At 38.6% G+C, this 71,355-nt stretch overlaps 4 protein-coding genes and 1 pseudogene across 6 annotated transcripts; 4 read left to right on the forward strand and 1 right to left on the reverse strand.

Annotated features, from left to right (window-relative positions):
- The first annotated feature begins 5,674 nt into the window (after positions 1–5,674).
- Positions 5,675–6,778, forward strand: LOC148737242 (ATP-dependent 6-phosphofructokinase-like). The gene is made up of 4 exons (XM_088749287.1): positions 5,675–5,719; positions 6,021–6,130; positions 6,279–6,323; positions 6,588–6,778. Exons 1-4 carry the CDS (start codon positions 5,675–5,677, stop codon positions 6,646–6,648), a joined length of 261 nt encoding a protein of 86 aa, XP_088605413.1. The 3' UTR covers positions 6,649–6,778.
- On the forward strand, positions 6,714–14,813 carry LOC148737243 (ATP-dependent 6-phosphofructokinase, muscle type-like; annotated as a pseudogene). Its single transcript, XR_015996777.1, has 14 exons — positions 6,714–6,722; positions 7,351–7,446; positions 7,870–7,962; positions 8,259–8,384; positions 8,695–8,759; positions 9,075–9,165; positions 9,666–9,812; positions 10,089–10,159; positions 10,218–10,581; positions 11,398–11,459; positions 11,979–12,090; positions 12,736–12,838; positions 13,182–13,287; positions 13,899–14,813. The product of XR_015996777.1 is annotated as an ATP-dependent 6-phosphofructokinase, muscle type-like (transcript).
- An 843-nt stretch (positions 14,814–15,656) lies between these two features.
- Positions 15,657–24,355, forward strand: LOC111345023 (uncharacterized). 2 transcript variants are annotated; one of them, XM_088749065.1, is made up of 5 exons: positions 15,657–15,838; positions 19,365–19,433; positions 20,705–20,974; positions 22,310–22,746; positions 23,086–24,355. In XM_088749065.1, exons 1-4 carry the CDS (start codon positions 15,677–15,679, stop codon positions 22,724–22,726), a joined length of 918 nt encoding a protein of 305 aa, XP_088605191.1. In that variant the 5' UTR covers positions 15,657–15,676; the 3' UTR covers positions 22,727–22,746; positions 23,086–24,355. The 2 variants fall into 2 exon arrangements, with proteins under 2 accessions (XP_088605191.1, XP_088605189.1); XM_088749063.1 differs by lacking the exon at positions 15,657–15,838 and having other exon boundaries at positions 18,521–19,433; positions 22,310–22,726.
- Positions 24,252–48,552, reverse strand: LOC111318953 (uncharacterized). The gene is made up of 9 exons (XM_088749110.1): positions 48,086–48,552; positions 47,376–47,444; positions 33,650–33,718; positions 32,803–32,868; positions 32,309–32,470; positions 31,840–31,917; positions 31,423–31,490; positions 25,474–30,984; positions 24,252–25,139 (listed from the first exon to the last, which is right to left on the reverse strand). The coding sequence occupies exons 3-9, from the start codon at positions 33,714–33,716 to the stop codon at positions 25,128–25,130; spliced, it is 5,964 nt and encodes a 1,987-aa protein (XP_088605236.1). The 5' UTR covers positions 33,717–33,718; positions 47,376–47,444; positions 48,086–48,552; the 3' UTR covers positions 24,252–25,127.
- Positions 48,553–63,213: 14,661 nt separating this feature from the next.
- On the forward strand, positions 63,214–69,529 carry LOC148737244 (uncharacterized). The gene is made up of 3 exons (XM_088749103.1): positions 63,214–63,450; positions 66,129–66,215; positions 67,446–69,529. The coding sequence occupies exons 1-3, from the start codon at positions 63,298–63,300 to the stop codon at positions 67,518–67,520; spliced, it is 315 nt and encodes a 104-aa protein (XP_088605229.1). The 5' UTR covers positions 63,214–63,297; the 3' UTR covers positions 67,521–69,529.
- The last annotated feature ends 1,826 nt before the right edge of the window (positions 69,530–71,355 follow it).

Consider the following 71,355-nt stretch of genomic DNA (forward strand, 5'->3'; position numbering starts at 1 on the left):
TCCTGGTGAAGCAACAGTTAATGCTAAAAAATGCAAACACACGCGAGGAAGGTGATGTTTGAAATGACGCATACGTTTTCCAACGAACTGTGGTTTCCTGGGCCAAAGTTAAAACCTCACTTTCTACCTTTGTTTATGTCAAGAAAAATTAAAAAATATATAAAAAAAAAAAAAACAAACAAAACACATAAATAATATAAAAGACTATAATATATGCAAAGCAGTGGTCCAAGTACATCTACCACTTCTGTGGGGTAGTTCTCCAAGAAAAGGAAATAGGATCCATGAGATGGGATTATTCTCTCTTTAATGTGTGATTTCAAGTACGGTAACATGCTGATATTAGTGGACGATCGATCGGTTGTGATGCACTTACTTATGCTATTGATTCAATGCGACTATGATTGATTCAATTGACTATTGATTCAATGCGACCTCAATTTTAATCTACATTGTAATTGTCAGGAACAGGGAGTGGCGAGTGCAACAAGCATTGGATTGACTTCAGCTGCGAACCAGTGTTTTAGATATATTATTATCAAACAAGAACAAAGTGACTGTTGTTCTCTTTTTTTTCCTTAGGTCTCTCGTAATATTTTACTTGTGGCTATTAGTCCAGATGAGTCTCTTCATGAAACTGAAGAAATTCCCCCACCATATGATGACACAGTACAAAACCAAAACTTACGATTGATAAACAAATAGTAATTCTTTATGAGATTATTCCAGACCCTTGAGAATTGCTATTCCACAGGTAAAAAGAAACCCCGAACAGGTATTTTCACTGGCTCGTTGGAGATTGAAAGTGGACGAATGTTGTTTTGCCAAATTATATGAGACCAATTTATAATGCTGCTTGTCATCAGCGGAAACGGCATTGTAAGGAGTACTTCTTCTCGTAAAAGGTTTGAAAAGGCTCCGTTTTAGGGTTCAACCGATGGTTAAAAGGCCTTTACCACTGTCTGTTTAGCATGCAAGTAGGCTCACATCTTTAACTTTCGTGTGGGTTTTCAAACGAGTGAGTTTCTGGTCGGCAAATGGGTCTGAAAAGAGAGCCCTTTATTGTTATTCGAATTTCCTCTCCACGAATAATCTGTACTCTGATTGTTCAGAAATGACAGGCAAATTGTAAATGTGTTATCAATTGTTCTCAAAAAGTGGCCTCTTTACGATGCTTTCGGCATCGAAATTGGTCCAAGAAACTGTTCTGTTCCTAATTGTTCTGAAGTGGGAAAGAGGGGCATGCCCCAAAATAAAAATATATAAGCGCTATAGAAATAGAAACACTTGTTTCTCCCCCCATCTTACAATAAGGTGTTTTATGAGTACCTACACCAGAAGAGGGTCTCGTTTATATTATTCTAATGCTAATGCTCCTAGGTCCATTCGTGATTTTTACTCGTGGCCATGAACCCAGACGAGTCGCTTCGTGCAAGGGAGGAGCCACCCCTATCATATGAAGACGCACTACAAGACGAACACGTATGATTTACAACTAAAACTTTCCTCGCTAGCTAAGCGAATACTAATACCTAGCTTGTGTCTTCGCAATAGTGAAGATCTAAACTTGCCAAACTGTCGAACAGCGGCTGTCCAGCGTGGTTTCTTTTATAGAGCAGCAAAAGCGTGGAATAGCCTCAGTAACAACACTAGAACTGCTCAATCACTAAGATCATTTGAAAAGCATGCAAACGCAGAATTAGTGAAGAAATAGGGTACTGGTATCTTAATATATAACTATAGAATATTTCATAGTGCTAGTTGTTATGATTGTTATTTTTAGTAGTAGTGGTTTTAAGTTATTTCAATATCAAGTACATGTAATTTGTTGTATTTATACCATTAGTTTTATTTTAGTAAAAGTTCATTTCACAAATAAATACATGGCAGCCCTCAAGGGGCTAAATTGCGTATTTACAAAATTTTAACAGAATATCTAATAGTATGACTAATGTAAGAATAATACTAAGCCTAAAAGTGAAATTAATACTGTAAAATGATCAAACATATTATCAAAATTAATGAAGCTATATTTATATAATATCATGCTCTATACAAGATTTCATTAAAAATGTGTCCCTGAACCTATTTGTCTGCCACCTTGGTGTTTCAAAACGCCTGGATCGTTTTAGATGGTAAGACGACTTATGGGCTGAGGGTTAAAGACTTCTTAACCGGTTACTCTTATCATTTAAAATAGAATTAAAGGTCTTCTTACAAATATGTTCATTGTAACGTTCAATGCTTGGTAGTTTAGTGCTGACTAAGCATCGCTGTAGTCTATCCCCGGGAAAATAATAGCCAGCGCCGTTAACTGGACACGCTCCAGTTCCGTCTTGAGATACAATGGCAGCCAGTAAAAGAACGCCGGTACCGCATAACTAAGTACAGATCGAATGGAAGTGCATTAGAATAAGACTAATTCACTTGTCGGGTGTCTCGCCCTCTTAAGCTGCACCAAAACATACAAACGTTTGGGGTTTGTTTATAGCCTCACTAACATGCTCGTTCCATGACAGGTCATCACTTATGGTGACCCCAAGGAGTTCTGCAGACTTTACGGTCTCCACACCTTTCCCATTAACTATAATTGTAGGAAACTCCTGCTTTTGTTTACTGAAAGTAATTCGAAGCTCTTTACATTCATCATTGTTCAGTTGTACTCTATTTTTAGAGGACCATTCCATTACACGATCAGCTAGCCTTTGCGAGGTACTTGCCTTTCCTTTGCTGACAACAACAACCCTTTGCAGGTTTAACTCGCTGAAAACGGCCCGATCAAAAAAAATATATGATCCAATTAAATATCTAAAGGCTGATAGTTTCGAAAGAAACTGTTTAGAGCTGCGTCGGTGGGAGTAACGAAATGATTTGGATATATCAACAAAGTTGAAATTGTAAATTGGCCATTGTAACGATTACAAAAGCTGACATTTCGAGCGTTAGCCCTTCGTCGCAGCGAATAGAGGAATTGTGGGTTGTGTGTTCTTTTAAAGGCAGAAAATGGAGCTACGTTATTGGTGGGAACATGGCAACGAGAGGTCAGAAGTTCTTTTTAGACTCATGACCAAGCAGGCACTTTTAAATGCGCTCGTGCACGATGGAAAACGTGTCCTTTCATTCACAACACTGATAAAATATCGGGACCTAAACGATCCATTAAGATCACTGATCACTTCACGTGCACCTCCGCCAATGTAATCCATTGCATATCTTGCACTTATTGGAAAAAGATATACATCGGTGAAACAGGCAGAAGACTAGGTGACCGATTCCGAGGACACCTTCGAGACGTGGAAAAGAATGACAAGGACACATCGAAACCAGTCGCTAGACATTTTAATGTACCTAATCATTTGAAGCAACATATGGCAATCTGCGGTCTTTCCTTACACTTAGGTAGCACGGAAAGCCGTCAAACTCTAAAAAAAAAGCTCATCTTTGAAACCGGCAGTCTAAATCCCACAGGGATCAACGAACGCTTTTCATTCCACTAATTTATTCGTGTTTTTCACGTTGCCATGTTCCCACCAATAACGTAGCTCCATTTTCTGCCTTTAAAAGCACGCAATTCCTCTATTCGCTCCGACGAAGGGCTAACGCTCGAAACGTCAATTAAATATCTGTTTGGGTATCTCCAAGACGGTCAGCTTCCTAACTAAAATGTCATGATCTATAAGATCAAAATCCTTCTTATAATCGTATCGAGTGGATCTCACGGTGGCGCCGTTTCCGTCAGTCGCTTGTGCCCATCGGTGAATCATATGAATCAGAGCTTGGGTTGTAGAGGAGTTCGGCACAACCCCATACTGGTTTGGATCCAAAACTCTCAAGACGGCTGGTTTGACGTAATCACTTACAACACATTCCTCTGCCACCTTAGATGGGCATGCCGTCAGTGAGATTGGTCTCAAGTCTTTCTTGAGATCTTCTACGGGCTTCCTCTTGCCGTAGGGGGGTCATATCAGCAAGTTTCCATATATGCGGCAAGCACTGCTCTCTAAGTGACGCAGTGATGATTTTGCTAACTGAGAAAGCAAGAAAATCCGCGAATTCCTTCAAGAGTCAGTTTGGCACCTCGTCCGGGCCACTCGCCTTTGATGGGTTGAGCTTGGATAGCAACCGTAGAATCCGTAGTTCTGATATCTCGTGTAGATCTGGCGTATCAATCTCAATGGGTACCTTGACCAGTGGTTCTGTCAGCCGATACTCCTCAGGAGGCTCCAAAAGAGCTTTGTTGATCATATTAGCTAGATCCTGATCAGACAGATCCTCGACACCTTCTATTTGAATCTGGTGTTTCAAGTCACCTAAGTGGTCGGTCTTAAAGAAGTAATGACCAGTCCTTTCGTAGAATGGTATAACAAGAAATGTCAAAGGTTTTTGACTTGGTCTTTGACTTCAAAATTGTAGATTGACGCTGATGTAAATTGCAGGTGTGAAAAAAAAAAACAGGTCTTTGGACTGTCTATTTTTCTATCAATATATTATTTAATATTTCTTAATTAATAATTTATTAGATTTTGTTAGACATTTAAGAATAAACACTAGCGAGAAAAACACACAACGTTTCGATGACTCCATGTCATCATTCTCAAGTGAGAAGAGAATAAAAATGAATAGTTAATTTATACCGTACGAAGGTGGCAAACGTAAAAAGTTTAAAATATTTAAAATATTTAAATAAATAATTGCGCGTGTTAAGTTCATAAATGTAAACTATTATATAAATAGTTTCGCGCGTATGGAATCCGATTGTTTGTTCAAAGAGGGCTTCATCTTCTTTATGAAAAGCATTTCATGAACTAAACAGTCCAGTTTCCCGGTGCACTTTTTAAGTACGTTGAAATGCTTGGTCAGGTCGCCGATGGTTTGTAGGCCGTGGTCGTTCTTTAGATGTCTAAACCTCCTATAGTTAGCCAACAATGCGTTGTATATAATTATAAATGTGATCTGTGTGATGCAGAGTACGTCGGGTACACCAGCCGGCATTTACATCAACGTATTAATGAGCACCGTAATTCGGCCATCGGCAAACGTCTAAAGAACGACCACGGCCTACAAACCATCGGCGACCTGACCAAGCATTTCAACGTACTTCAAAAGTGCACCGGGAAACTGGACTGTTTAGTTCATGAAATGCTTTTCATAAAGAAGATGAAGCCCTCTTTGAACAAACAATCGGATTCCATACGCGCGAAACTATTTATTTAATAGTTTACATTTATGAACTTAACACGCGCAATTATTTATTTAAATATTTTAAATATTTTAAACTTTTTACGTTTGCCACCTTCGTACGGTATAAATTAACTATTCATTTTTATTCTCTTCTCACTTGAGAATGATGACATGGAGTCATCGAAACGTTGTGTGTTTTTCTCGCTAGTGTTCATTCTTAAATAATTTATTAATAAGTATTTCTTTATCTTCCTATCTGGTTATCATTAATTAAAGTAATCAATAGAACACTTTTTATCGTGGGAATGGTAAGTCATGTTTCACTCAGAATATGCTGTGCAATAAGTATGAATGGAGTTTTAATATATAGATTTAAGTTTCAAAAACATAGTTGCAGGGTTACTGTTTAGTTCAGCCTGCAGAGCAGGGATAATTTTGGCCAGCAAGTGCTCACTATTTTCTAGCGAAAAATGGCTGCAATCTTAGATTTATAATGCCAGCGGAAGGGTGGGGAGAGAAAGTAATTTGTACCAAGGGGGTGAGTGATGGTCAAGAATAAGGGGAGGGGCTGGGCTGGGAGAGTGAATTTGACTTCACACAGAGGGTTTTAAATAGATTTTGGTCCAATTACACAATTTTGAGTACCAAACAGGAAGTTTTTTTCGAGGGCCAATAGGACCTTGTATTTTTAAAGGAGTCTGAGCGCTCATCTCCTGAGAAAAAAAAATTGACACTGCAGACTCCTGCCAAAATACTTTGCTACATTTTTAAGTTCATTTTTTGCATTGCCGAATTTCATTTTTTGGTTTATCTTTGTGCTCTAATACTTGATTTTTTAGGTTGGCTCAATTGACAATGATTTCTGTGGCACTGATATGACCCTTGGAGCTGATTCAGCATTTCATAGGATTTTTGAAGCCATAGATGCCATTACAACAACAGCTTTAAGGTATGAATTGAGGTTTTTGGTCATTTTCTCTGTACTTTTGTTTTCTTTCAGTTCTGTTGTCTATGTTGTTTGAATCAAATTGTAGCAACTTCCAGCTTTTTACCAAAAAATGGTTTGATTGTATGGAATTTTGTACTTCCCTCAACAGCCATCAGAGGACTTTTGTCCTAGAAGCGATGGGGAGACACTGTGGGTAAGATGTTTTGTGTTTATCTTGAGTGGCAAATGATCTGTCCAAAAAGCAAGGGTATTGCAAAACATTTCCTTTTTTTGCTGTTATAGTGCACAGAATAATTTAATGATGTTTTTTTCTGTCATGGAGAAAGTTAGTCATACAATCTTGCATAGTCTTTCATGAAGAATTCAAGACACTTCCCAAATGTATAATAGGTAACCAAGAGTTTTGTTGTGCTATATGTTACTCAAGTTTTGTATAATTACTTTTTTATTTCTACAGATACCTTGCGCTTGTTACAGGCTTGGGAGTTGGTGCTGACTATGTAAGTTTATTGTTTTAATCAAATTGACCACAAAGTGTACAGTCGTATTAATTTTTATCCTGCAAGGTACATCTTAATGGGAAATGCCAGAGGTTTTTAAATTAGTTACGGTTTATTCATGCATAAAAAAAGTCAACTCTTTGGCAATGCTGAACGCATTTAACCTGACAGTGACCAAGACTGAATTTCTCTTTACAATATCATTTAGAAGCCGAGAAGTGATGAGAATAAAGAAAAATATCACTTGTGTCATTCAATTCTGTGTGTTAAAAATATAGTATCAAGTGCCTCTCCTACTTCATGGTTGTCCAATTTTGTTAACCACTGGTCTGATTGCAACCAGATGGGACTCCAACTTATTGTTTTGTTTTAGATTTTTATTCCTGAATGGCCAGTTCAAGAAGGATGGGAGGAAAGCATGTGCAATCACTTAAAAAAAAAATGGAGTCCTTTTTATTATCCTAATGGTATTTCAACATTTATAACATGAAGGACAAAAATTCTAAATGCTGATTGGCTAAGACCCAGGACATTTTTCATTAATTTTTGTAATTAAACCCTGGGCAATAACCAAAATTTAGTAAACATTAAGGCAGTACAATTGAATTATTTTGTGAATCTCTCCCATTTTTTTCATAATGCCAGCTGACCTTACACCTGAAATTTTCTGTCAAAAGATTAACAGTACAGCAATCTTAAGTTTTTTCTTTTGCTTATTAGGTCAGGGATAGTGGTAGACGCTTATGCATGATTATTGTGGCAGAGGGTGCCCAGGATGTAGCAGGAAATCCTGTCACTGCTAATGATATTAAGGAGGTACACAATGCATTGTTCATAACGATCACTCAGAATTATGTTTAGTTAAGGATAAAGTTCTTGCACAAAAACTTACATTTTGTGTGTTTCTGTTTGACAACTTGTAAGAAGGTGCATTGGCTTCATGGTCAGTGCATTCAACTCCAGATTGAGTGGTCCAGGTTGAGCACTGGCTGGGGACATAATTTTGCGTTCTAGGGCAAGACACTTTACTCTCATAGTGCTCCTAGTCACCTAGCTTAAAAGGGTACTGGCAAAGTTAATGCTAGGGGTAATCCTGTGATGGACTACCGGTAGCATCCCATCCAGGTGGGGGAAGTAGAAATGCTCCTAGTCACTTCATGCTAAGGAAACCAGAGTTAAACACGGGCCTGATGAGTTAATTGGCTCACAAACAGACTTTACCTATTTTTCATTTGACAGCTTGTCAAGACAAAGCTTCATCATGATGCACGAGTTACTATCCTCGGACATGTCCAGAGAGGAGGGGTCCCATCTGCATTTGACAGAATTCTGGTAATTGTTTTGACAAATGTATTGCCCTGTAATAAGTCTGGAAATTTTTGTCACTGATCAACATTGTTTAAAAAAGATGTCAAAAAAATAAATTGCAATCCTGACCAAGATATTTGGAGAAACACTTCTTTGTCTCAGTCCTTTTCATGTGTAAAGAGCAAGATTTGTTTGTTTTAGTCACTGAAACAAACTTGGCGAGACCGTTACCAAGACAATTTGGTGCAATGTGCACAACAGTCTTTAGCAGTTAAATTGTACTTGTGAAAATATAGTATATTTATAATTCAATTTTGCAGTCCTGTCGAATGGGAGCAGAGGCAGCCCTTGCTGTGCTGGATGCCAAGCCAGATACCGCTCCATGTGTAATCTGCCTGGATGGAAACAAAGTCACCAAAAGACCACTCATGGAGTGTGTTAATAGGGTAAACATATTTATAACAGATCCTTTGTAATTCATGTGGTCAAATTAACAAATCTATTCAATGTCACTGTGCATATCTTCAATAGTGGATCGCAAATGAAGGAAAAATCTGGTACTAACATAAAAAGTGGCACACACACAGTGCAGCTGAGAGTGTCACTGATGTCCTCACTACATTTTGACGTCTTCTATGATCTATTACTGAAAAAACCTCAACTGCATGGAGAAAGCACTACCCACATGTCTGCAATGTGTACCTATTTTTCATAATCAGCGTTTATCATTTTGTGTTTACAAATATTATCCTGCAGACTCTGGCTGTCAAGGAAGCAACGAAAGCAAAGGACTTTGATAAAGTTGTTGAACTAAGAGGAAAGTAATATTACTGAGACTTTACTATTTTCCTTGAATTCTTTCATTTTCCTTGACTATTTCCCACTAGCTTGCTGGCAGTAGTATGTGATTCAGTGCGAAGAATATTCGGTCGCCATGTTGGACGGGTGTAAGATTTGGGACAGGTGACAATATGAGGTGGAGGGGGAAAGGAAGAAAAATTAACATTGATTTCCCGAAATACTGAAATAGATTAGTTAGCGTCACCTACCTAGTTGTTATGTGAAGGACTCTAATGAAAGTTAACGTTTTATGAGATGCTTATCCCCCGTGCCAATTGATGTTGTTTTTATTTCAGAACCTTCCGGAGCAACATCGAGATTTTCAAAGTGTTGAAGGAAGTCGAGCCTCCAGCCTCCAGCCAGTGTGACATTTCTGGCAATTGTAAAGTATGCGTGCTTTCTTTTTAAAACGTTTGATATCAAAAGCAGTACTTCTTATTATTGAATTATTAGAGAGAGTTTCGTCACCCTCAGTGAAGGGAGTGAAGAAAGAAATTATAGTTTCCACCTTGACTCCATCTTCAACTATCCTTTTGTGATGCTACATGTTCTGACTCCCTATTCTTTTCCTGGATGTATTTACACCGTTCTCATCTTTCTGGTTCCTTCTATTCATCGTCTCAACTTTCTTCATCTGCCCTCATTGGTCTCTATTTTCCTCATACTTTCCCTTCCTTCCCCTTTTTCCTCTTTTCCTTTTCTCTTGCCTCCTTGATTGTACCTCAGTTTTCTCTCATCTGTACATACCACCAACTCATTTTTCATTCTCCTAGCCTTCCATCCTTCCTTTCTTTCATCTCCCTTTTGTCAACGTCATCCCTTGTCTCCCCCTTGTGAAGACCCCCAAGCACCTGTTCCTGCCTCTAACCCGATTCTGTCTTGTTCAGTCTGGTCACACCCTGGCAGTCATCAGCATTGGTGCCCCCGCAGGCGGCATGAGCACTGCTGTCCGTGCCTTTGTCCGCTTCTCACTCTACCAGGGGCACAGGGCTTTGGGAATCAGAGATGGCATCCGTGGACTCTTTGATGACAAGGTAATGAATCAATAAAGTCAAAATGCAAAGTGATGTATGAATGCCTGAACTATTTCTTAGCTGTAAGAAATACCGTTAGGTCACTGCGTCTCTCACTGAAGCTTTATGGACAATGGGCATTTTCAGAGATAGTCCGCACTGCTGTAAAGTTATGTTTTTTTTTTTAAATAAGGATCGCTCGCCATGCTGGCTCAGAAGAGAGGTGGGCTTGTTATCGTGAATGCCTTTTTGACGTAGCTGAACATGCTCACTCCATTTGATAATAAATTCAAACAGGTAGAGCAGCTGGGATGGCTTCATGTCGATGCCTGGGCTGGGGCAGGTGGATCCAAACTGGGAACTACAAGGTTTGTGCACACCTTATTACATTATTTTGCATGCGACTACCGCCGTCTTTTTTTCTAGTGCTATCATCTCTTGTGCATGTTTTATAGTCGCGGAGAACTTTGATAGCATGAAGAAAACTTGCCATGCAATTTCCTGAAGCCAGTGCGAAAATTTTGTAAGGACCCTATGATATGCACCTAAGTGCATATCATAAGTGCATGATATGACCCTAAGTGCGCACTTTCCATGTAGTAATCTCTATTTCTTTCCCTGAAAGAATTGTGACCGTATCAAGCAGTCTGCCAGCAGTGCAACAAGACGAGTGTTTGTTGTTGAGTGCATGGGTGGTTATTGCGGTTATCTAGCAACCATGAGTGCCCTTGCGAGTGGTGCTGACGCAGCGTACATCTTAGAAGAGAAGCTTACTCTTAGAGATTTAAAGGTGTGTACCAGCCTGGAAAATTTTTGAAGACGCCTGAGCACATAAATTTCACTGATTATTGATAACTTTTTTTTTTACGCTCAAGTCTTGAGAGGTCTTAACGGCTGTAGACTTTTGTGTTACAGGCATATGTGGTGCATTAAAACGAGGCCGAGCACTGCAGCGCATCACACTTTCCATAACTTTTTCACCGTTCAGTGACAAAAAGCTTTATCACCGTCACAAGATGGCAGTGCGTGATATTGGTCTATTGTACCAAGGAACGCCAAGCTTTTAAAGGGAATCTCCACTCTTCTAGAAAATCGCGCTCAAAATGTTCCAATTGTACTACTCATTAGTCTGACATAAATAAATTTCCTTACCAAGCTATCTGATTTTTTTTTTATCGTGTTCTGAAGAAGGGTCTCACATCCACTTCGAATTTCCCGCGTCCGCCATCTTGAATAGTGCGCAATGCACCCTGGGCTGATGACGTGTAATAGTTGCTTGGTGCACTCGCGGTGATGTGTTTTACTCATGATGATGCAAAATTGCTGTCGTCTGAAGAACGTTTTATTGAATACGTCACAGATCTTCCCCATGAAGTGTTCGATCGGCGGTCGACATTTTCAGAATTAAAACCTGACGCTTCTCCATATTCCTGTCTCTCTTTGCTTGAAGAGTGCTCCGGCTCTAACTGTACGAAGTGAAAAACCTTGTATGGAGAATGTGCATACTGTTGTTAGGGTGTAAGGGGTTAACAATTGTGTTGTATTTATAGATCTGGGAAAATCTTTAGGTTAGCGTTGTCGTTGTTATGCTTTGTCTTTTCGTCAGAACAACATCGAGCATTTAATCGACAAGATGAAAGGTTCTGTCCGGAGAGGACTCATCTTGCGGTATGAACGTTCATTTGTTTTTCTGCGATATTTAGACAGGCTGGCCCAGTTCAGCTTTTAAGCTGGTTTAAATTTGGGCTTGTGTAGCCAAAACAAAGTCAGATCACAACACAGGGAGCCACGTTCCCTACTCTATACGAGTGGTGCGTGGATTCTTTTACATCCGCAAATGGTTAGACATTCTTATCTTCTCGGATAAGGACGATAAACTGTAAGCCCCGTTCACAGCTAATCCCTGCTAATCAGTACAGAGAAGATGCAGGAGACGGGGCATACGGTTTATCGTCCTTATCCAAGAAGATTAGCCATTTGTTTTAACCGTTTGCGATTGTCTGGTCATAGCTAAGGTAGCACATTTTCCTCAGTTACTTCAAGACTCTAGTGTCAGTCTAGTCCCTCCCTATACAACATAACCTAACCGAGCGCGGTTTATTGCTGGGTGCCTGAAAACTAATCGAAGCCATACAGTTAATGATGTATTTTGACAGAAATGGTCATATCTGTTTTGCCTTTACGTAGAAACGAGAAATGCAGCGAAAACTACACAACTGACTTCATCGCGGCTCTATATCGGGAGGAGGGAGAGGGACTTTTCACTGTCAGAACCAATGTGCTCGGTCACGTTCAGCAGGTGAGAGATTGGTACTGATTCTGATGCTTGTCCACGTGATATAACCGTGCTTAATCACGTGGAGCATGCTTATTAAGCGCTATACGACTGCATTCCATTTTTGGACAATTTTGTACACAGCCGGCTCTCTGGGCTTTTCCATCGCATGATGAAGGAGGTGTTTGTAGCGAACTGCAATTCGTTCTAAATTTGAGTTCATAAAACTGAGACTTCATTAAAAGTTGTTGGGAGAATTTTGTCGCAAGAAAATTTGGTTTTATCAACTAATTTATTAATGTCATTTGGCCATCGCGAAGAGTTTACTACTCCACTATTTACAATTTACCCCACGATTTACACCCCAACGTTTTACCATGGAATAATGTGTTCGGGCCAGTTTACCTCGACAAATAACTAGCTTGCGTGGGTTTCTGGAAATTCTTAATCATATAATTTTTTTCTTCAGCTTTCTTGCGACTGATTTTCTTCAGCAAAAGTTAGAATGTGACGGTTTTTCATCGACAAGTACACTTGCCAAGTCAAATGTGCTAGTATAAACACGGCTCTGAGTTTGAACGATGTTGAAACTGAAATTACTTACGTATGCGACATTATTAGGTCATATTTCCCAACAGCTTTGTATTCTGTATTTTCCATATTTGCCAGGGATGATCTCCGTCGCCTTTTGATCGAATCCAGGCCACCAGACAGGCAACTTTGGCTGGTAACTGGCTGACCGAAAGGATTGGGGAGAATTTGACGGATCAAGGTAACGCAGTGACCTCAATACTTGTTCGGGACCCATGAGAGGAGGTGACAGTGAACCTTGCTGCTGTATCGCGCCGTTTAAGGCGACAGTTGCGGACAACTCCCGTTAAGACAGTTTGTTTAGAAGCATATGATAGCTTCATTGCTCATAATATTACTACCTGACATAAGATATTGAACGTGTAGGATGTCCTCTCAGCATAATCCGCAAATAAAAGTTTCGTTGATGTTTACCACTCCAGGATATTGCTTCTCGCGTTCGCTGATTGGCTAGCTGGGAGATGATTCGCTAAGCAATATACCTATTCGCTCTGGGGACTTATTAGAGATCGTTCTATTTCTAGGGTCTGTTGAAACTTCATCTCCAAGCACAGCTTGTCTATTGGGCATCAAGAAATCTGCGAATCCTTTCACGCCAGTTCAAGATCTCAAAAGTGTCACAGACTTTAAGTAAGTTATTTTTCATTCATTTTGTTCAAGACACATAAAAGGGGCTATGGCGCGCTGTGAGTTTGCGCACTGAGATGTTCAACCGTTGTACTAAAAACTAAAAATTAGGAAAAACGTTTTTCCTCAGTGCAGTAGAGCGTACCACATAGAAGAGGAACTCGGAAGCGTCCTGCTAAATGCGTTGAAGCCATTTAATCTCGTGGACAAAAGCAATTAATGTTATCGTTGCTGTTGTTGTTGATATTTTTTTTCTTTTTTATCTAAGGAACCAGTGGTTGTTTATCTCCAGGGGGGAGGGGTCAGAGGGCTTCTGGGGGGATAACTTGGTCTCAGGGGGAGGGGAGAGGGGATCAGCCGCCGCCAGTAGAGTCTAAAGGAGGGAAGGACTTTAAAAAGTTGACTGCCAATGAAGGGTGTATCGCAAGAATATTACAGATCCTTCTAAGGGGGGGGGGGGGAGAACGGGTAAATTTTATCACGACTCAACCAAAATCCTCAAATCCCTTCCGGCACCCGCTCCCCACCCCCTTCCCCCCTCCCCCCTCCCCCCTACCCCCTAGGTGACAAATGATGGCTGGTCCCTAACCATGGGTCATTTTGTTTTTCTTCAGACATCGTGTCCCCAAAGATCAGTGGTGGTTAGAGATGCGTTCCTTACAGAAAATATTGGCCAAGTATCAGCAGCACTTTGACTACCACAGAGAAGACGATTTATCCCCTCTTCCATGAAGCGCACGTGATGTGCACGGGTTTACTGGGTTGTCTTTGGTTCTGGTCACGTGGATTTGTGTCTCAGATGAAGTGACTTTGTGCTGATTGAAAAAAGAGAATTAAAAATTCGAAGTGAGGTTGATAGAGCTGAAAAACGTATGCGCACGCGCTAGTTTTGGCGCGGAAACACGGATTCTGAGGCGTTCGCATGGTTGATTTTTATTCTTTTGGTTCGAGGCGTTGTTTTCTTGCCGCTTTTCTTTTGCAGAACAACTTCCAAAAACTTTTTTCAACCCCTAGATATTTTCGAAAATTAATTTTCTCCTTAAAAACTTTGGAAATAGGAAAATGCCTTCGACAACAAAATACCTCGGTTATAATTGCCAGCTCCGTATTATTTTCGTACATTTCGCTCAATTCTAAACCTCGCACTCCTGAGCCCGCGTTGTTGACGGCATACCTTCCAGCTCTGTTAGTGAGGTTTACTTCGTTGTAAGATGCTAAAATGAAATATTTGTATACAGCGGTCAAAGAATGAATCAAGAGGAAAAACTTGTTTTGGTTTAATAGTCACGTCTAGCTGTATTGCATATGGTGATTGATTTCTCAAACGATTGCCCGAGGATTGCCCGAATGATTATGTATAAAAAGCCAGGAAAATATTCAAGAGACGGGCGAAAACGAAATATATCTAGAAGTGGAACTTGAAAGATATTGATGAAACTATGTAGAGATGTAAAACTAGACTATAGGAATTGTAGACTATACTACGTGTAATATAGACTATATTACGTGTAAAATAATTGTGTAACTGATAGGTCTTCCCTATAACTTGTCTAAGATCTTGCATTAAACTATTAGTCTCTAAGCTTCGCGGGAAATGTTAACTGGTTTCATTAAAATCGTTTTACGAAGCAAGGGGGCAAGGTGTGTCACTCGCTCTTTTCACCGCTGAAGTTTTCTCTTGTAAATCCATTTGGATGTGCACTCCTTGCGTTCAGCGGATTTCTACCCTTTGGGGGGGTGGGGGTGGGTAGAGGAAGGGAATAACTAACTCCTTGAGCTGGTGGGTGAGGGGGGGGGGTGGTGGTGCCACAAATTTAAATAGCTAAACTCAAAAGTGACAGCAGAATCATGTGTCACGTGGCTCACTCCGTAGGGGCGTAGTCTGGTTTTAGTGACATGAAGCGACTTGAAGTATTCGACTTTTCGTACTCCTGCTGGATAGGATGATAGTCCATCGTAACCCTATATAGTTTACGTTGTTGGGGACCTGTCGGGCGATTAATGAATTTAAGGCAATTAAGCTGCAAATAGTCCCTATGAGTCTTTATCAGTCTCCCTCCCCCCCTTCCCCCCCCCCTAGCTCGGGTGGCCTGAAAAGACCTTTGCGAGGGAGACTCAGTTCGTGTCCCTTCATTGAAAGAAATTGCGCTTTGGAAAACAAATGATCAGAGTGTGAAAGACTCCTGGGACGCAAGGATGATGAATTACTCTTTAACCTGTGAGGGCTTTGTGTTCTCTTTCTTTGCCTGCGCTTCCAATTTCTCGACCCAGGGTTTGGACGAGAACTTAATATTCAAAATGGCGGTGAACCACTCGGAATATATTATTGGTTTTAATGTTTATGCAGAAGCTTTTTCTTTCTGTCGTCATTGCCAACGCTTAGGTTATCACCATGGTGGGTGTAAAGGACTTGAAAGCTGCGAGGCTCATTGCCATTGCCCACATTGTGGTTGGAATACTATTGGTTATATTCGGAATTGTAGACCGCGTTGAGGGATATTTTTGGACAGGAGAAGGATGCTTTGGAATATGGTGCGGAGTGTGGATATGTACAGTGTAAATGCAGTACTGTAGCCAGAAAATCGTCGAAGCTTTTAGAAAAGAAATGAGAAATGAACTATGCAGCTTGTACAGAAAAATGTGGTTGAAGGAAGTGAATTGAAGTATAAAATTGGGTCCACCACCAGTAATAATTTTTAAATTCTCGGTCGTTTCAAATTTGGTGATCGGGTGAATTTGGTTGCTCGAATTGAATTGCCTTGTAGATTTTCGAATTCTCATGCAAAGAACGAATCAAGTATATTTTCAAACCTCCATTCGTTAAGTGAAGCATGGATATTTTGTAACCCTTTCATCAATTCATGGAAACGAAGTTTTTTGCATTTCCAGACGCAAGTTCATCATTCTGCAAAACATTTTAACATTTGTTTGAAGAAATCTTCAAATGGGTTGCAATATAGGACAACGTTATCTCCATTGTACGCGTGAAATTACATAGTATAAAGCTATCCAGAAAATAATAAACCAACCAAAAGGGAATAATTCCGAATGTACATGTAGCTCTAGCCAGCCAATAGAGTGGTGCATCGAGTTCGTTTATAACAAGTTTATTTAAAAAAAAAAAAAAAAAACCAAAGTTTTTTTAATCGTTTCTGGAACTTTCCGAGGTTAAAATATTTTTAAAACCGACGTTTTGATCATTTTTACTGGTCTTCCTCAAGCTGTTTAACTGTTGTCAATATGGCGGATTGTTTAGTCGTACAAATTTGAAATACAAACTGAGATAAACACTGCTCACAGTTAGCTACAGCTAGTCTGTTTCTAAGCGGCTTAATAATATTTGTAATAAAGTTCAGATATAACACGTGCTGTCATTGGTTGAAAGGGCGTGCTCTATCAGAGTATAGAACATGGAGTTGAAGCTGTCACGCCATCTGCCAATTTGTAACATGGCGGACCAAATGCCGAATTTTTCTCTTGGGTTTTTACTCGACCCAGAAGTTTTCTATGACCTAGAAGACGAAAGAGAAAACGAGCTGTTAGCGTCGATCAATTTAAAGGATACTGTCAATGACAATGTGACGTACCCTTTAACTGAAAGTGTGGTTTCCAACAAAGTTAATTACGAAAACAATGAGGGCGGCGGCAATTTAAACCGGCAAAGATTTGAAAACATGTCTAGTGCTGCAATAGACGAGATAATTGTAAGAGCAGAAACAAAGAAAACCAAACAATCCACCAAATGGGCTATCCGAGTTTTTGAAGGTGAGTTTTTTCATTGCAAAAATATAATAAATACCATATGAACACCTCGAATAGAGTGGACGCACATTTGCTAAACTTTCTTACCAAAAAAAAAAAACAATCAAGTAAAGTGGATGATTTTAAAACTAGCCAGCACACACACGTTTCTAACCAACAACTATAACTTTCTCTACAAAATGAACACCAAAATACAAACAAAAATCTTTTTCTCTTCGTTGCCGTTTTTTTGATAGCTTGGTGTAGTGAAAGAAAAGTTGCCAAGAACCTCCACAAAATGAGCAACAAAGAGCTTGACCTCTCCAGAAGTTAAATCCTGCCTGCGAAGCACTTTTTCAGTACCCAAAGTGAGCCGTGAAGTCTTAAGTTAAAGTTTGGTATGACAACTAGCCTCTGGGGGTCAACAAAATTGAAGGAATAGTGAAAGAAATTTCTAAACTAGCGTCTCTTCGAGAATCTACACTAACCATAGTGTCAGTCAGCTACTGCAGTCACGCTGTGGCCCAACGTGCAAGTTCCATCGCGGCACATAATGGCTATCTCTGGTCATCGCAGTGAAGCTAGCCTGAGGAATTACAACACTCGTTCATCCAGTGAACAGCTAAGGGCTTGTTCAGATATCCTCTCTGGTGCATTCCATGGAAGACCATCGCAGCCAAGTTTCTCTGATGCAGCCACCAGTTCAGAAAATCCTCACGCTGCTGTAAATTCTACCGTTGTTTATTCATAGAACAACACAGTGCAGCAGTTTGTCAGGTTCCAACCACAAACTTTAAGCAGTTGTTTTCAAATTGTCACGTTGATAACGTCCAGGTTTTCATGGACCAAAATTCGGCTGGATTTCATTAATCATGTTACTACAGATACTGGTTTCTGTATGCAAAAAATGCACCTTTATGCATTCGAATTATTTTAAGCAAGATTTGCGATTCTTTGTGATAGCTTTTGATGGTTTGACATTTTGACAGCTTTGGTCTTGTTCATCCAATCAAGTTAGGTTGCCCATTCTAACAAGGATTCTGGTTGGCTTATTGTAAGCGTCCTCTGTCAGAGTACCGAGCATGCTGATGACACTGTTGTTCGCTTTGAAAATAAAGTTTGTTTGGAAATTGCTAGTGATGTGTGGGGAATTTAACGGATTCTTTATTATAAAACAAATAGAGAAGCCTTGACTGTGCTCTGTTCTGTAGTAAAGCACTTAGGAAGTGGCTAGAGCACTCAAGAAGTGGGGAGAAACACTCAACTACATCTCGTGTTTCTCCCTACACTTCTTTCGTACTCTAGCCGCTTCCTGCGTGCTTTGCTACAGAACAGAGCACAGTCAAGGCTTCTCCATTTGTTAAACATGAAAAAACTTCCTACTTCTGATTGGTTAAGATGGATGCAGTTTTCAGTGAATTCAGTGCAGAAGAGGGTTAATTCAGTACAAAGAGAGAAACAAATCAGACATTCTGATTGGTCAGAATGATTGGTCAATGTCAAGATCAATGTCACTTGCAGGGTTTGAATAAACTATTTTTGCACGTGATGCGCGTGTTTTTCTTCTGCGTAGTTTTGAGAAGCTACCTCGTATTTTTTCATGTATATTATTTTACATAATCTCATGATTTTCGTGTGCAATTTGGAATAGATGAGCACTTTTAAATGTTTTCAAAGACCACAAGTTGCACTCGCCATATGGGCAATTTTGTTAGTCTTTGAAAAGATTTACTCGTGCTTATTTATTCCAAGTTGCACTCAGAATCATGTCATTACCTATACAAATCTAATGAGAATACACATGTTTATACAAAGTGAAAAGCACATCACAACAACTGACTGATATTTTCTTAATAACAGAATAATTAGTATACAGCACAATGCTGTGCTTCCATGCTGAAAATTGAGCCACAAATATTCGAAAAAGCTGGCTCATTTTTCGAAGCAGACCCAGCTGAAATGGTCCAGTTGCCAGATTATTTGGGCAAGCCTGTTTTAAGTCCCAAGGAGTTGATAATGGCTGTTTCAGGGGTTTTCCCACTTTTTCTGGTTCTCTGTCTTTCTCCCTTTCACTGATCCAAGACATCATGCAATGGGCCAGCATCTGACTCAGCAGAAGTAGCAATACTCCATTAATGGTTTCATGCTACGGAAATCAGGATGTGCTGTGGCCATAAGAAACTTTTGCTTGATTCAGCCGACCTTACCTTTTTTTTTTTTTCCTCTTAACTTCTCATCCCACTTGGTAAGAATGTTCTTCAGAAGCCAAGATACTAACTTTTAACTAACCTCTGAGAATGTTTGACAATATATTCTGTTTTCTTGTTTCTTACTTCCAGATGATTCTCACAGGATCTCTTGGGATTCCAGGAAGTAACAGAGAAAGGAACTCATCAAGCCAAGCTTTTGTAAGTTGTTCTCTTTCAGTTATGATTGTCTTTGTGTTTGTATCAAAGGCTTTGAAGACCCCAGTTTACCTTCTGTAGGTGCCATTAACAACATAAGGGGGAGAGGGGAGGGGAGGTTACAGTTATAAATTCTGGTACGATTCAATTTGTCTCGAATTTTAGTGAGTGTTACAAACTGAAACCTGTCCAAACCCTTTGTGATTGTGCTGCAGAGATGCTAATCTGAGTAAATTTGATCATCTTGTGTAGAAGATCTTGTTTGTAATAAACTGCAACCATCAATTCATTTGCATTGAAAGTGTGGTTTTAAGTCTCCTCAAAGCATTTCATTTGATGGATTCTACGTACATGCAGATCAAAGGTTAACACTTAGTTCTAATTTGTCTGTCCTTATCACTCACTTTTCAGGACACTGTAAAAAAAAACATTACATAACTGTTCTTCATGATAAACTTGAAAATTACTTTCATTGTAACAGCGAACTGCATATGGGTTCCTGGTAATAATTGAAACATAACTTGTAAAAATTCTCCACCACCCTGTCCCCTAGCTATTTAACTCCCAAGATCTGATTAATATAATTCTCCTCTCTATAGCTGCTACTTGCATTTATGAGACAGTTATGAGAATTTGGTGTTAGATCAAAGTGCATGTATGTGTATACAGCAACTTCTATCTGATAGGTTTGAGTATTCCCTTTACCTGTTTGCTAGATAATGTATGGATATTGGAGAGGTTACATGTTAATCACTTCTGGGAGTAGTTAAAAGCTGGTGTAGCCATGAGAATTAGTTTTTATCGGTTCTGTCGTTCGTCTTTGTTAATGGTAATTAGTGTAAAAGTTCTCGTCTCGATAGTTCAGTTCTGTATTTATTAGTTGGTATTTTTTCGTACTGTCAAAATGTAAATTAAGTTTGTCAGCGTTGTCTCATGTAATCGCCTTTGAGTATTGTGTAGCCTTGTTTAGTCTGTTGTTTTAGCCTTTATCTGCTATATAACGTCGTAGTTGTAATTTTCATTCAGTCGTTGTTATTCCGGAGTGCCGTACAGATCTTGTAAGCAGTTACGCTTTCGTTTGTATTTTCCTGTGTTTTTCATATTCCTTTCGTTGTATTTTAGTTTCATTGCAGGGTTTAGGTTCGCATTGTTAATTCTGTATTTTTTTTGTGTTATGTACAAGTGAATCTTTGGGATTAAAGGAACGCATTCAAACTGTGATGGAGTACCAGTTACAGCTGGTGTTAGCAATAAATTGAGTTTTATTTCTTCAGGCTGCTGCTTTCATGGGCTGTGCAATCACCTCTGCTGTGTTTGGAGGAATAATAATCCTTTGTTACAGTATTGCCATTGGGATGTACCGCACTTCTCCTTGGTATGAAGAAGATTTTCCTAAGCGCTACTGGTACAACTATGATGCAGAAATGGCTATCACAGTGATCACATTGATTCTTGGTATTGTTGAGTTTGGCATTGGAATATGGGCTGCCGTTCTCTGCTGTAATATGAATCCTTGCCAGTGCTGTGCTGTTCAAGGAGGCCAGGTATTATCTTCTGTATGAGTTTTCTTTTGTCTGCTTATAATATGATCATCATCACTGACTGTCATCATTTTCACTGCCACTGTTTTGATCACCGTCATCATTAATGTCATTTCATCATCTTTACAATTGTCATCATATCATCATTGATCATTTACTTCAAATAGCTTGACTTTTAGCAGGGTTGTCAAAAAAAATTTGAAGAACTGGTTTGTGATACAAGTAGGCAGCACAAAGGCATGCCTCCCTGTTGAAAAGCGATCCACAATCATTTAGAATAATTGGGGCATCATCATCATCAGTTATCATATCATCGTTTATCGACTGTATATAATAGTTATTGTATGCTTCCTTGTTTTCCTGTTTCACTGTATGCTTTTTGACTGTCTGTGTGTCTGTGGTCTACCTGTTAGTTTCTATGTGTTACTGGATTTGTCTTCCATCTTTCTCCATTTGCTAGTCTGTCAGATAGACATTTCAGTCTATACTAGTGAAGTACTGGGCCTGCAAGCTTTGTTAGAAAGATAATTTGGTTTTATCAAATGAGTTGATAATGTAAATTTGCCACCGTAAAGAATATACAAAGCTGATGTTTCAAGTTTTAGCCCTTTGTCAAAGCAAATGATGAAGCTTTACATTGAAACTCTTTATTGTAGAAATTTGCATTTATTTATCAAATCAGTTAAGGTATCACAGACAAAAAAATAGCATTTTCATTCAAACTGAGCATGAAAAATTATGCAAGTTAACCCTGTAGATATACATTTTCTTTAAGCTTGATTAACACTGATTTATATTTATAATCTTTGCCATTGAACAGAGTGGGAGCTTACTGTTCCATGTCTAAATCTTTTACAAGTTTATTTGACGACGCATTTTGATCAACATGTTTCTTTTTATCAGAATGTGACCTGCACATATTGAGCTGAAAAAAGAGGCAGCGCCACAGTTTCCCTAGGGAGTTGATCCCTTCTAAGAAAGAGTTTATTTTTCCTTGTGTACACTGTTTTGTATAAATGTTGACATCTAAACAGCATTATGAATGATTCCTGAGACCCAACAGCCCTGTGGGTACACATGCAGACATGTACATTGCAACTGCAATTAGTTGCATGTAGTTGGTTATACAAACCATCCATCACGCATGAAATACTCATGATAAGAATGATTAGAAACAAAGATTTTCCACAAAGACTATGGAAACCTCTTCCATAAAGCTGTTAGGTCTAATCGTTCATGAAACATGCTTTTTAGGTGTCAACCCTTTTGCAATTGAGAGCATACATCTGATTATACAAGATGATCCATAACGATGATGATATTTGTGTACTCTTGTAGGCACCTTCAATGGTTTATGTGAGCAACCAAGGCATGGTCTATTGTGCTGGTGCTGCTCCCATGGCAATTCCAATGCAAACAGCATGTGGTGTGGTAATGGTTCCAGTATCTTCATCAGGGGACGTTGGAGGCCATCCTCAAACAGTTCAAATGCCAGGTGGTAGTGTAATGCAAGTAGTTAGTCAGCCACAGATATACCAAGCTCCTATGGCTGGAGCTGTCGTCCAGGTGCCAACATCTGGAGCTGGGGCTCTGGGAGGTCAAGCTCAAATGGTCCAGATGCCAACATCTGGGGCTCAAGGAGGTCAAGCCCCAATGGTCCAGGTGTCACAAATGGGAAATCCTGAAGGCCCCCCAGAATTTACCAGGGTCACCCCTGATGTAACAGTGCTCGCAGAGAAGGAACCACTTCCTTAAGTATTTACAGACTCCAATTAGTAAGTAAAATTAAGTCCCTTGACACAACCTACAAACTGTTTCTTGAATTGTCTTTGCTGAGTTGTCTATATTCCCTGTTTTTGATAGCGGGGGTCTGGTTTACAATCGCTTCTGTTTGTAACAAGTTATGATTAGTTTAGTAGCCTCTCAAAGGATGAACAACCATCTTTGAGACACCCTCCAAGAGTTTCTTCTCCGCAAAGTATAGCTGTGTTCTTATATGCGCACAGTGCTTATAGAGATGGGTGGGAACTCGTCTGAAAGTATGAATAATGATAACGCAATGAAAAATTCTTAAGGACTTGCTCTCACGCAAAATGTTCTTTCTTTCCTTGTAGCTCTTTGTCAAAATCAACGGACAAGCACGGAGATTGTTTTTCGTTATGATGCTCACTGTTGTTTAAAAGCACTACACGCAGCAAAAGTAACACAGTTATCTTAAATGATCACCTTTCAGTTATTAAACGTGGAGTAAATAACTGAAAGGTAGATTTGATAGACTGAAAAGCAAGTATGCAGCTGTTTCGTGAAAGGTTGTCAGAAAAAAAGAAACAAATACACGCAATTACCCCCAAAGGTAAAGTGGAATATTTTCAGGTCGCAGTTCCTTTATCTCAGGATTTCAGGGAAATCCGCCTGAGAAAACGGAGGAGAATATAGCGATTTGATTAATTAATTTATTTTTTACTTATTTGGCTTATAAAAATTAATTGATTACCGGATACCCAGATTGCCTTCGTCACGTCCTTTTTTCTGACCAACTATCTCAAAACAATTGTTTCCAGTATAGCTTAAGCACGGAGTGAACATTGCTGAAAAGGCTTAGTGTTCCCTTAATATAATTTAGGTGTAGTATTTATTTATAACACCTAGGAATGAAGCGGCACTTCTATTTAGAGTTATTAATTCCCACTTATTTGAAGGAAATTTTACTAGACTGTAAAGCTGGTCGTATCAAAGGCTGGAGTGAACATTTCCATGAAACAAAGGCATTGCAGAAGCGTCTCTGTTATATATTTGCTAATTACTTTTGGTGTTATTTTTTGGAAGCGCTGATGAAATTTTTTTACTATTAATTACGAAGAAACCAGCATAGACATTGAAGCATCAGAGAGGAACATACAATCTTATACAACTCTATCTGCAGTAGGGGGGCCAAAAAAGAAAAACTTCAATTATTGGTATTGTTTAAAACTTTTCACCCTATTACGAGATCGTTTTCTGCAATGGCACGAAAGTTGGCCTTCGATTGATCAAGTTTGAGAACGAGTTGAAAAGTTTTGATCATTATTGTTGAACGGTCAGAAGAGATGTCTCGCACGATAATGTACCCTAACCGAAGGAGCGAATGGTTGCTGCTCTCAGGTTACCGGGGGATTTTTCATTTTGTTATTGACTTTCCCTTCCCTTCTAACAGAATGTAAAATATATCCATTTTGTGACATTCAGACGCTTCTTTATTGCACTTATATAGTTCGTTAACAATCCAATTGAAGTGACTAGATAAAATCATTTCGCTCCAACTTTCTCGCAGTCTCTGAGCTTCTTTCGATGCTTGGTAAGATACACAATTTTGAAGCTGCTCAATAAAAGAATTTAAAAATAAAATCTCGTTCCACCTTTGGACAATTAGTTTCAAAAGCATGCTAAAAATACGTCGAAATACTTATACAAAAAAGAAAAAAACACAATTCATCACATTCAGACATAAAAGAAAAAATATTAATCTCAAGACTGACTTATTGCCATGAAGGTCACAATCTGTTCTTTTCCCGGAAATTAAAATACCTTTAAGCAATGACTTGATAAAAATCCTCGAACCGTTATCTGCAATTTCCATCTGACATAAGTAAGATAATTGAGAAATGGGACAACTGATTATTCTCCAAGTTCAATGGAAATTCTCTATACATGCAAATGGCTGTAACAGTCTTATCACTCATAAGAAAAAAAACTGATTGAGAAAAAATCTGTAAAAACAACATCTGGAAACGTTTTCAAGACGTTTTCACTTCGACGTAAATGTTACGCCTGAAATCATGTTAATAGAACACTAATTAATTTGTGTTACATAAAAAAATGTTACCTTGTATATAGCTAGTCGGAATAATTTCAGAACTTCTCATTAAAAAAAATGTGTATGGGAATTAGTTTGAGCACGATATCAATATTAAAATACTTAAAAGTTCTCCTTTTGAGTGTCCAAAATTCTACAAGCTCCCAACAGCAGTCCAATTTTTTGAGGAAATGGGAGTCCTTGTTGAACTTGAGGTTGGCCGTCTTTTGGTTCTTCCTGCTTTACAAAGAAGACTCTTGACATAGACGTCATCGGTATCTTACTGGTTTGTAGGTAGCTGCAAACTCCCCCGGATTCCAATGCTCACTTCCTTAGCTATAAAAATAAACGTATCTGAACTTAAAGAAGATCGTTGAGTTGCCATAACATTTTCTTAAGACATGAAAAGAAACACTGTACAAAAAGAGTTTCATATAAGATATTTCCTTTTTTACTCCTTTCATCTTTTCTAAAAAGATTGTTGTCATCGTAGATTTGTCCACTCCATTGTATTGTATCTCAATTTGCTGGAGCAAAAAGAATATGAACTTTTAACCCCATTAGAAGCAAAATAACAGCAAAAGTATGATCGCTCAAATATAAACAATAAATTATGATTTAGAGTTACTTTTTCATTCTTATGAGAAAAGACTATGAAAAGAATAGTTACTTGCTTCAGCATCGAAATATCCTTGAGATCCAGGCTGACGTCATCACCAATAAGTACAAATGGCGCCCAGTATTTCACCTCCTTGAACACTTCAAATTCTCTCATACACTTCATGGCCTGATTGAGAGCTTCACTTGTCTTCTTTCCTTTAGCAAGCGCTTCATAGAAGAAACTCATAAACTCCAGGGTTCCCTCGTCGTCAATGGCCCACAAGGTTACCACAACAGATCTAGCACCAGCTCCTAAAAGTGCTCGCGCGATGCCTACCACACCCTCATCCATGATCTCCCCTCGAGCAGTGTAACAGCAACTCAATACAACAAGTCGTGCACGCAGCCCAACTTGTACCACATCCTCCATCGTCATGAGGTAGTCCTTCTCTTGAGGATTTGGGTTTTCTCTTGTGGTGTTGGGTGCCAGGAAAACCTCTCCAGTTTCCATCTTACCATGCGTTGCAATGTGTACTAACGCCACCGATGACATTCGTTTTAACACATCATCTTTTGTTGCCATTTCTCCAGTGAGAGGGGCGATATTGAGGATACGTCCGATCATCTCCACTTCTTTCTTTGCTCCAGGAAGTTGTATCAAACTTCTTCTCTCATAAATGATATCTTTGAAACATGGGTCTCCAACAAGCAATGCACCAGTCGTCGTGTGGAATTGAGCTGGGCAATCATGAATTAATTGTAACGTCGTCAAGGATGGAAGCACACGAATTCTGAAAGAATCACTTAGATATGTTGACTTGGAGTCTTCCAATGCTGCGAAAGGTACAAGGCAAAATGGTCCCTCAGGAACAAATGTAAGCTCTTTACTTTCGTTGATCAAATCAGCAATAGGAGTAATGATGATGTCATGAAGCTTCTGTAAAGCCCTGGATTCCGAGTACCACACATTAATTGGGATGACATCGCTCGCCATTTCCTCCCGCTTCGGCGAATCAAAGGAAGGATTTTCGCGTTTCACACTTTCTTTTACACCAATCTCCTCAAGCGCAGTTGTGTTAAGTTGCTCAATAAAAATTTCCAAATCCTCCTCATACTTGAAATCATTTACATGTACCTTTCTCATCTGGATATTATCATTACTGAGGATTACCCAGAGGTGAACGCAAGGACCACTTACAGCAATGAAAACTGCGCTCGATGGAACACAACTCAGAAAAGTGTTGTCCGAAGTGCTGTTTGTTGATGAATGTCCAGGCTGATATATTGTGTCCTGGAGATCTCTCAGAGACTGAGCACGTCCTTCTTCTGCGGTAAGAAGAGCCTCTACGACGTTGCCTTGCATTAGATTTGTACGCCACAAACCTTTGTACGCTTGTTGGTGTTGATTGCGATACGAAATCTTCCACTGATCGTTGAGATGAAGACTGGCCCTGATATAATCATACACCTCTACACTCATCTGAAAGCACACAAACGCCTTCCAAACATTTCCTAGGCACTCAAAAATTGAACCAAGAGAAGAGAGTGAGCATGCCTCTGCAGTCGCGTCTCCCACTTTTTTAGCAATCTCTAGATGACGTTGATAGTACCCCATTGCTGCTTTCAACTGCTCTAGACCATGATAGTCGTTGCCTAGTTGGCAATAATTTCTCCCCTCTCCGCCCTTGTCTCCTACTTCTTTAGAAATTTCTAGAGCACGTTGATGGTACCCGATTGCTGTTTGAACCTGTCTTAGACAGCGATGAATATTGCCAAGACAGCCATAACTGATTCCCTCTCCAGCCTTGTCTCCCACTTTTTTAGCAATTTCTAGATGACGTTGATGGTACCCGATTGCTGTTTTGAACTGTCCTAGACCTTGATAAGCGTTGCCGAGATTTCCATAACTGATTCCCTCTCCGGCCTTGTCTCCCACTTCTTTAGCAATTTCTAGATGACGTTGATGGTACCCGATTGCTGTTTTGAACTGTCCTAGACCTTGATAAGCGTTGCCAAGATTTCCATAACTTCTTCCCTCTCCGGCCTTGTCTTCCACTTCTTTAGCAATTTCTAGATCGCGTTGATGGTACCCGATTGCTGTTTTGAACTGTCCTAGACCACGATAAGCGTTGCCGAGATTACCATGACTTCTTCCCTCTCCGGCCTTGTCTTCCACTTCTTTAGCAATTTCTAGATCGCGTTGATGGTACCCGATTGCTGTTTTGAACTGTCCTAGACCTTGATAAGCGTTGCCGAGATTTCCATAACTGATTCCCTCTCCGGCCTTGTCTCCCACCTCTTTAGCAATTTCTAGCTGACGTTGATGGTACCCGATTGCTGTTTTTAACTGTCCTAGACCTTGATAAGCGTTGCCGAGACTACAATAACTTTTTCCCTCTCCGGCCTTGTCTCCCACTTCTTTAGCAATTTCTAGATGACGTTGATTATACCCAATTGCTGTTTTGAACTGTCCTAGACCTTGATAAGCGTTACCAAGATTTCCATAACTGATTCCCTCTCCGGCCTTGTCTCCCACTTCTTTAGCAATTTCTAGATGACGTTGATGGTATCCGATTGCTGTTTTGAACTGTCCTAGACCTCGATAAGCTTTGCCGAGATTTCCATAACTGATTCCCTCTCCGGCTTTGTCTCCCACTTCTTTAGCAATTTCTAGATGACGTTGATGGTACCCGATTGCTGTTTTGAACTGTCCTAGACCTTTATAGGCGCTGCCGAGATTTCCATAACTTCTTCCCTCTCCGGCCTTGTCTCCCACCTCTTTAGCAATTTCTAGATCACGTTGATGGTACCCGATTGCTGTTTTGAACTGTCCTAGACCTTGATAAGCGTTGCCGAGATTAGAATAACTTTTTCCCTCTCCGGCCTTGTCTCCCACTTCTTTAGCAATTTCTAGATGACGTTGATGGTACCCGATTGCTGTTTTGAACTGTCCTAGACCTCGATAAGCGTTGCCCAGATTAGAATAACTTTTTCCCTCTCCGGCCTTGTCTCCCACTTCTTTAGCAATTTCTAGCTGACGTTGATGGTACCCGATTGCTGTTTTGAACTGTGCTAGACCTTGATAAGCGTTGCCAAGATTTCCATAACTGATTCCCTCTCCGGCCTTGTCTCCCACTTCTTTAGCAATTTCTAGATGACGTTGATGGTACCCGATTGCTGTTTTGAACTGTCCTAGACCTTTATAAGCGCTGCCGAGATGTCCATAACTGATTCCCTCTCCGGCCTTGTCTCCCACTTCTTTAGCAATTTCTAGCTGACGTTGATGGTACCCGATTGCTGTTTTGAACTGTCCTAGACCTCGATAAGCGTTGCCGAGATCTCCATAACTGATTCCCTCTCCGGCCTGGTCTCCCACTTCTTTAGCAATTTCTAGATGACGTTGATGGTACTCGATTGCTGTTTTGAACTGTCCTAGACCTTTATAAGCGTTGCTGAGATTACAATAGCCTTTTCCCTCTCCGGCCTTGTCTCCCACCTCTTTAGCAATTTCTAGATGACGTTGATGGTACCCGATTGCTGTTTTGAACTGTCCTAGACCTTGATAAGCGTTGCCGAGATTACAATAACTTTTTCCCTCTCCGGCCATGTCTCCCACTTCTTTAGCAATTTCTAGATGACGTTGATGGTACCCGATTGCTGTTTTGAACTGTCCTAGACCTTGATAAGCGTTGCCGAGATTTCCATAACTGATTCCCTCTCCGGCCTTGTCTCCCACTTCTTTAGCAATTTCTAGATGACGTTGATGGTATCCGATTGCTGTTTTGAACTGTCCTAGACCTTGATAAGCGTTGCCGAGATTTCCATGACTGATTCCCTCTCCGGCCTTGTCTTCCACTTCTTTAGCAATTTCTAGATCGCGTTGATGGTACCCGATTGCTGTTTTGAACTCTCCTAGACCAAGATAAGCGTTGCCGAGATTACAATAGCTTTTTCCCTCTCCGGCCTTGTCTCCCACCTCTTTAGCAATTTCTAGATGACGTTGATGGTACCCGATTGCTGTTTTGAACTGTCCTAGACCAAGATAAGCGTTGCCGAGATTTCCATAACTGATTCCCTGTCCGGCCTTGTCTCCCACCACTTTAGCAATTTCCAGATGACGTTGATGGTACCCGATTGCTGTTTTGAACTGTCCTAGACCTTGATAAGCGTTGCCGAGACTACAATAGCTTTTTCCCTCTCCGGCCTTGTCTCCCACTTCTTTAGCAATTTCTAGATGACGTTGATGATACCTGATTGCTGTTTTGAACTGTCCTAGACCTTGATAAGCGTTGCCGAGACTACAATAACTTTTTCCCTCTCCGGCCTTGTCTCTAACTTCTTTAGCAATTTCTAGATGACGTTGATGGTACCCGATTGCTGTTTTGAACTGTGCTAGACCTTGATAAGCTTTGCCGAGATTTCCATAACTCATTCCCTCTCCGGCCTTGTGTCCCTCTTCTTTAGCCATTTCTAGATGACGTTGATGGTACCCGATTGCTGTTTTGAACTGTCCTAGACCTTGATAAGCGTTGCCGAGATTACAATAACTTTTTTCCTTTGCGGCCTTGTCTCCCACTTCTTTAGCAATTTCTAGATGACGTTGATGATACCCGATTGCTGTTTTGAACTGTCCTAGACCTTGATAAGCGTTGCCGAGACTACAATAACTTTTTCCCTCTCCGGCCTTGTCTCCCACTTCTTTAGCAATTTCTAGATGACGTTGATGATACCCGATTGCTGTTTTGAACTGTCCTAGACCTTGATAAGCGTTGCCGAGATTTCCATAACTGATTCCCTCTCCGGCCTTGTCTCCCACTTCTTTAGCAATTTCAAGATGACGTTGATGGTACCCGATTGCTGTTTTGAACTGTCCTAGATCGTCATAAGCGTTGCCCAGATTTCCATAACTTCTACCCTCTCCGGCCTTGTCTCCCACTTCTTTAGCAATTTCTAGATGACGTTGATGATACCCGATTGCTTTTTTGAACTGTCCTAGACCTTGATAAGCGTTGCCAAGATTTCCATAACTGATTCCCTCTCCGGCCTTGTCTCCCACTTCTTTAGCAATTTCTAGATGACGTTGATGGTACCCGATTGCTGTTTTGAACTGTCCTAGACCTTGATAAGCGTTGCCGAGATTTCCATAACTGATTCCCTCTCCGGCCTTGTCTCCCACCTCTTTAGCAATTTCTAGCTGACGTTGATGGTACCCGATTGCTGTTTTGAACTGTCCTAGACCTTGATAAGCGCTGCCGAGATTACAATAACTTTTTCCCTCTCCGGCCTTGTCTCCCACTTCTTTAGCAATTTCTAGATGACGTTGATTATACGCGATTGCTGTTTTGAACTGTCCTAGACCTTCATAAGCGTTGACAAGATTTCCATAACTGATTCCCTCTCCGGCCTTGTCTCCCACTTCTTTAGCAATTTCTAGATGACGTTGATGGTACCCGATTGCTGTCTTGAACTTTCCTAGGCTATTGTATGCACAGCCGAGACTGGCATAACTGTTTGCCACGACTTTTAGTTCAGCATTAGGTTTGTTTAGTAAATGAATGAGGCGTTCGTTATTGATTTCGATCTTAAAATTTGTCAAGGATGGATAGATAAATTTGTAAATGGATGTGCGAAAATGTGGTGAAACCCACTCAAACATCGATTTCTTTTAGAGATTTGTTGTCTTTGATTATATTAGAATGACTTAGTCAACCTTGAGGCGCAGTGGTTTGTTTAGTTCTGAGTGTCAAGGTGGTACTGGTCTAGAGTCAAAAATTAGGGTTCTTTAGCTTGAAACGTTTGAATGAGTTTTTGAAATGAAATTTTTTTTAAAGTGGATTTTGTACACTAATTAAAATACGCCTTTGACGGAATACTTTAGATCCTAATAACTACTCAGTGCGGTGTAAATGAAAATCGCTTGCATTAATTGTAGACGAATCTGAACGGAACATGGCAATTTCCCAGAAACATTTCTTGCGTAGCTTCTTGTAACACGTTTGAAACATTCGTCAAAGGATACGGCTAATCCCATCTGCAGCCAGCGTCTTGCTTCTTTATACAAAGAAAGCTCGAGACAAGCACTGGCCCCTAAAAAGAAGGCAACAATTAGTGGTGCAAGGTAGCTATTGACGTTAAGGTACAAACGCATGCAAAAAATGAATAGATTTTTATTAAGCTCGAAAAAACGAATTGTAATAATGAGGAGAATTAAACTGTGGAATTACTGAAAAATGAATATAAGGAGTTAATGCAAAGCGGCTTCCAACGAAGGTTCAACTGAAAGGTTATGGATCTTTAATAGGTCTTTTTATCTATATAGCAGACGTTAACACCTCAGTTATCATGGACACATGGGGTGCAGTCGCCTGCCGTGATTCACACAATTTCCTTTGGAATCATAGAAAAGAGTTTTCATGACCTATGGCTGAGAACCCACCTTTCTTGATAGCTTTAATTAAACTGGGTTCCAATTGAACGGCAACTGTTGCATCATCAAGACACTCCTGGTGGTTTCCTATGGAATTCACGAAGTGATTTTTATTTGGTCATTACGCGCAAATGCAGAAAAGGGGCCTAAAAAAGGCTGCAACCGCTTAAATCGAAGTGCACCTGCAAGGATCATTTCTTTGATCGATTTTTATCCAGTGTCATGAAAAACGAAATTTATTTATTTAATTTTGTGATTAGAATTCCCTTACGAAAAAAAAAAACCCTATAAAATTTGCCTCGCTCCCAACTTGTAGTCTATCCCAGCTAGTATCTGGGGTGCACTGGCTCGGCTTCTTTGATGCAATTTTTCAGATTGCGGTCCACTTGCTAGAATCACGCCTTTGATTGAAGGAGGCTGCTTATTCCTTTATCTATCGCTGCATGACAAGTTTAGAAGTTTGAAATGGAATGCTTACCCGAATGAAAATGAGCTGCCGCCCTATTGCTATAAAGCTTAGCGTTTAACCGTTTATCTTTGCAGTTGACTCGAAGTCCTTCAGAGTAGGAGTTAATCGCGTTATTCATTTCTCCATGTCTGTATTCTTTGTTTCCTGTCTCGAGACATTCTTTTGCTATCCCTGAAAACAAACCGGGTTCAGGGTCGGATAATTTGTTTTTCTTTTTTGAAATGTTTAAATGTATCACTGATAAGTAAAACGCTTTTTTATTCTTTCCCTATTTTTTATTTCGGTGTCAGTTATTTGTTTCTGTTTTCCTTTTATCTGTAGTGCTATTGATTTAGCGTCGACATTCAATCCATGTGTCTGCATACGACTATACACCTTGAACAGATTGCGCGTGGTCGAGCGATTTTTTCTTTTTTCTAATAGCGATAAACTTTGATACAAATGTGTCAAAGACTATACTGGGACATCTTTAAAAAAATTCTGATTTCCCCTTGTTTTCTCACCTCTCAAAAAGTCATCACATACACCCAGTTTAGAGTCACATGAAGTAACTTGACTTTCTTCTGTTGCTGAAATTACCAAGAAAATGTTTTAATCTAATCAGTGATCACAATCATGTGCAATTCCAACCATTGATCAAATACACTTAAGCCCTCCACGTCACATATAATACAGGCGTGTTTTTAAAATTCCTTAAAACCTCAAGTTGATGTAGTCTTAACTAACTTCAAAATTATCATAAAAAAGACCTTCCCTATCGCCTTTTGAGTTAATTTTTTTTTCTTTTTAAAAGTCTTTAAATTATAATTCTTTTCTCTCTCCGTTCAATGTATTTTCACTTATTTGAAAAGCAGAGACCGCAAAATATCTTCGGTTAGGGTCTCCTAAAGAGAAAATGGATTGTTTGGTTTGCTTACTGCGGTAAAACTTTTAAAATTAAGTTTCGAAGCATCAATGATGAAAGCCTACTACCCAGGCCTACTCGCAAGCTAGAGAAATCTCAATGGCATCCGCTGTTTGGTCTCGTCACTTCACGGGGGACAGAGTAGGTTGCGTGACAAGATCAAACAACAGCTGCAGAGGAAACTACAGTAAGCGGGGCACAAGCGTAGTTTACTTCTGCTCAGAATTGTTCGAAGAACAGTGACATCAGACCACAAAATACCTGTGTCTGGTTTGATTTCATATAAATTAGAAGGGTCTCTTTTTCGCTCTTTCTTGAACTATGAATTTGTTGGAAACTTTGAAGTTAATAATCTTTTTCTTATACAAAGTTGAGAAGAAGTGTCTCATCCCAACCCAACCATCTAACAGAATACCTCTTGCATGCATTACAAGCCTGTTTCTCACCTGTGGCCAGAAGCTCTTTTTTCACCTCCAGTTCCTCTCCCGTTTTTGAGAGGTTACTTTCCGCCATAGCTGGAAATGAAGGAGAATCGATTGTACTGCGTTAGAAAACATGATTAGGAATCAAAAGAAGAGAATCAAACAAAAGTAATTTAAAGAGAATATAGTACAACCGTATATTTGATTGTAAAGAAAGAACGAGAATCTCAAAGTTTCCTCCGTCACGCTATTAAGGACTTTAAGCAAACCACGACGGTTACGGCAACGAGAACGTGGAAAAACAATAGATCTGATTGGCAGAACAATAGCCCAGCACGTGCGTTTTAAAACTTGGTACATTTATTAGCCGTCCTTTGCAAAACAACAACGTAAAATCACCAAAATTTGCATCGTCTGCGAAGCTAATTATTTTAATTTATATTTAGAACTTAACGCTACTTTTATGCGTTAGGTTGAGTTTGAGGTCTGGCGCCCGATGAGACGGTAAAAACATGCAGCCATTTTCGAAATTCTAACTAAAAGTAGAAACTCATTTTTAAATCGATGACTTCTGTAGCGTTGACGTCCTGACTGCTTACAGTCCCTATTGTTGCAGCGTGACAGTCAAGTTCCGCGGGATGTGTCATATTTGTTTGTTACTTTGTTCATTTGTTCGTTTTCGTATTCTTATCTGATCACCCAAGGCTCTCCGTAATCATAATGATTGTATTCTCATTAAAAACGTAAGTCGAGGCTCTGCGTGACCGTCAAGAACTCTACCAAAATCCCGGGAATCATTTACGTCCAAAACAAACGCGTTTATTTACAGCCATCCAGAAACACCTCTAGACCAAACGAAGTGAGTGTGAGATCTTACTTTTTCATCAATTGCATGCGTAAAATTTCCCACAAAGCTATCGAGAATCCTACATTTTTTTTCAAGGAGTTAAGAAAATATGAACAACTGGAAATAGCTGGCTCTTTACCAATTATGTTAGCGAAACTTTCGCTATTTCATTTGGAATCCATTTTTTTTTTCCAAAAGGCACTGAATAGGAGTACATTTTTGGGAACTGGAGAAATATCACTGGTTGTACTTTCCATCAATTCCCCTGTTATCAAGAATTAACCATCATTATCAACTAAGAATCAAAGCCAAATCGAGAACCGCGCGTTGCAGTTAGACTCCTGCATAGCCTAATCTTGTGGGCCAGTGGAGGGGCTCATATTGCCAGAATATGGAAGCATTTGGCGATGGAAACAAACTGAAACCAAAAAGAACTATTTTTTGACATCGCAAAACTTAGGAGAACTTTGAAAATATTTGAAAACGCATTGCCATGAATGCAATATAGTTTTAAGGGAGATATTTTGGAAATTTCTTTTAGCTCGTTAGATGGTTTTGTCTTTCAAAACCATATTCTGCACCATCATCAGCAATCACTGAGCCCACGTTTTTACCTTTCAATTTACGATATAAACAAACAGGCTTCTGTACTAATCTAGTCCGTTACTGAGCGAAAGGTATATCTACTAAAACCGGACTCCAACTGAAAACGAGTGAGAATTAACATGATTAATCACCTTGTGGATACGTAGTTCGAATATTTGATGACAAAAAATTAGTTCTTGTCGCAGACCACAGTACTGAGCGGGTCAAGTTTGAATGATGTTGGCAAGTCTTATAGTAAAAACTAAAATAATTAATCATGACGTTGGCGAAGGTTCGTCTTCATACGCGAACAAGATTTAGCGAATTTAGAAAAAGAAAACAGGAATCGATGGAAGGAAAAGGTGAATATTCCATCCATATCTGTATCTCGAATTAACGAAAGGTCATTATCCGAGTTACAAAAACCAAAATGACTAATCGTGATGTTGGCGAGGATCCGTTTTAATGCATGAATAATTAAGAATTAGACACTTTAATGAAATATTCCTTTTTCAAAATATTGGGACCCAGGAGCGAGCAGGATTAGGCGAGATGAATTCGTAATAAAAGGCGAATGTCTATTGATTGCAAATTTGAATCAAAGACAATTTTGAAACACATTCTAAGAGCACTGAACACAGAGATCTGTTGCATCGAAAACTCAGCTCGCCCGAAAACCACTATAACAATTTCTCATTACAAGGACTATTTCCTTTAAAACATATTTGGTTCAGTCTTAGAAACGTCGTTAGATGTAATCAAAGGAAGTTGCATGGAAAGTGAAAACCGTCGTGTTGATTAAATCTGGTTGTGGGGACGACATTGACATCTTTACATGTGAAGATATAAATGATACCTTTACTGCGTGCGATGAAGATGTCATGGTTTCGAAACATAAAGAAATGCTTGTATTTCATCGACAACTACATTACCATTATTATTACTATAGATCGCGAATGTTGCGAAATCAAAACTGTTGCCGCGAGTTATAGACAAAGAGCAGAAACATAGGCATTTTGTTATTACTTCACCATTTCTAACCTCAAGCTTTGTTTCACACTTCGTTTCATTTACTAGATATATTGACTGGTTTGGACGTTGAAAAGAACTGTAAATAGATATTACACATTAACCACTTCTGTCACGCGCTTAAGACGCGCTTTTGCCACATAATGATCCTGACGTACATTTTAAGCTTTAACTCCCAAGATCAGATTATTAATTCTCCCCTCTTGTTGCTACGTCTTTCTTCATAAATAAGTTACGCGAATTTTGTTTTGGATCAAGATAACTTCTACCGGATAAGTTCGAGTATTCTCATTACCTGTTTACTGGATAATGTATGATTATTATCCAACTACAGCTTGACGAGTACAAATAACGCCATAGACGAGTACAACTATAACGCGGTATTTGTACTCGTCTATTGTGGTACCGGTTAAACAGGTTTTCTCGCATCGCGCAAGCGAAGAATTGGATTGTAGTTACGAAAAAAAAAAGAAAAAAAAAAGTGGGGGACAATTTGGATCATTTTTCCGACCACGAAGAGTCAGAATGGTTGGCAAATATAGATCCAGGTTCATTAGATTAATTGAACGAAGAGAAACAGCTTGACGACCAGAAAATTTCTTCATTTAATGAAGAAATTAGAAACAGCAACACAACAACGTGCCAATTCCGTTCCGCTTTGCAGACTTCTGTCACGCACTCCTCATAAATAAATATCCGCGAAATTCGCCCGCACTGAAATAACAGTTTGGCGTGTTGGATAATAAACAACTTATTTGACGTTTTGTTGTGTAGTATCGCTGAGTATTTTTACTCGTTATTTATATTTTGACTCGCCCTTCGGGCTCGTCAAAATACGGCACAACTCGTATAAAATATGTCACGACATATTACACCACAATATATTACTCCCACAAATATGTCGCGACGTTTACACAACGGGCGTCATGGAGGTCTCACTTGTGCGACATAAATGATATTTGAAAGCAGACGGTCAACTCTTATTATTTCACGCGCAAAAAGAGCACTAAATATAATTTTGTAGACATGAAACTGGTGCTAGTTTTATTAGCGACATTTCTTCAATCTCTGTTTCATTTGTTCAATGTACAAAACCCTATTGGTTTACACGCATTGTACAACACTCGCCAACGGCAAATGTTGGTTCTTGCCGCTTTAAATCTACGTCGATGGATGCAAAAAAATGGGAAAACATCTGCGAGCCAAAGGGTGAAAACAAGCCATTCCCATACTGAGAATAATCAGGTGAATAGTGTAAATTTGTAGATTGGTATGGGTTGAAATTCGCCCTAAGGCCCAGATGGAACGTTGTGAAGAAAACTGGTGACGTGTTGTCTTTGCAGAATTTCGAGAATCCAATTTTTGCCAGTATTTCGGACTTGATTGACGTTGCGACAGAAAAAAAGCAAAAAATTGTTATTTTAAGGCCATTAGACAAGATATGACCTGCTTCCAGGCAGGACATCGGCTTTTTTGATCTTTAGGTTCTTCGGATATAGTTATGTCTGGTCGCGACAAAAGGGTCGCACTTGTCGCAAGCATGCGATGACAGATTTTATGTCCAATATAAACACCAAAAGCGTTAGTGTGACCCCTGCCTAAGATATAAATATTGCAGGGCCAGAATTTACATATTAATCACTTCCGGGAGTTGAACGGTGAACGAAATTACAGTGAAACGAACTCAACCGGGGCCACCCAACGTTTTTTAGCCAATTACAAGACAAGTACGGAACAAACGAATGGGAGTTCGTTCCCAGCGGTCAAATTAAACTGCTCGTTTGACTGCAGTCGATGTGAAGACATGCGATAGCTTCTAGTTTTTTTACGGTGAAATAAATATGTTGTTTATTTCGTTTACGGTAGAAGCGAATAAATATTTACCTAATAGCGGCCAGTAATTTTGAAGACTGAACAGCCTCAACGTACGTAAGTAACGAATAATGCTGGGTAAACCAATGAAATTTATTTTTCGAAACACGGTCTGGAATGTCGGAGACAAGAACTTGTATAATTTACCGAGTATTGCTGCCGGGAATTTTGAAGACTGAACGAACTCAACGTAAATTTACTAAATTACGGCTGAGTAAACTTTTATAACAAAAATTTTTCGAAATAGGGTATGGAGTTTTGAAGAAGAAAGCTTGTATAACTTACCGAATTTTGGGGGCCGGGAAGTTTGAAGACTGACTCAGACTTAAAGAAATTTACTAAATTACGAACGAGTTAACTTATAAAATATATATTTCGAAACACGGTCTGGAATGTCGAGGATGAAAGCTTATATAATTTACGGAATATGCGGCTGGGAATATTGAAGACCAAACGGACTCAATACAAATGTATTTGCGGAATTGACACGGCCTGAGATTTTGAAGACGAAACGGTTTCACCTCAAATCAGTAAATGTTTGAAATACTTCGTGACTTTCAAACTACAACGCAAACGGAATCAACCACCGGTAATGCATGCAAAAACTAAATTTGAAATTTTCTTTGTCCTTGTGATTGGTTACTAAAATTCCCGGTAAAATTGTAGATACGGCCGTTTTTCAATGATATTTTAAAAATATACTTGTGTTGAGCTGGTTTCGCCTTGAGGTTTAGCCGGCCGTAATTTGATATATTTATTTACATTGATCGAGCCCGTTTCTTGTTCAAAATTCGCGGCCGCAATATTCAGTAAATTACATAAGCTCTCGCCTTCTGCATTCCAGGCCGTGTTTCGGAAAATATATTGTATAAAGTGAGTCGGCCGCAATTTGGTAAATTTAACTTTAGTCAGTTTAGTCTTCGAAATTACCGGCCGCCGTTCGGTAAATATTTATTCACCTTTACCGTAATAGAAATGAAAAATATTATTTTTTCTTTTGCTTTAAAAAAACTCTAAGCTTTCGCATACCTTCACATCTGATCTAGTCAAACGAACAGTGAAATTTGACCCTTATAGTGATTGATCCGCTGATGAACGAACTTCAATTTTTCTGTTCTAAACTCGTCTTGTGATTGGCTAAAAAACGTTGGGTGGCCCCGGTTGAGTTCGTGTCACTGTAAAACGCGCGGACTATTCAGAGGTGAATCAAATGAGGGAAACCAATAAGAATTTATGATGGTGATATACGTGAAATATTTTAAGATCTGACAGCAATAAACCGGAAAATCTACTGAAGTAAGACTTAGTTCAGTTGTCGGGGGGCAGAAACATAAATAACATGTGTTCTGAACAGCTGTCATATATTCCAAAATAAAAATTGATTTTTACCTGTTAAATTGTCATCCTCTGAATCTCTCTTTCCACCAAAAGATTCCATTCGTTATTTCTTCATGCCCGAAAATAGCAAGAATAATAGCTTTCCTTTTAACAATTTCGATTAAAACACGAAAGATTACATATTTCCGAGTTGAGAAGATCCAACCCCGTCTTATGCCTAGTTTCGTGATTGAAATTGCTATACTGTTTTTTGTTTTTTTGTTTTTTTATTTTTCATCGTCGAATTCATTATTTGTTTACATTTTTCTGCATGATGATTGAAACATTCATTCTTCGGTTTAAATGCAGCTATTTCCCTTCCAGCAGAAAACATTCGCAAACCGTAAAATTATTTTTCTCCTCAGTGCAGGATGTACACTCTGTGCCTTAACTAAATCGATAAATGATGAATGCATACTATGAGTTATCTTTTACAAGCAGAATTTCTCTTAGATTAATTAACTCGAAATATCACTCATTCGATGCGCTCTCTGGTGAGATATCAAGTCGATAACGAGAAGTGTAATTCCATATCCAAGAGCAAACATGTATTATTTTCTTTACTTTTATAGACACTATATGCGTTTACTGAAAAGAAAAGGCGACTTTATTTAGGAATGAGAATATGCCCCTCACTTATCACCTGACAAAGAGGCGCGAAAAGCGAGTGACGTATCGGCAGTTGATTAGCGATATCAATCAGTACAAATTACATGGTCAAGAATTTTTTATCATCTTTCCACGAGAAAGCTAAAGGTTTTTTTCACATTTTCATTTTTCGCTATCACCATTACAGTTTCATAAATATTCTAAAAATGATAAAGGTGTACCTTTTTTTGTCAATAACTCTCGCCAATCTTGTACCAAATTTGTTTGTAGTCAAAAGTAAAACGTCTGCAGTGAAATTCAGTGACGCTATAGATCTCAACCCAATACAATTAGTTTTGGAATGATAAAATCTGTTCTCTCCGAACATGAGAATGATGTTGATTTGCAAACTTAAAAATATGGTTTTGTTTGTACGTAATCCAGTTCCGAGCAAGATTAAACGGACACCAATCTTACTGAAATTCATTCGCTGACTGCCTCAGTGTCTTACATGGAAAGAGAATTTGGTGTTACATCAAAATACTTCCAATAAGCGATAGTGTTCTAGTTTTTCAACGATCAGAATGTTTTGTTTTGAAAATTAAAAAGCTAAACTAGAACTAGATAAGAATAGAAACCTACTTTCAGTTGACAACGCATGTTTAATTAAAATGCATGTTTAAGCTTAGATTTAAAGCAAAAAAGTACAGCGGTGTCACGTATATCTTGCCTTAAAGAGTTCCAGTCTACGACACTCTGATACGTACAACGTTGTTTGCCCCATTTTGTTCTTACGCGAAGTAAATAAAAATCGTCTTTGGAACGCGTGTTGTAACTATGATTTAAGTTATTTCTAACAAAATTAAAATCAGAGTCAATAAGACCACTCAAACACTTGAAGATCGTTGTACAACGATGGGAACGTCGCCTGAGATGCAGTGGCTTCCAACCAAGAGAATCAAGAGCTTCGGACGCCGAGTCATGCGGATGGCGATAAAGAATTATCTTAGCAGCTTTATTTTGAAGAATCTGAAGATTTTCCATGAGAGTGGAGTTGTTCTTATCACCCCAAACAATGTCACCATAATCAAACAAGGGAAGGATGAGACTATTGTAGAGAGTTAGATGGGATTGGAGTGGTAGCATCTGCTTTACTCTTCTCAGGACACCGAAGCGTTGGTTGAATTTGTTGACAACCGAAGAAACGTGATCTTGCCAAGTCATATTTTGACTGATTGTAACTCCTGATTACTTAAAAGACTGAGTCAGTTCTTTCTAAGGGTGGCAGCATCCTTCGCATGGAAAGATAGTTTGGTGTTATATCAAAATACCTTGGTTAAGAGATAACCTCCTCGGTTCTCAACGATTACAATTTTTTTTTTGGCTGAATCAGTTGCATTGATATCTATTCTGTGAGAACAATCTACACAGGTTCATCACCAGAGGGAGACATAATGGTAAACAACATCCTATCAGCAGTGGCCTTTTGGTAGATTTTTTTTTTCACAATTTTCGATAATGATATACCACATATCATTTCACTATCTTTCTTTACCCAAGGAGTGCCGTAATTAAACTCCAATAAAGCTCTTTTTCAAGAAGGATACTTTACTTCTCGTCATAACTAAGGAAAAAAGAGATTAAAATCGTTTCCGCTGAAGTCATTCAAGTGTTTTATCATCTGTCTATGTGTGTAGAAATTCTCGTTGTATCGTACAGGAATTTTAATAAATAAATTGTTACTGGACCAGCTGTAAGCTGGGACCGTGAAGAAGGACTCTGAGTCCCTCTCTGTCGTTGATCCACCGAGTTTTTTGCTGCAGTTAGGATGCCATAATGCAGGCCAATATTGTGATTCATAAGAAGACAAGCGTTGCACATGATACTGGAATCAGTAATATTGTAGTTTCATAGATCCTTCTGGGCAGAAAAAAATCAGCTAATTCAAGGTCTGTTATTATATTCTTAATGTGAGCATCGAGAAATAATTCTGTCGCTTTAAACGATAAAAAAGATGGGCAATGTCTTTAAAAAAGTATGTTTTTATCAGTCACGATGGAGCTCGAAATTTATTTTCCTTTCTTATGTATTTTAAGACATGACACTTTCAACATTGATGACTGCAGCAGTATGCAGGATGATGTCTTATATATTATTATGTACCAAACGTATATTTTGGCTTATTAACGAAAAAATCTATAGCTATACGTGGGAGAACTTCAGATCGTACAACCCGAAGGCCTGAGACTCGAATTCTCGAGAAAAGAGACTCACAATGTCTTTCTTTCGCCCAAGTTCGTCACGAGAAATTAGGATCGATATTTTTCTCGTTCTTTCGTCTTATGATCCAAATAATTTACATTTGTATATCTAGTCAATAACCTCTTATCTCATTCACTGACTTATTCAGTTCTCACCTGAACTCCCATGATAATGTGATTTACCCCACGAGTATGTAACTAAATGTCGTACTCGCTCACACCAGCAGTATCGAGGAAGCTGAATATGAGCTTATCGAACTCGAAACAGAAAATCTTCTATCATTTGTTTATTTTGGTGATACCTGATTCTATTTTGTGGCTATGCTGTTTCACCATTTACGTAAAATATTTCAGCTTTTCATTTTTATTAATCCTGGGTATAGTACAATAGCTGCACGACGGCTGGGTTTAGGTACTCATTATTATTCAATTTTTTTTAGATGGTGGTCGTTAAGCTGCCGCTTGGTTATGCTGATGTGTTTACGAATCAAAGAAACTTAGCGTTAAAGTGCCAGTTAGGCTTGGAAGTCCACTAGTGCAAAAACAAGCTGAATCATATAGAGCATTGCTTGAAAATGACGAATATGAAAGCTTAAGACTATTTTTTACAGTTACCATCGGCATTATCATCGTCATCATTATCACCATCATCATTATCAATATCACCATCATCATTATCATTATCACCATTATCGTCATCATAATTTTTTTACATAAAAATGAACTATTTATTTACGTCTAATGCCGAACAGAGGTGAAATCCTAAAAAATCCACATATCCACGAGTACTTATTGTTACAATTAATCGTATATTTTCAGTCTCATGCGATTGGTCTAAATGCGTGACCGAATATTCCCCTATTTAAACAGAGGAATATCCAAGGATCTGATCCAGGTGATATTCCTTCAAAGAGAAATTTTAAACTAAGAGAGATAAACTAGTATTAAAAAGCAAACGGATGTCATCTTGTTTATTAAATATATCTTATTAACCAGGCGCGAGGGCCGTACTGGGAGGTATCGGCCCGAGGTCTTGACAGTACGGACCGAGCGCAGCGAGGTCCGAACAAAAAAGACCGAGGGCCGATATTCTTCCAGTACGGTCCCGAGCAAGCTTGGTTAATAAGAGATTTATTATACGACTGAAATTCAAAGGGACACAAGTGCGGTATTATTCGGGACCATTCGGGACAGTGCCCGGTTCAACACTTAGAGAATATTGGATCGGCAATAGAGCATTTTAATTGGTTGATTTTAGTTATTGGCCCTCTGACTGCCCGAGTCGTGTAATAATATGCAGATATCGATTGTAAGTTTAAATCAAAGACAATTTGGAATTACATTTTAAGAGCACTGACTGCAGAGATCTGCTGCACCGAAAACTTAGCTGGCCCAAAAACTACTTTAATTAATCTTGGACATAAAAAATGCAACGATTTCTCATTACGAAGACTACTTCCTTTAAAACACATTGAATTCAGGCTTAGAAACGCCCGTAGATGTAAAGAAAACCTTTGCATGGAAAGTTAAACCGTCATGTTGATAAATCTGGTTGTGGTGACGACATCAATATCTTTACATTGATATATTTACATGATGTAAATGTTACGCGTATAGCGTGTGGTGAATATTTCATGGTTTTGAAAAAGACAAAAATGCTTGTATTTCATCGACAACTATATTACCGTTATTAGGGAACTTTACCATCACGTTTACGGCAAACGGCGAACCTGAGGAGGTCACGTGACCCCCGCTTTGCCGTCACGTTTGTAGTTTGCGGTTCCAGTTGCGACGGGAAGAAGGCGCTCCAGCCGTAAGTGACTTACGGGAAGATTTTTTGGCCACTTGACGAGACCAACTTACGTTTGACACTTTTAGTAAGAATTTTCTACCATTTATGGATCCAAATGTGTTTTTTTTGTGATTAAAAAAACGATGTATTTCGCATGATCTAAATGGAAGAAAGCCGAGTGGCGAAAGAACTTGAAAGCAAAATGGCGGCTCGAGGTTCCTAAACATGTGCATGCAAAGAAGCACAGGTATGGAGTTCTGTATCAATGTATGCCTTCTTCCATTTCTAGAAAATGCCTTTTAGATAGCCAAACACTTGCCAAGAGGTGATGCTGGCGACCGAAGGGGCCCAGCGAAGGCCAAAATGTCCCGCTGATTATAAGGCAATTCCGAGGGAACCTTCCTCTATTTTTTCGAAAGACAAAAAACACGTCGTGCTCTCAGGGCGAGCTTGTAGAGAAAGGATGAATGGCCTTATCTCAAAATACCTTGAAGAAGATAAAAAGGCTCTTAAAAGGTAGGCTTTTCCCGTCAAAAGACGTCAACGCCATGCTAATTCAATTTTGGTGACGACGGTAAACGGGAAACCTCAAACCGCTAGCAGCCGTTTACCGTTTGCAGTAAACGCGATGCTAAAAGTCCCTATTACTACTATAGACCGTGAATGTTGCGAAATGAAAAATGTTGCTGCGATCTTTAGACGAGGAGCAGGTACGCCGGCACTTTGTAATTATTTTTTCCTTTTTTTTAACCTCAGATTCTGTTTCACACTCCACCTCATTTTCAAGAAATTTGGCTGGTTTTTATTTTGACAGGAGTTAAAATTGAATAAAGCGCGTAATCTAGCTCTGTCACGTGCTTATGTACAGTTAATGCCTTAACTCGCAAAATCTGATCGTTTAATCTGCCCTCTTGCCGCTACATGTTTTATTTTTAAATTATTTGGTTTTCGATCAAGATAACAACCTCTACCTGATAAGTTTGAGTATTCTCATTACCTGTTTGTTGGATAATCTATGGATATTACAACGAGAAGTTGCATGTTAATCACGTCTGGGAGTTAAAGAATTAAGGAAATTAAAACGCATGCAGACTATTCTGAAATGAATCAAATGAGAGAAACCATTAAACATTTATTTTTGTGATGCACAGTACGTGAAACATTTTCAGATCTAACAACAATAGACCAGGAAAATCTACTGAATTTATATTTAATTCAGTTTTCAGGGGGTAGAAAGATAGGATTGCGCACTTACATAAATGACACGAGCTCTAAACAGCTGTCGTAAATTCCAAAATAAAAAATGATTTTTACCTGTCGTGTACTGTCATATCCTCTGAATCTCTCTATTCTCCAAAAGATGCCATTTTTTATTTCTACACGCTTGAAAACAGCTAGAATAATAGTTTTCTTTTAAACAATTTTCCTTGGTATTCATATTTTTCTGTGCGTTACAAAAATATTTAAAGCATAATAGCCTCCAGTTTACATCAAAATAATTGCTCTTTTTCATAGTCGTTGTGGTTTCTAGGCCAATAATTTCACTTTTAGCTCGCCTGAAAACCACTTTAACTTTGGACATGAAGAATGTAACAATTTCTCACTGCAATTGCTATTTCCTATAAAACACTTTGGGTTCAGTGAATTTTTCGCAGATGTAAACAAAAGCCTTGCATGGAAAGTGAAACCGTCATGTTGATAAATCTAGTTTTGGTGACGACATTGACATCTTTACATGTCAAGATATAAATGGTAACCTTGCTGCGTGCGATGAAAATGCCATGGTTTCGGAACAGAAAAAAAACCTGGTATTTTACCGAAAACTACATTACCGCTATTATTACTATAGATCGTGAATGTTACGAAATGAAGACTATTGCTGCGATCTATAGACCTTTTAACCTCACGTTTTCTGTCACGCTTGAATTCATTTTCGAGAGAAATTGCCTGGTTTTGATGTTCAAAAGAACTATAATTAAATACGTCACGTCACCCAGCTCTGTCACACGCTCATCATGCGCTTCTGCAGCATACTGATCACGTACAGTTTAAGCTTTAACTCCCAAGACCTGATTGTTAATTGTCTCCTATTGCTGCTACATGTTTCCTTTTAAATTACTTACATGAATTTTGATCAAGATAACAGGTTCTACCTGATACGTTTGAGTATTCTCATTACCTGTTTGCTAGATCATGTACGAATATTGCAGGGAGAGTTTACATGTTAATCACCTCTGGGACTTATAAGGTTAAGGAATTTAAAACGCGCGCAGACTTTGTTTTCGTCATCCAAATTGCTGTTCTACCTCGGGAAATTCATTGTGCTTTTTTATTCGTTTTTATATTTTGTCTTTATTTTCTGCTTACATTTTTCTGCGTGACGAGTGATAAATTTCTCTTTTAGCGGAAAACGCTCGCAATCCCTAAAATTCTTCTTTTCTCCTCAGAGCAGGACGTACACTGAATCGAAAAGGATGAACTCATACCGTGAGTTATCTTTTACCAATATAATTTCTATTGGAGTAAGTAACTCGATATATCACTCACTCGCTGTGCTCTCTCGTGAGATATCGAGATGATAACGAGAGAGTAATTCCATTTTCACAAGACTCCATGTATTATTTTGTTTACTATGTAAGAACATAGGCCTTTACTGATAGGAAAGGCGACTTTATTATGGAATGAAAATTTGCTATCTATTCATTAACCTGACCAAGTGGCGCGAAAGGCGACTGACGTGTCAGGAGGTGATTGGCGATTTCGATCAGTGCAGCTTACATATTTTTCCATGATCTTTCCATGAAAATGCATTACGTTTTTTCCAAATCTTCATTTTTCGTTTTCACCGTTACAACTTCATACATGTTCTAAAAATAATAAACGTGTACTTTTTGGCGTGTAAATAGCTCCAGCCAAATCGACACTAAATATATTTGCAGTCAAAAGTGAAAAGTCTTAAGCGAAATTCAGTGACGCTCTAGATCTCACCCAAATACAATCAGTTTTGGAATGATACATGCAACACTCTCTTTTCCAAACATGAGAATGATTTTTATTTGAATAATTAAAAATTTGGTTTTGTTCGTTCGTGTCGAGTCCGGGAAAGATTAAACGGACATCAACCTTACTGAATTTTATTCGCTAACTGCCTCTCACACGGAAAGAGAATTTGGTGTTACATCAAAATACTTCCCCTTAGAGATAACTTTCTAGGTTCTCAACGATCGCAACTTTGGTTTCTACTCCGTGAGAACAATGTACACATGTTCATCACCGGAGGGAGACGGAAAGCGAAATAACATCCTATCCACAATATAGTGGCTTTCTTGTATATTTTTTTTCACTATTTTCCGATATTTGATTATAATTTGCCACATATTACATCACTACCTCCCTTACCCAAAGAGGGCCACAATTAAAATCCAATAAAGCTCTTTTCCAAGAAGGATACTTGACTTCTCGTCGTAACTAAAGGAAAAAGAGATTAAACTTTTTTTTATTTGAAGTTATTCAAGTGTTTTGTTATCTTTATATGTGTGTAGAAACCCTCGGTGTATTTTACAGGGGTTTTTAAAGACAAGCGGTGCACATGATACTGGAATCAGTGATGTTGTGGTTTCATAGATCCTCATGGGCAGAAAGAATCAGCTAATTCAAAGTCTGTTATTATATCCTTTATGTCAGTATTGAGAAATGATTCTGTCGCTTTGAACGATACGAGAGATAGGCAATTTTCTTAAAACTTTTTTTTTTTTATTTGTCGCGATGGAACTCTAAATTTATTAACTTTTGTTATGTATATTCAGACCTGACACCTTCAACATTGACAACCTCAGCAGTATACAGGATGATGTCTTATATATTACTATGCAACTAGTTTATGTTTTGGCTTAATAACGAGAAATCTACAGCTACATGCGGCAGAACTTCAGATCGTAAAATCCGAAGGCTTAAGACTCGAAGACAATAGTTTTCTTTCGCCTACGTTCGTCACGAGTAATTAAGATCGATATTTTTCTCATGCATTCGCCTTCTTGTTCCAAATCATTTATATTTGTAAATCTAGTCAATAATCTCTTATCTAATTCACTGACTTATTCAGCCCTCACCTTAACTCCTGTGATAATGTGATTTGCTCCACAAGTGTGTACCAAAACGGTGTACTTGCTCACACCAGCAGTATCGAGGAAGCTGAATATAAGCCTGTCGAACTCGAAAAAGAAAATCTTGTATCATTTGTTTATTTGGTGATACATGATTCGATCTATTTTGTGGCTATGCCGTTTCACTATTCATACCCCAAGTTTGAACATGACGATTTAGTATCTTTTAGCTTTTCAGTTTCATTAATCCAGGGTATAGGACAATAGCTGCAAAGACAAGCTGGATTATATGGAGCATTGCTTGAAAATGACGAATATGAAAGCGTGAGACTCTTCATTGCAGTTATCGTCATCATTATCACCATCATCATTATCATTACAACCATTATCTTGATCATCATTATTTCTTTTGACGCAAAAATAAACTATTCATTTATGGCTTCTGCCGAACATAGATGACATTCTAAAAAATATCCACTTCCACGAGTAGTTTTTGTTACAATCTATCATACATCATTTGTCTCGCGCGATTGGTCTAAATGGAGCACGTGACCGAATTTCCCCCTGTTTGAACAGGGGAATATCCAAGGATATGATCCAAGTGATATTCCTTCAAAGAGAGATTTGAAACTAGGAGAGATTCGTGTTAAAAAGCGAACAAATATCATCTTGTTTATTGTGTGGATATTGACCGCAAATTTGAATCAAAGGCGAATGTTGAAACACATTTTAAATAAGAGCAATGACTGCAGAGATCTGCTGGACCGAAAACTCAGCTCGCCCGACAACCACTTTACCTTTGGATGTAAAAATGCAATCATTCCTCATTACAAGGACTATTTCCTTTAAAACAGATTGAGTTTAGTGTTAGAAACGCGCCCAGATGTAAACAAAATCTTTGCATGGAAAGTAAAGCCGTCATGTTGATAAATCTGGTTTTGGTGACGACATTGATATCTTTGCATGTGAAGATATAAATGGTACACTTATTGCGTGCGGCAAAGATGTCATGGTTTCGAAACAGAAAAAAATGCTGGTATTTTCATAGACAGCTACATGGCCATTATTATTACTATAGATCATGAATGTTGCGAAATCAAAACTGTTACTGCAATCTATAGCCATAGACCCGGTGCCTAAGCATTTTCTAATTTGTTTTTTTTTTTCCTTTTTTCAAACCTCAGGTTTTGTTTAGCATTTCGCTTCATTTTCGGGAGATTTTGGCTGGTTTTGATGTTGACAAGCGCTAAAATTAAATAAAGCGCGTAATCTAGTTTTGTCACGTGCTTATCGCGTTCACTGGAAGCTTTAACTCCCAAAATCTGATTGTTAATTCTCCTCTCTTGCTGCTGCGCTAATTTGGTCTTCGATCAAGATAACAATTTCTGCCTGATAAGTTTAAGTATTCTCCTTACCTGTTTGCTGGATAATCTATGGAAATTGCAAGGAGATGTTATATGTTTATCACCTCTGGGAGTTAAAGGTCAAGGAAATTAAAACGCGCGCACACTGTTTAGAGGTGAATCAAATAGGAGAAACCAATAAAAATTTAGTATCGTGATATATCTGAAATGTCTTTAGATCTGACAACAATAAACCAGGAAAGTCTACTGATATTATATCTGATTGAAATGTCAGAGGGAAGAAACATAGGATCACGCACTTCCATAAATAACACGAGATCTAAACATGTATAGCTGTCATAAATTCCAAACTAAAAAATTGATTTGTCCCTGTTAAACTGAGATCTTCTGAATCTCTCTATTCGCCAAAAGATGCCATTTGTTATTTCTACAAGCCTGAAAATATCAAGAATAATAGTTTTGCTTTACAACAATTTTTATTTGTATTGATATTTTTCTGTGCGTTACAAAAATGTTTGAAGTATAACAGCTTACAGTTTGTATCAAAATAATTGCTGGTAATCGTTGTCATTGCGGTTTCTGGAGTTAAAATTTTCACTTTTGTTGTCTTTGTATCGCGTTATACACAAATATTCACTCTGTTTCTTTGTTGTTTTAAATTAGTTGGGCCCTCAAACGAGCAAGATTAGACGAATCTTGTGCTGCGCTCGGCTACCCAAGAGGACAAAATGTGTTGTCTTTTGATTCATGACTAGATCATGCAGATAAATAGAATATGATTTATTTTAGCCGATTAAATACCTCGTGTAATGTTGTAACTAAACAGACATTTTTGTCACAAACAAAAGATTATTTTTGGCACTTTTGGCTACAACGGAGTCACAGATACGTCTCTATTAAAAACAAAGGTAATCACAATGAGACTTGTAGATTCATTAAGTAATTCCGTGGGGCATGTGGTATTTGTTTGTTTCATGAAATAAATCCTCTATTGACGAGGCTTTCGCCTCGGTTCTTAAAAATTTAGCATCACTTTCGAATGTAACCAATTCCCAATACAAGGATTATTCCTCTAAACCATATTAAGTTCAGTGTTAGAAACGTTCGCGGTTGATGTAAACAAACGCCTTGCATGGAAAGTAAAACCGTCATGTTGATAAATCTGGTTGTGGTGACAACATTGACACTTTACATTGTGAAGATATAAATGGTACCCATACTGCGTACGATGAAGCTGTCATGGTTTCGAAACAGAAAAAAATGCTGCTATTTCATCGACAACTACATTACCGTTGTTATCATTATAGATCGTGAAGGTCGCGAAATCAAAACTGGTATCGCGCGATCTTTAGACATACAGCAGAAACGTAGGCGTTTTGTATTTTTTACCTCCTTTTAACCCAAGGTTTTGTTTCACACTTTGCTTCATTTTCAAGAAATATTGGCTGGTTTTGATGTTGGCAAGAGCTAAAATTAAATTAAGCGCGCTTCATTTCGAGAAATATTGGCTGGTTTTGATGTTGACAATAGGAAAAGATTAAATCATCCGCGCGTAATCTAGCTCTGTGACGTGCTCGTCACGCGCTTCTGCAGCACAGTGATCCCTTAGAGTTAAAGCTTTAACTCCCAAAATATGATTGTTGATTTTCCTCTCTTGCTGCTACATGTTTACTTTCAAATTAGTAACGCGAATTTGGTTTTAGATTAAGATAACGAGTTCTGGCTGATAAGTTTAAGTATTCTCATTACCTGTTTGGTGAGTCATCTATGGAAATTACAGGGAGAAGTGACATGTTAATCACACCTAGGAGTTAAAGGGCTAAGGAAATTAAAACGCACGCAGACTATCCAGAGGTAAATTAAATGAGAGAAACCATTCGTGATATAAAGTGCATGAAATATCTTCAGATCTGACAACAATGAACCGGTAAAATCTACTGAAATGATATTTAATTCTGTTGTCAGGGGATAGAAACATTGGATAACGCACTTCCATGAATAACATGAGCTCTAAACAGCTGTCAAAATTTCAAAACTTTTACCGCGATTAATCTCTTACAGAACTCTTTTCCAAGACGGATACTTGAATTCTCGTCGTAGCTTAAGTAAAAATAAAACAAAATTGTTTCAGCTGAAGTTATTCAAGTATTTTAATTTTTTTGGTTTTTTTTTTTTTTTTTTCATCTGTGCATTCTATGCATCTCTGTGTGAAGAAAACTTCAGTGTATCTTATAGGAGTTTTTATGAATACATTGTTACTGAACTAGTTGTATGTAAACTGGGACCGTCAAAAAGAAATGTGAGTCCTTCTGTCTCGTTGAATCCCCGAATTTTATGCTGTGTTGGGGTACAGTAAGCGAGGCCTCCACTATGGTTCATATAAGATTAGCGGCGCACATGATACTGGAAACAGTCAATGTTGTAGTTTTGTAGATCCTCGTGGGCACTAAGATAAATCAGCTACCTCAAGGTCTGTTAGGATAGTCTTAGTGTCGGCATTTATGTCCACATATCTCGCGATTTTAGCAGTACGCAGGATGACGTCATATGGGTGCCCAGGCTCATTTAAGAGAAAAATCTATGGCTACATAAGGGAGAGTTTCGGATCGTAAAACCCGAAAGTCTAAGATTCAAATCCTTGGGAAGAAAGACAATGTTTTTCTTTTGCCACGTTAGTCACGAGTAATTAAAATCGATCGTTTTTCTTATTCTTTCGTATGTTTGCATATCTAGTCAATACCCTCCTATCTCATTCAGTGCACTAGGTTCTTATTAACTAATTCAGTTCTCACCTTACCTCTTGTAAAAATATGATTTTTCCCACAAGTGTGTAACAAAACGGTGTACTTGGTAACCTAGCCTTATCGAAGAAGCTGAATTTAAGCTCATGGGATAGAAATAAGAAGAAATGGTCAATTATACGAAAGACAAAATAGTGGCCGCAGGAGATTTCTTCTTCGCGTCTCGACGATTCTTGGGACGTCTTTATAGAACCCCGGGTCAATCACCACGATGAGTAACCTCTTGGACGTCAAAGTTTTGTAAGCGTTTTTTTATGAAAATAGATAGTAAAGTCGGGCCAGCCCACCGTGCCGAGCAACCGTAGTTTAGAGCTGGCTCGACTCCAATAAAAGGAGTGAGACTTCCTACATTTTTATTCATGTAGATACTAACCCGGTTTGACACTTCCACCTAAATAACCATTTTTTTCTTGTTTCTTTTTTTGTTTTGTTTTGCTTTTTTTGGTTTTACTATCGTTCTATTCCTTCCTGTCCTATATACAGACGGCTGTTGGCAACTCAAGTTTCTGCAGTCGAAAGATGGTTATGCATCGATGGGCTATGTCTTTAAGAACATTTCATTGCCTGGTGGACTGCTTGTTTAGTCAATGTAGAAATTGGTGTGCAATGGAAGACAGATGTATATAGATAAACATGGGAGCAGGAGAGAAATGTAATATATTGTGCCAGATAAGGGATTCGGACCACTTTCAATACCCAAATGATATGAAACCGATGGTAGATCTTATGTATAGGGGCACTAAGGTGAGGACATTATTTTTTGCGTTAAGTTTTTTTGCTGCTTGTAAGTCTTGGGTATCCTTCAAAATATTTTCCTTTGTTGCTCTGTGCGTCCTCACCTAACTAGACTTGGAGATTTCATCACAATAGTTTTCAAAATGAGCTTGAAAACACCATGACCAAAAGAATATAAAGTCGAAAGTTTCAAGTGCACATATAAACCAACAGAAACAGCATTGATCACTCGCCATTTGTACTGGTGATTTATTCAACTCGCCGCGATGGTGTTGGAAAGTTCCTGGTGTGCATTTGGTGTAGGCTACCTTGAATTTAAGAACCTGGGAGGATTGCCATTAACAATGAAGGTAAATTATTACGGTTCGTCAGTGTAATAACTCACACTTGTTGTTATACGAGCATGACAGAACAGCAGAAAAACCTATAGCGTCGAATCTAAGGCGATTCTTGCGCATGTTTTTTCTGTGTTCTCAAAATATTTCAATGGGGTTTCTACCAATCATTGCGTGTGCAAAATAAGACTAAATGCAACTCATATGAAAACGGGTGTTGCTTCAATATGTGCTTGAACGGTGCATCCTTCCTGGTTGGATTTACGGACAAGGGGTACAAGTGCGTGTGTAAAGCAATTTACATGGAACATTGTGAAAAGGTAAGGCCTACTGTGAGCTGCATCAATCATAACTACTGCCACATGTACGTGTCTTTCTTGTAACTGTCTTAGCTTGATATCGTATGCCTCTGACTTTCGTGTCATATTTTACACACTATATCCTATATCTGATTTTTTTCAGGTCTGATTTTCGGTATTGCATAAATAGCGCTATCTACTGCGAAGGATCGGGCATCATACGTACTTAATACCGCAGTTCAAAATATATGAACTTCATATATTCATTGTATCTGATTTATCATCACGGGTTTATTACGAATCAACTTAACGGCCTGCTCCCAGATGGCTTGTTAGCTCAATTGGTAGAGCGCTGCTCTAGTATCGCAGAGGTCAGTGGTTCGAATCCCGTACAGCCCTGATTCTATTCAGGTCTGATTTTCGCTTTTGCATAAATAGCGCTATCTACTGCGAAGGATCGTGCATCATACGTATATTCGTTTATGTCAGGTTTCATTCGCGACTCAAGTTTCGCATGTCTGCTCGTGTCATTTTCATGACTAACGTCTCGCTTTGTATTTTTTGTAGTTTTGGTTTCATTCCTTTATTCGTGTTTTGCGCAATACCTCATGTCATCAAATAATTTGCTTGTCGCTCTGTATCTCTTGTAGTTTCGGATTATCCTCCGCTCGTGTTTCTTGTATTTCCTCGAGCTATCTCATGCATGATTCACGTCTCGCTCTGGATCACTTGTAGTTTTGGTTCAATTCCTTCACTCGTATTTCGTGTGTTGCCTCGTATCGTTTCTGATGATTCACGTCTCACTCTGTATCTCTCGCAGTTGTTGTTTTAGTCCTCCACTCGCTTTTCAGTTCTTGTGTTGCCTCGTGTCATCAAATGATTCGCGTCTCGTTCTGCGTCTCTTGCAGTTTTGGTTCCATTCCCTCACTCGTGTTTCGTCTGTGCCTCGTGTCATCAAATGATTCGCGTCTCGTTCTGCATTTCTTGCAGTTTTGGTTCCATTCTCTCACTCGTGTTTCGTCTGTGCCTCGTGTCATCAAATGATTCGCGTCTCGTTCTGCATCTCTTGCAGTTTTGGTTCCATTCCTGCACTCGTGTTTCGTGTGTGCCTCGTGTCATCAAATGATTCGCGTCTCGTTCTGCTTCTCTTGCAGTTTTGGTTCCATTCCCTCACTCGTGTTTCGTGTGTTGCCTCGTGTCATCAAATGATTTGCGTCTTGTTCTGCATCTCTTGCAGTTTTGGTTCCATTTCCTCACTCGTGTTTCGTGTGTTGCCTCGTGTCATTAAATGATTCGCGTCTCGTTCTGCATCTCTTGCATTTTTGGTTCGATTCCCTCACTCGTGTTTCGTGTGCGCCTCGTGTCATCAAATGATTCGCGTCTCGCTCTGCATTTCTTGCAGTTTTGGTTCCATTCCCTCACTCGTGTTTCGCGTGTGCCTCGTGTCATCAAAGGATTCGTGTCTCGTTCTGCATCTCTTGCAGTTTTGGTTCGATTCCCTCACTCGTGTTTCGTGTGTGCCTCGTGTCATCAAATGATTCGCGTATCGCTCTGCATCTCTTGCAGTTTTGGTTCCATTCCTTCACTCGTGTTTCGTGTGTGCCTCGTGTCATCAAAGGATTCGTGTCTCGTTCTGCATCGCTTGCAGTTTTGGTTCGATTCCCTCACTCGTGTTTCGTGTGTGCCTCGTGTCATCAAATGATTCGCGTCTCGTTCTGCATCTCTTGCAGTTTTGGTTCCATTCCCTCACTCGTGTTTCTTGTATTGCCTCGTGTGATCAGACGATTCGCGTCTCGTTCTGCATCTCTTGTAGTTTTTTTTTTTCCATTCACTCATTCGTGTTTCGTGTGTGCCTCGTGTCATCAAATGGTTAGCGTGTCGTTCTACATCTCTTGTAGCCTTGGTTTCACTCCTTCACTCGTGTTTCGTGTGTTGACTCGCGTCAACTAATGACTCGAGTTTCTCTATTTAAGTCATGTAGTTTTGGTTTTATTCCTCTATTCATTTATCTTGTGTTGCCTAGTGTCATCAGACCATTCGCGTCTCGCTCTGCATCTCTTGTAGTTTTGGTTTCATTCCTTCACTCGTGTTCTTGTAGTTTTGGTTTCATTCCTTCACTCGTGTTTCGTGTGTTACCCTGTGTCACCAAATGATTCGTTTCCCGCTCTGTATCGCATGTAGTTTTCGTTTCATTCCTTTACTTGCGTTTCGTACGTTGCCTCGTGTAATCTTATGATTCGCGTCTTGATGTGTATCTCTTGCAGTTTCGGCTTCATTTGGCACTGCAGTTGATGTATATCAGTCCTGCTGTTGCTACAACGTCGTTGAAACTGGAAAGTTAGTGCAAAGGTATGAATTAAAAAAATTTCCAGTATATTGTTTGTGAATATCTTGACCGGACATTAATTCAGTTATATTGCATGGAAACTATTTCATGTTTCTTCAATTTCATTAAACATGATTCGTGCGCCAATAATACGATAATTTAAAGGGAAAGGGTAGATGTAAACAGAGTGAAAAGATTAAAAAATAAATCAAACAAACAAACAAAGAAAAAGAAAAACAAAGAAAAACCAAGCCAGGTAACAAGTAAAAGTTGAAGAGAGTTTGCTCTATATTTTTCGACGAAAACGCGCCTTGATAAGGTATAAGTCGTCTCTCCTACCACCCCTCTGAGAATAGTATCGGAAGAATTAAAATATATATATATATACAAACGTGATGGCAACGTCAATTAGAAAATCGATCGGTGTATCTGCAGGACAGACCGAGTGCGCTGTATATTGTAAGTTAGTTATAATATAGTTACCAAGAATGAATTACCTAAAGATACAATTCAAGAAAAATATTGAGGTATGGAGTTTTTGACATCATGAAGACTTCCTTGTTGTAAAGACTAAAAGGATACTTGTAATCGATTATTTTCTCCTGACTACTCTGGTTAGATCTTACACCATTCAGGCTCAGCCGATCAAACCTATCAGTTACTGCATTTTCTTGAATAAGCGCTCACGTTCTAACAAGCGCTCATCACCAAAAAAGCGCTGAAGTTGAATAATACGATTTCATTCATTTTCTGCAAAACATGCTGAGTTATACGGAGCATTACTGGAAGAAAAGGAATTCTAAGTCAGAGGCTCTTCTTTTTAGTTATCATCGGCACCCGGGGTCATCGCGAGTATTATCGTCATCATGGCCATCATCATCATTATCATAGTTATCGTCATCGTCATCATAATGATGGTAATCAGTTATTTCTATTAGCATTATTATAACATAGGGGGAAACACTACGAAATGCTGATTGGTTGAGGCAGAGGGTATTTTTCATTAATTCTGGTAGTTGCCCCGGGAAATTACCAAAATTAAGGAAACAATATAAAAGGCGCACATTTGCCTAAAAGTTGTCCAATTTCATCGATGGCGGATGTTTTATTCAGCAGGAATGCTGTCATCGCTTTGGTGTTGTTGTACTAAAATAGGATCTTCACTCACGTGATTTGTGCATTTTACAGTTTATTCACGCTAGCTTATTCGCTCTTCTTTATAAAAGAAAAACTTGCCCTTTATATCCTAAACTAATACTCATAACATTAGGAAATAATAACATTTATGTTTTCAGAAGTTCCAGAAATTGCCCTCGTCCCTGCGCGACCCGTGAAAGCTCTACAACCCGTTAAAGTTCTGCAACTTTGTCTTGACAACGATTCTGTAAAGAGTTTATTCACAAGATAAATGTTTCGAATATTACATTAACAATTCCAATTCAATCTTCGTCCTTTTCGAGTGTCGAATCAAATATTTCAATTAAAGCATGATGAATTCGACGTTTGAATCAATGTAATTTAATAGAACTGAATTAATTATTCATACTAATTGCTTTTTACTCTTTGGTGATTTAAAGTAAGGTTTCCAAAAATGGATAAATATGTTTGATAGGTTTCTGTTTAATTTATACCTTTCAATTTTAAATTTTGGCTGTTCGATTATTCAACAAATTGAATGCGAAGCCGAAGTGATATATTTCCTTATGAGAAAACGAGGAAATAGAGAAGCGAGAGACTTTCTCCTCCGCAGTAGTTCGTCAGGATGTAAGGCTATGCTTCCCCCGCCCCAGTATAAAAAGTGGCTTTAAAAGGTAGCGTGATATCTCGGAGAACGACTTCGAAGAACGCAATACCGCCTTAATATTACTTTCACACTGATCATTGGGAAACAGCTTTAAGCTCAAGAAATTATCTGTAAATACGGTCATAATATGATTAGATTAGATTAAATAGAATATTGATTTTAATCATGATTCTTTTCTTGCGTACTTTTTTCAGTAAGTGGGGGAGGGTCTAGGGGTGGAGTGGGTCAGGGAGAAGCTGGATGCAGATGACAAATACATTAAACGGTACTAAATGGCAGTCCGTTCTTCCATCGGTAACATAAGTATTTCTGCATGGTGAGTCGAATTCTTAAGTTTCATCAGTCTCCAGTCTCTGCCCTTTCTATTCCATTCCACTTTAAAAAAGATCTTGAATAGTGATCTTTCTTTAGTGACCTTTAAGAGGGTTAGAAGAGATTTCAGGCAAAGTGCCCGTCAGATCGGAATAGTCGGAAAACAACGACGGGGACTAATAATACCCCAGTCGCTTCATGCTATACAGAAACCGGGATGAGCCTTTATTAGTTAGCTCCATTGGCCGCTTAGCTCGGGTAACTAGCGAGCGAGGAGTGAAATATTAGCAATAACGACCCTCCTATCAGGTTTTGCGCGACTTTAATGGCTATTTTACTGGTACTAATGGTACAAAATCGCCGTACACTTATCACGCATTATAGTTCACCACTAATTTTTTTCCGATTCTTATTAGTGTAAATTGATCCCGTGACGCGATAGTATTAATGCGGGGAGAGACACTATTTAAACAATAGAGTGTTTCTGTCGAGGAACTATCGGCTGATAGTTGCTCTGCGGAAATTTGATGTTCTTAAAACTAGCATATTTGCCCGAGAAGCGAAGCTTCTCGGGCAAATATGCTAGTTTTAACAACATCAAATTTCCAAGGGGCAACTATCAGACCGATAGTTTCGAGACATAAACACTCTGTTGTCTTTATTGTTCGCCACCAAATTTTCTTCCGCGCCCACTTGAAAAACAGTCAAAACCCACCAAAATGCAGATCAATCAAATGTTTATTCATGCGTACAGCCTGTCACAAATGTCAATAACTCGCAACCGGACAGTGGCTAAATAATACGAGAAAAGTTTTCACGGACGGGCACTATCCATCGGGGTAATTTCCGCGGACAGGCACTATCCATCCGGGTATTTTCCGCGGACGGGCACTATGGGCTGATAGTGTCTCTCCATGGATGAAGACTATCGCGTCAAGTGATCGATTTAAATCAATAAGAATCAGAGAAAATTTAGTGGTGAACTATAACAGCCCATAGTGCCCGTCCGCGGAAAATACTCGGAGGGATAGTACTCATCCATGAAAAAATTTGAATGGTTTGACGGCCGCGAAGTTAGGCAGATCGGGAAAACAGTGACTTTTCAATTCTGACAGCTAATGTACGGTTGCAACCTACTGACATTTGTGACAGGCTGTACGCATGAATGAATATTTCATTGATCTGCCCTTAGTGGGTTTTGATTGTTTTTAAATTGGCGCGCGGATGAAAATTTAGTGGTGAACAATAAAGACAATAGAGTGTTTAGGTCTCGGAACTATCGGTCTGATAGTTGCCCCTTGGAAATTTGATGTTCTTAAAACTAGCATATTTTCCCTCAAAGCTTCGCTTCTCAGGAAAATATTTTTTTTAAGAATATCAAATTTACGCGGGGCAACTATCAGCCGATAGTTCCTCGACAGAAGCACTCTGTTTTTTAAATAGCCCCCGTTTAGGTCGATGTTTGTTCTCTTTTCAAGAAAACAAAGTCAGCAGATAAAAGCCGGCTTAATAGTCTTACTTCTTTATTTGATTAATCTCTCTTTTGACACCGGTCGATTTTCTAAGGCCTGGAAAGAGGCGCTTGTGTTACCATCTCTCAAGAAGCCTGGCTTGGAATTTTCGTTGAAAAATTTTCGTCCAGTCAGTAACCTCTCTTATATTTCTAAATTGTTGGAGAGGGCTGCGGCTGAGCAGTTTATGGAGCATCTGACCGCTAACAACTTACATTCTCTGCTTCAGTCGGCGTATAAACAGCAATACAGCACGGAGACGGCCTTACTTAAAGTTAAAAATGATATCTTGATGTCTATGGATGACTAACATGTCACCTTGGTTGTATTATTAGATTTGAGTGCAGCTTTTGACACGATACGTCATGATAAGCTGATTGGTCGTCTTGAGTCTGATTTGGGAATTTCTGACAATGCGCATGCCTGGTTTAAATCGTATCTATCTGACCGGACCCAGCGTATTTCTGTAAATGGTAGTCTCTCCTATCAGTTTCCTTTAAAACAAGGTGTTCCTCAAGGATCATGCTTGGGCCCTGTGCTTTTCACTATCTACACGCGCAAACTGTTTCAGATTGTTGAACGCCATCTTCCACAAGTTCACTGCTACGTGGACGACACACAGTTGTATGCATCACTCAGCCCTAATCGATCCGTGGATGCTGATTTTGCCATCAAGTCCATGACTGGCTGTATCAATGACATTAGGAGTTGGATGTTTTCAGATAATCTCATGTTAAACGTTAACGAAACAGAGTTTTTAATTATAGGTACCAGGCAGCAGCTGGCCAAGGCTAACATCAATTGCATTAGGGTTGGGTCGATTGATGTTTGTCCGGTAACAGTAGCTAGAAACCTAGGCTCATGGTTTGATGAGCGGCTTACTATGTCAACTCATGTTAGCAAGTTATGTGGTGCTGCCTTTTATCATTTGCATAATATCAAACGCATTCGCAAGTATTTGTCTCGATAATCAACAGAAATGCTTGTCCATGCATATATTACATCTCGTGTTGATTATTGTAACAGTCTTTTGTATGGGGTGCCCAACTACCAGCTTAACAAATTGCAGAGAGTTTTGAATGCCTCAGCCAGGCTAGTTTGTAATGCATCTAGGTTTTGTCATGTCTCACCCCTTCTTCGCGGTCTGCACTGGCTTCCTGTTAAAGCCCGGATAGAATTTAAGATTCTGCTTATTACGTTCAAAGCAATTCACGGCCTTGCTCCTAAATATCTATGTGATTTACTAACATTTAAATCGTCCTTATATAACCTTAGATCTTCAGATAGTATTTTACTTTCTATGCCAGCTACTCGATCGAAGACTTTAGGTGATCGAGCTTTTATGGTAGCAGCGCCAAGGCTTTGGAACTCTCTTCCAAAAGAACTTCGTGCGATTACTAATGTGAACAGTTTTAAGGCGCATATTAAGACTTACCTTTTTAAATTTTTATCGGTGAGCAATTTTATATTCAGTTCTATTCTCAGTTTGACATATTATATTTTTTAATCAAATTTAATCAAAAATGTAATGCGCTTTTGATCATTGTATGTAAAAAGCACACTATAAATTGATAAATTATTATTATTATTATGCAGTATACACGTTTGGATGCTAGTGAGCTAAGCAAGATAGGGCGAAAATTCGTAACCTATCTGCATGACAGGACTGTTAACTGTAATAATATCTAATACTACTTAAATATAAATGATCAATATAAAACGATAAAAGTGTCAATTGGCCCAATACTAAGATTTTTTTTCTTTTCTTTTTAATGTTCATGATTTACTGTTCGGTTCTTAAAATATCCTTAACTTAAAATGTTCATAAAATCCTGTTCATAAAAACCAAATCATAATTTCATTAAAATTCTTACGCTGTAACCAGTTTAAATGTTCTTGCAATGTTCAGAGTGCTACTTAATACAGCTTTCTGCATTCTCAGCAATATTTCTTTGTATCTTGTACCAAAGAAGCCCTTCATTTCAGTTTCCATGGCTTTAGACCATCCTCCAAGTACATCTATAATGACGTTTACTTGTGAGATCTTGTATCTTGGGTGTTGTTTTGTCAGCTCAAGTCTAAGTGCTCCATACTTCTTGGTCTTTTCTTTGTCTTTCTTTTCTCTGTTGTTGATCCAAGGGCAGCTCATTTCCCCCATAAGTACCTTCTTGTTTTTGTGGTCGATGAAACGTGCATCCACACGATTAGATTGTACGTATGTATGATCAGCATATACTGGTACATCCCAGTACGCCTCAGCATCAGGTGACTTATTATTATTATTATTATTATTATTATCATTATCATTATCATTATTATTATTATTATTATTATTATCATTATCATTTTACGTGGAAGAAAAACAAACTCGATCGTTTCGTAGATTGATCCAGTGGGTGAGATAATAAAAGCACTGTCCAATTACCAGCGTGACGCGTACACTACCTTATTAGTGCTTAAATCGGGTTGGTGATGACCAATCATGTTCGAGAATTTTGCAATAGTTTTGGTTAATACGCTGTATTGTGTGTGTAATTTGACGGTTAATTTCCCTGACTGTGAGCCTAGTAGTTGTCTTGAGCCTCTTCATAGGTGATTGCGCCTTCTCGAGGTTCGAATACGGTACATTATATTAGATTTACTCAGCAAACTTTAAATCAAAACTATTACTACATTATAGATGATACTAGGGACTTAATGCAAGGCTATTAATAAACAAAGTTCTGCATTGAGGATAACATTTGTGAATTTCTTGACTTTAGGGGTAGTGGTGTTGCAATAATATTAAACTATTCTAAATTTCCTCAGCTTCGATGGATACAACTGAAGGGGAGCTACCTTCTAACGATTCTGTGGTACCACGTCGGTGGAGGGTTTAACAAGGTAAATTAATTTGGTGTTATCAACTGAGTTGACAACGTAACTTGGTGAAGAGTTGAGGCTCGAATCCAATGCGCGTGGCCAATGCATTTACATGCGAACGATTCTCACTCTCATTTCCCAGTTGATGTAAACAAATAAGAAAAAAAAAACAAACAAAAAAAAGAACAAAACAAGTTGGTAAACACACGATGCAAAACTAAAGAACAAAGGCAAAGCTAAAATGACAGCTTTAATGAAGTGAGGGGTCTCTCTTTTCTTGGACGAAAACGCGCCTCGCTAAGATGCCCTCCCCCATACCACCCCTCTGAGAATAAGAGTTGGAAGAATTAAGAAATACAACTGTTACAATCATGTCAGTAAGACCAAAAAATGATTTATCTGTGGGACAGACACTATAATTATATTATAAGTAGGAGGTTTGTCACTATGAGTGATATCATAAGTAGGAGGTTGGTATGGAGAAACTGTTCTTTAAAGAAAATATTGAAGCTTAGAATTTTGATGTCACTCAACCATTCCACGCAGCACAGGCTAGTACAAAAACTATAATTGACCATTCTTGGTAGGCTTGGTACTGTCAGGAATGTAAGTCCGGTATTTTAGGCTTACACTATCTAAGATTTTGGATCCATGAAACATTTTGAGCATACTTTTGGCATAGTGGTTTGTTTTTAGGGACCCAGGGTGACGCTCAAAAGTCAGTGGAGCATGATTTATCTGACCCTACCCCTCTAAGGTAACGAGGTCAGCGGTTGATTCATCAGTCCAAAGCAAAACATAGGAGTTCGTGACTTCTCAGTGTGCTCACTTCTACCCGTTCGCCCCCGAAGTATTGATCGATCGAATAAATGCCTCTCACAGTTAGGATAAAGATTCTTCGTGCTTTGTCTGTGATCCAATGCTGGTTAGCTTTGTGGCTGATAGTGCTTGGAATTGTGGAAGTTGCGCGGGTAAAATGGAGATTCAGTGGACTGGGTATGCCTATTTGGACCGGAGTGTTGGTAAGAACATTGTAAACAAATTTGTTTAGCTCGCAATACATCGGTGGATCTTCTTCAAGCAAAATGTTGCTAGGTTTCTCCTCTAATCAAATAGTTTGTGAATTATTGAATTTCATAAATAATGGTAATTGAACTGAGTGGAGTGCAATTTGGGCTGAAATCATACGCCTGATTTCAAAATCGAACGAGCGCACAGCTCAAAATATTGCCCGACACGAGGTTCAATTACCACTTTATTACATCCATTTCGAAATCGCCCAAATACAGGACTTGGTCAATTCAAATAATTTTATTGATGCAGTATTGAGCCGGATTTTAAATAAGAAGCAGAACCAGACATGCTTTCACCTCTTATTTTGCATGCAAAACAGAAAGTCTTTGACGTCTTGTGTCAAAATCTCAGTCGAGCGTAAAATGATGCCATTTAGAGCACAAAAATGGTGCGATTTGTGAATAAATCGCACCAATTAGAGCCAGTCAAATTACAGGGACAACCAGTGATTTCAAAATGGATGTAATAAAGCGTAAAATCAAAGCTAATAATAGGTTCTCTTTTTATTATTTTCTAACTATACTGAAAGAATTCGAGATGCGATTGATTCGATTGTAGATATTTTGGTAGGACTACTGAGGGGTAGATGCAAATGTAACATTGTGGAAGATATACATTTAGATCACTAAGATGTATCCTGCGTGAAATTGTTATGTTTATAACCCAAGTTGTTAACCAAAGAGACCTCTTACTTTGAAGACAGGCGATCTATATTGTTTGTTTGTTTTAGTGGGTAAATTGGACTTTTTATAGGCTAATTTTTTGCTGAATTTTGGTATGATTCGCTTCTTCATGACTGTTATGAACTGGTAGCACCCCATTCCCTTCTGTGTGGTTTTTATCAGTGTAGTATATGGATAATGCAACCGAACTAGATCCTTTAAGGGGCTGACCATTAATTTTAACTCTTGATGAGGGGGTAGGTGATTTTGAAAAAAAAAATTCCTGCAAGCTCTTATTGGAAGAAAAAAATTGCATGCAGCCCAAATGTAACAGAAAAAAACTCTTGCGTTGCTGTAAGAAAGAAAAAAAAAACTGTTGCAAAGCTGTTTCATCACTCCAGGGGGCTTTTACAAAATCACAGCAAAACTGCAACCATTGCTCCTTTTGATGATGCTGAAAAATTATTGCTTCATACATGCAGTGCATTATTAGCTATCTTCAGCAGTATTATTCAGCATTTACCATGCTATGAGCATTTCTAAACTGCTTTCTGCTATTTTTGGCTTTTTTTTTTTAATTAAGAAACTAAACATTTTCACATCTGCCTGTGGTGCATCACTTTATTTGACGTAATATAAAATGATTGTAAAGAATGACTTTCTGAAAACATGGCTATATTGGAACTATTGCTGCAATCAACCACAATGTAAATGTAAATACATTTTGTATATGATTGTAAACATATCACCCTTTTTTTGAGGGAAAAATATCCTGCAGAACACTTAGAATGGAAAAAAAATATCCTGCCCAGCAGATTGCTAGAAAAAATTTTTTTGATGACCAGAAATCACCCACCCCCCCTCAAAAGTTAAATGGTCGGCCCCTAATGCAACATGGAATGTAGTTGTCACATGACCTATGCCCTGCTTGGTGTACTTGGTAGCTATATCCTCCAGCACACTTTGACAGTCCTTGTTGGAAGCAAAATTACTGGTAATTCAAAATTCATAAATTCTGTAGAAGGATGGGTTTGATTCATTAATTTGTGAACCAGTACGAGACATGCTAATAACCTCTTGAAATATTTGACATCATTATGTACACAGATTTGAAGTTTTCTTTTAATCGACATTAAGTGGGAATTTTTCTAACATCTGTGCTTGAAACTGTACAGATCAGCATCTCCCCCTTCTCCATTTTGTTACCCATATTTCCTTGTAAAGAGCAAGGTATTTAAGACTGATTGGTAGTCACTGTTGAAATATCTCCAGTTTTTAACAAAAGATGTTCCTCGGCAGGCGTCAACTCATTGACCTCTAAGAGTGACTAACATCTAATTTCTCCTTACAATATCATACCTGAATCAAACATGAATGTCGTATCAATAAAGGAAATTATTATCACCAACTCAAGACTCAAGAGGCTCTTGATTGTTAAAAAAATTCTCCTTGTCAGCGCCTTGGAAAATGTATAGAGAACAGTATGGAGAATATGCATGCTGATGTTAGGGTGTTAAGGGTTAAACCTTTCACTCCCAGAAGTGATTAATCTGTAACTTCTCCCTATAATATCAATACATGATCCAGCAAACAGGTAATGAGAATACTCAAAGTTATCAGGTAAAGTTAGTTACCTTGATTGAACACCAAATTCTCATAAACAATTTACAAGAAAATGTGTAGCAGCTAGAGGGGGGAATTCATAATCAGATCTTGGGAGTCAATTGGGTTAAAAGATGAAAATATTTTAGTTTTCTGCGGATTTTCTGCTGTTTGAACAGGCAAACAATATCATGATAATAAGTTCTTTAAGGATGAGTTCTGTTGTAATTATCTTCTTCAATTGTAAACAGTTTACTTTAAAAGTATACTTTAAAAGGTACTCAGCTTACGAATAACTATATAATAATTAAAACTACAAAATTTTTGAATTTTATACCTGATTATTTTTTTTTGATCTGCAGGCTGCTTTTACTGGTTCATTTGGTGTTTTTATTACTTTGAAGAAATTGCAGAAGTCACCAGGAAATGTAACTATTCCTCAATACTTAGTAAGTGTAAACTTGCATTTTAGTTTCTACTCATTTTGAACCTGATGTACTCATCATAATGTGAGATAGAATAAATATATGAAAATCATATATTGAACTGCGGTATTTGATACGTATGATGCACGATCCTCGCAGTAGATTATTCTATCTCATTTATCACTTTCACGGGTTCATTACGAATCAACTTAACGGCCTGCTCTCAGTTGGCTTGTTAGCTCAATTGGTTAGAGCGCTGCACTAGTATCGCAGAGGTCAGTGGTTCGAGTCCCGTACAGGCCTGATTTTTTTCAGGTCTGAATTTCGCTATTGCTTAAATAGCGCTATCTACTGCGAGGATCGTGCATCATACGTATCAAATACCGCAGTTCAATATATGATTTTCATATATTTATTCTATCTCATTTATCACTTTCACGGGTTCATTACGAATCAACTTAACGGCCTGCTCTCAGTTGGCTTGTTAGCTCAATTGGTTAGAGCGCTGCACTAGTATCGCAGAGGTCAGTGGTTCGAGTCCCGTACAGGCCTAGAAATCATCAATGTTTACTAAAGAGTAAACAGGTCTTCAAGGTTCACTTGGTGCCATGTGTTTGCTAGTGAACTCTTTCTCTCCCATCAGTGACCAAGAAAGAGTTTCTTCTAACACGAGTGATGAGAATAACGAAGTGATCGAAGCAGGTGCATGAGCTGAAATTTTAGCCATTACAGAAGAGAAATACTAAGAACAGCCTGAAAAAAAAACTCAGGGTTTGGGGGCTGCTACAAACTAAGCGAGTTGTGCGAAGCTAATTTTGTGAATGGATCTGATAGAATTTGTTTCATTGAAATTGTCATCAGATAGGTATCAATACATATGATAGGCATTAATCCCATCAGTGAACACAGGATGGTTAGTAGTAATATTTTAAAACATAAATCACATTCATGAAATTAAGAGTTATGGAAGTATACATGATTTCAAAGTGATTATAAGACATCAATCACTCATTAAAAACATGCAGCTCATCAATCAGCTGGTGATTTTTTTAAGGCTATTTTTATCATTTATAATGTAATAATTCTGTATTAGAAATCTACTACTACTACTATATAATAATAATTATGATAATAAGAATAATAGTGATGATGATGATGATGATAGCATCTTATTATAATCATGTATATTGAGAAGCTATCCAAGTTTTTCTGTCAGTAATACTAATAAAGATTTTGTCCTCCATTCACCTTTAGTTTGAAGTTGATCCCTTGATGGACAGTGTTGGACAAAGCCAACAAGCTGGTGGTGCATCCATGCTAAATGTGTAGTTATCGATTAATAGATTCCGTGTTGCCGTGTCTTTTCATTAACAGATCTTAGATAGCATCAAAATGTGGTTAGAACAATCGTAGGGGCCAGCTACGCTTAAATAAATACGATAACTTGTATGCGTCTAGATTCTTTGTAACCTAATAACAACTACAGTGATTTACATTCATCTCTCTAACGATTCGAAGTTATTGGACCTATTGCTTCTTCAAAAAAGATTCGAACGTACATGGCGTGGGAAACTGTGCCCTCGATCCACGTCAGCGGCACTTATCACCTCACGTGAACTTAACGAATCGTACAACAAACGTTTGGCACACGCGGTGCAGCCTAGTGTATCACTAAATTAAATGTTCTTACCACATTTGACGTCATCCGTGATCCATGGCAACGAGATCTATTTGTTTTATACACGTATGGTGAAATAGCAAAATGTTCTTAATGGTGACGTCCTCTATGCAGCTGCCCTCCAATAGATCACTTGTAAGATGCAATCAAAATGCACATATGATTTAGCTTTTGTAATGATAACTATGATAATTATAGTAGTATTGTGACTCACGGGCTTTACAGCGAGCAGTGTCTCTCATCATATGCTGAAATCAATTGTGACATGTAGGTCAAAAAATCGTTGTGCAATGCATCGTGATGTTTCCAAAATAACTATTGTTGCCATTATTATTAGACTTATGGCATAGCATCATCTAAATTCTAAATTCCATCCAGATTTTTTGCCATCCTTACTTGGCGTGGTGCTAGGCAGAACCTAGTGTTTGTCTCTAACAACGCGTTGTCCAGCTTCCGGCCGTTTTTGATCGTAGATGTTGTGACTCCTTATCAGTACATGTGCAGGGGGTCACCGCACCCTAAGGGTGCAGCAACCAATCTTACAAGTAAGTTCCCCACTGTCTGATAAGACCCCTAGTATTTTACTTCAAGTTAAAGGGAAAAAAATTAATATAATTATATAAGAATAAACCTTCTGCCCATCCTTATCCATAAACAAATAACGTTAAAGTAGTAGTTGTCTTGTTTACTCGAGCTTTTTTTTTTTCACAAATTATATTTGTTTGAAAACCTTTGTTACTGTCTGTGCTTAATTTCGTAGGTTTTATATTGATTAAGTGCTCACTTTGTTAAATACTGACCACAGCTGGCCAGAAGTCAAATAGAAAAAGATTAAGTATGATGCACGATCCTCGCAGTAGATAGCGCTATTTAAGCAATAGCGAAAATCAGACCTGAAAAAAAATCAGAAAAAGATTAAGTTACATTTTGATCTTCTAAAAGTTTTCAAGAAGCAAAGCGAGAAGCTGGAGACTCGGCAAGTTTTAATTATACATTTTTCAGAGTTTTCGACACAGCTGGGCAGTTTACTGGCCGTGAATTTCATCAGTCTTCTACGCGGTTCTCGTACATCCAAAAAATTTAAACATGTTTCGCTGCCAGGCAGCAGATTTAGCATTTCTTTTAGTTTAACTTGAGGAATATTGCTTGGTCGTTTTTGCCTTTTCTCATTTACGATTTTTTTGTTAAACACGAAGGCGCGCTATATAAGGAAGTCTTCCCTGGGAAGACCTTGGCTCATTTGTCACTCACCGTTGACGTGTGCGGGTCAAATTTAAATGCTGGTAGACGAACAAAAGGAGCTAATGAGATATCTATTGTTTACTTCCACCAGCATGGTGGCATGAGGTAACGTGCGAGCCACCTACTTCGATCTCAAATTTACCGCCACAAATAAAGACAGTTTCCACTGGAGAAAGGAAATACAAGTCTCAAAAATTCTTGTATTGTGATGAAGACGTAAAACAATTTTGAAGAATGCGCCCGCTGTTCATTGCTTTGGAGTAGCTGTAGTTCAAGCTGACTTGACTCTAAGAGTTCTACATCGCAGGACGGTTGATTGACAAATGGTCCAGTGGGACCTAAGGCTCTTTTTATAGCACGCCTTCGTGTTTAAATTAGTCTCACACGATTGCAATAAAACCCGCTTTTTCGTGCTCAAGTGTTGTCCACCATGTTGTAGTAGAATGAGTACATGCTTTAAACTGTGCGTATATCAAGTTCTGGATACACTTGAGATTTGGAGAGCACTCAAAAGAATAAAGTTGCTTTCAGCTGCGCCTCAGGCAACTTATACGCTTCTCTCTTACTCTCCAAACTTCCCGCGTGCATTCATATCTCGATATGCGCACGCTAAGCATGAATCAAATGCTAATTCGACAGTTCGACAGGAATTTCACAAAGCTTCCACTACACCCGTCCTGTAAGCAGAATAAATGATTGCGATAATTTTTTTGGGGAAATTTTCTTCCTTTTTTCATTGGAATTTTTATTTGGAAGTGTGGGAAAAGTTGGTCAGAACCACACGATGAAACACGGGTAAGTGTTTCTGATTTAGGTAATTGATTCGCAGTGCGTGAATTTTCCGCTGTTTATTCCCGAAGTCTAATGCTTAGATTGGGAAATCATTCAGCATACCGGATACCTCAACAAGGTTAAAGTGACGGTTTTAACTTGTTTATGCATAGTGAGTGAAACGACACAAAACATGTAGTCTATTGTGTACACGGAGTCAGTTATTGAAACTGCGGAGTTGTTTTGACTACCATCAGAAAACATACTGAAAGGCTTACTTTTAATACACTCGGCTCTTACAGAAAACTAACAATCGAATCACACTTAAGATGGCTAAAACGCGAATGAGCCAGTCGTGTTCGGTTTAAGTTTTGATTCTGATTGGTCGAGGACGGGGTGCAAATTTTCTAAACCAATCAAATGGCAAAATAAACCAAAACCCAGGTAATTATGTTATATTCTTGACACGCACTGAAAAGTGCTATCAAAATTTTGCTTAGTAAGAACCAACCATTGTAAGAGATAGGCGACTGAAAGTCGTTGAAAGTCCTATAATAAAATAAATTATCGCGGGAAGAAGACTGAAAACCTTTCCTGAGGACAACCCGGAGATGAAGCCTCACTGCTGTCCATTGCTTTCCTCTTCTATCGTTCTATTGCAGTTTCTTTATGGAGTTTGGCTTTACACCTTCACAGTTGCAAACCATGGTGAGTTCATTTTACATTCCTATATTTTAGTTAAATAAACATATTGATTTTCCGAGGGAGGCTTCTTCTTAATTTTCTTGGTTGTTTGTTGAGTGTCTTTCGGCGGCAGAAGCGTTGGTCCACTGGTCATTGCGTTCGACTTCAGATTGTAAGGTCCAACCCTAACACAATGTTACACTGTTCCTTGCGATATGAAAAAATACTACAAAAAAACTCAAAGAAGAGTTTCCTTTGACTACTAAAGTTAAAAACTTAGGGATATTCGTATCTGAGGAAATAAAGGACCTCTCTTCAACATCCTGAAAAAGCCCCATTGGAGAACGTTCCTCAACACATGATCACTCGCATGGTGTAAATCTACAGCAAGAAAAATTCGAAGGTACGGTGGACTTGGAACTCAAAGAAAACAACATCAGCCTAACCTAAATCGGCACGGTTTGGCGGGTTTGGTTGCCGCACTGAAAACCCAAGTTTTTAAAATGCTGAAGCCGATTTAGATTTATGAGGAAAATGAACTTGCGAAACATAATATAAGCAGTGGAGGCAAGATATCTCCTGTTTATCCCTTCCTTTAAGTACTGCGTGTAATTAAGAAGTTTTTAATCAATGTGTCACGTTTACGGATATGAACTCTAATATTTTATTTATGTAACTCTTCCCTTTTTAGCACAAAGACACGAAGAAACTTTCAATTAATGTCTATTAAATTTGTTAGCGCGCTTTGTTTGATTTCTATTCCATGACTAGCGAATATCCGCTCGAAGC

This window comes from Stylophora pistillata, chromosome 2 (genome assembly GCF_964205215.1).
Source record: "Stylophora pistillata chromosome 2, jaStyPist1.2, whole genome shotgun sequence".
Lineage (NCBI taxonomy): Eukaryota > Metazoa > Cnidaria > Anthozoa > Scleractinia > Pocilloporidae > Stylophora > Stylophora pistillata.

Bases quoted from the DNA above. Each gene is read 5' to 3' on its own strand.
- LOC111318953 (XM_088749110.1), bottom strand. From the start codon at position 33,716: ATGGCGGAAAGTAACCTCTCAAAAACGGGAGAGGAACTGGAGGTGAAA. The intron at 32,471-32,802 runs GTGAGAAAACAA...GTTTGTTTTCAG, and splicing joins ATGTGATGACTTTTTGAGAG to GGATAGCAAAAGAATGTCTC. The intron at 30,985-31,422 runs GTATCCTTTGAC...ACAAATTTTAAG, and splicing joins GGCTGCAGATGGGATTAGCC to ATCGAAATCAATAACGAACG.
- LOC148737242 (XM_088749287.1), top strand. From the start codon at position 5,675: ATGCCAGCGGAAGGGTGGGGAGAGAAAGTAATTTGTACCAAGGGG. The intron at 5,720-6,020 runs GTGAGTGATGGT...TTGATTTTTTAG, and splicing joins AAGTAATTTGTACCAAGGGG to GTTGGCTCAATTGACAATGA. The intron at 6,324-6,587 runs GTAAGATGTTTT...TTATTTCTACAG, and splicing joins GCGATGGGGAGACACTGTGG to ATACCTTGCGCTTGTTACAG.
- LOC111345023 (XM_088749065.1), top strand. From the start codon at position 15,677: ATGGTGGGTGTAAAGGACTTGAAAGCTGCGAGGCTCATTGCCATTGCC. The intron at 15,839-19,364 runs GTGTAAATGCAG...TCTTACTTCCAG, and splicing joins GCGGAGTGTGGATATGTACA to ATGATTCTCACAGGATCTCT. The intron at 19,434-20,704 runs GTAAGTTGTTCT...TTATTTCTTCAG, and splicing joins ACTCATCAAGCCAAGCTTTT to GCTGCTGCTTTCATGGGCTG.
- LOC148737244 (XM_088749103.1), top strand. From the start codon at position 63,298: ATGCCTCTCACAGTTAGGATAAAGATTCTTCGTGCTTTGTCTGTGATC. The intron at 63,451-66,128 runs GTAAGAACATTG...TTTGATCTGCAG, and splicing joins CTATTTGGACCGGAGTGTTG to GCTGCTTTTACTGGTTCATT. The intron at 66,216-67,445 runs GTAAGTGTAAAC...ATTCACCTTTAG, and splicing joins TAACTATTCCTCAATACTTA to TTTGAAGTTGATCCCTTGAT.